This window comes from Trichoplusia ni, chromosome 10, assembly GCF_003590095.1.
Source record: "Trichoplusia ni isolate ovarian cell line Hi5 chromosome 10, tn1, whole genome shotgun sequence".
Lineage (NCBI taxonomy): Eukaryota > Metazoa > Arthropoda > Insecta > Lepidoptera > Noctuidae > Trichoplusia > Trichoplusia ni.
In genome coordinates, this window is record NC_039487.1 from 9,362,131 (window position 1) to 9,423,078 (window position 60,948).

General features: G+C 33.9%; 1 protein-coding gene and 1 non-coding gene across 2 annotated transcripts; both read right to left on the reverse strand.

The window, feature by feature from the left end:
• Nucleotides 1-12,469: 12,469 nt before the first annotated feature.
• On the reverse strand, nt 12,470-59,453 carry LOC113498106 (trace amine-associated receptor 8b). Its single transcript, XM_026878045.1, has 9 exons — nt 59,319-59,453; nt 20,424-20,839; nt 19,931-20,056; nt 18,822-18,938; nt 18,079-18,218; nt 17,495-17,666; nt 16,497-16,625; nt 16,064-16,189; nt 12,470-15,987 (listed from the first exon to the last, which is right to left on the reverse strand). The coding sequence occupies exons 2-9, from the start codon at nt 20,640-20,642 to the stop codon at nt 15,514-15,516; spliced, it is 1,503 nt and encodes a 500-aa protein (XP_026733846.1). The 5' UTR covers nt 20,643-20,839; nt 59,319-59,453; the 3' UTR covers nt 12,470-15,513.
• Nucleotides 59,454-60,506: 1,053 nt separating this feature from the next.
• Trnaa-cgc lies at nt 60,507-60,578 on the reverse strand. The gene has a single exon. It is a non-coding gene; the product is annotated as a tRNA-Ala (tRNA).
• Nucleotides 60,579-60,948: the final 370 nt, after the last annotated feature.

Here is a 60,948-nt window from a genome sequence, read left to right on the forward strand (position 1 = left end):
AGGCCTTATAGACAGCGACATCTTTCAAGCAAAGGTCAACCATGTTCCTTAAATGACAAGAACATAAGAATATTATGAAGTCAGACTTGTATTTTAAAGTACAAGCTAGCCCTGAGCGCTTTGAGAGAAGTAACAACATCGGATGTTTATAAGGTAACTCCGTATCGAATAAGTAAGATTTTAATATGAAAACAAGTAGACAATATATGCTCAACATGGTGAAATAGTTATCTTCAAACAAATGAGAATGGCCCTTGTATTTATATAAGGACTTAGGTAAGTGTCGATGTATTCTGTCAATCTTTAAAGTAGTCGACGTATCACATTCAATTGCAAACATTCCTCTATTTTCATTATCTGTGTTTGTAAATCCATAAAAACTTGACTCTATTCATTCAAACAAAACTTCAGTATTTTCCTTCCAAAATGAATTTTCATTCAGTGGTACACGGGACTTTTATATTTTCGTGAGACAAAACAAGTGGTTTGTGTTATATGTGGCGCGTCGCTAATGGTGACGCTCGTGACGTCACTTGACACTCATTAGGCGTTGGTTACGCTGTACTGGATGCGTAAACAATGGCGTTTTAGGATCTATATACATGAGATTTTATTTACTATCGCAAATACTAGGGTATCGTACACTTACAATATTATTCATTCCACAGATTGCTCGGAAATATTTTTCCATAAATTGTTACTTGACCATTTAAAAGAGGTGTGTATTTTATATTCTAATTTAACTTCGGTTTGAACTTTCGAATGACTTTACAAACCAGGCGGGGAGATATTTTGTGGTTAGCATTAATTTGAATAATCCAGTGATTTTATGTTCATTTTTGTTATTGTTACTTGGTTCTGGGTACATGAAGGGTCAGATCTGAATTTGAATGAATTTTGTTTAATATTTCTGCTTTTTTGATATATTCTGCAGCAAACAAAACTTAAGCCGAGATTTGCTTTATAAATAGATTCCTTGCACGTAATGAGGAGAGTCGAAAGGTAAAGTCTTAAGATTTTTTCCACCAGAGACGCAATAACACATTGATTTTATACGACAGTAGGATCAAAAAGGAAATGGGAATTCTATGTAGTCTGCCTCTAAATTTACCCTCCGAAATATATGGTATCCATTATAGTCCGCGGGAGCAAAAGGTAATATTCTTCGTGCGAAGTTCAAAACTGTGTAAAAGCATTCTTGTCGTGCAAATTAGATTTTAAAGCGCGACGCTGCGGTAAGTACTTGACACTCATTACTGTGCGGTTTGGGGGAAGGCCGCATAAACAATAGTGTATACGGGCCCCTCCAGAGTGCTCACTGAACCCTGTATAAATTCCACAGTGGAAAAGAAAATAAACGTGTTCGCATTTTGCCGTGGGAATGGTGCAAACTTGCATGTTACAAGCGTTTATTCATTTCTAGTATATTGTTTTGAAAGCTCGGCCGTTTCGCGATGGAATGGCTTTGAATTATTAAAATTTTCGATGGTTCTTTTTTCGGCTTTTATTTATTTTTGGTCCCAATTTTTATGCATGCTAAGTTTCGGTGGTAAAATGTGAATTTTAATTTCAGAACTGCCACCGGACGGAAAATTTTGGAGATACGAATTATACGGAGATTCAAAATAATTTACAGTTATTTGAATTTTCTGTAATTGAAACGGGAAAGATATTGGTTTCCTCTAAAAGGGGCCCATTTCATGGAAATTCAATACAATATATAAGGGCACTAAAACTTAGGTTTAGTGCCACAGTCGTTTTGACTTGATATCTCTTTGCGGAGGTGGCTCAGAAGACAATTTTCTTTCTACAACCTTAATAAAATATTTAACTAGTTTTCCATTTTCTAACAAAAGCGAATGAGAAATTTTATAGCAAATAAGTTACCGAATAACATGCCAGCCTTGTATTCAATCATAATAATTCTAAAATACGCCTTACTGAGCATAACATTTTCCTTAGCAATTCCTTTTTCATTTCATTCAAAGATTTCATTATTGGCATTGAATACTCATAACACTTAAATTCTCAAGACGAATTTGACGAAAGGCAATCAAAGAGAATCCAAATCAATATAACAGAATTACCAAGAAAATCTAATCAAGTCGTTCTGTCGACATAAATCAAGATTGTCCTACAGCCAATCACGTAAAAACAATAACAACATTTTCTGGAAGCGTCTTAATTATTTACGAAGGACGGATTATTCGAACTTCCGTCTCCCTTGTTACCCGTACAAAAGGGCGCGAGGAAATATTCGCAGTGTCTTTTACAACTGTTTGCTTTAGTCGTTTGGTTTTTGTTTTTACTTTCCAAAGCTACAGGTATTTATAAGTCGTTTCAAGTTGAATTGAAGTGGAAACGGTCTTTCTCCAAGGTATTGCATAACTAAAATCCTGAAACTAGGTATTGAATTTTTTAAATAGGAATATTAGTACGTACAATACAAATAATGGAATCCTTCATTTATTTTATTGGTTTGAGGAATTATTTTTCAGATTTATTATTTTTATATAGAATTATTATTAATTATTTAAAGAGCACTCCAGATAATATTTGACTGCTGTTCGAGAAAAAAACAGATCTATGAGGGATATGCATACAATGTAGGTTTACCATAATTGACAAAGACAGGTGTCGCCAAATCAAGCGGTACCCACCAACCAGAATCTGAAATGACATTTGTGCTTGCTACAATACTCGTACATTGATATATTGTTAACCATGATGGACAGCGGTTTCATTGCTCCAATCAGCTACATACTCGGTTTGCTGTGTGAGACTATTAGTAACTACTAACAAAATATATCTAGTTACCTAAAAGTATGTACATCTTATTAATATTTCTCCAAATAAAAAATAATGGAGATTGGGGGACGACTATTCAACCATTATCTTGCTGAGAGGTCTTCTACAGCTAGCAATCTAAAAAATGTGCTTTAAATGCTATATTCTAATATACTCTTGTATTTGAATTTATAACTTAGAGAATAATGTCTAAAATCAGCGTTGCGACGGGTCAGTCTTGTCCCGGAACAACATTAGCTGAATCATGTCCTTTTGCTACTGTTTCCATTTTATGTCTTGCAACTGTCTTGCATCTTGTTTTATTTTGCACTAAACTTTTGCTACAAAATGTTCCTTATTTTGCACTATAATGTGCATATACATGCAGTAACCTACTCTGATGTTCGTTGCAACGAAATCTAACTAGCGTGGTATCCAATCTCGTGAAACCCGCATGCACGTAATCAGTTACTTAGCTCTATTAGACCTTAATGCAAAATTAACAATGCTTTTGAGTAAATAGTTCCGTTTAATAACTTTAAAGACTTCGCTAATAGAACTGCAGTGCAAACAAAAAGCAATTTTAAATCTCTGCTGTTTTCGCTAAGGATGCAGTTACTTCAGAATGTTGGATACTTGTGTTGCAAATTTCTTTCAATCTGGGTGAAGTATGAATGAAAGCTAGTATCTACATCAATAAATCACGGTGTAAAATATTTCGCTTCTACGGTATTTCATCGTACGGTTGGTCTAGTGATCGTAAGAGCGATGGAGCGTGAACACCAGAGATTTATTTCTCGGTCCTTCTTTGAATGGCCAATCGGGTCACAGTTACATCCATTTATTAAATTGTTTGGTTTCTCGAGGTTGTCATATTTTTTTTATCAAGTACATGTTCTTGTAATGACAGTCACCATTTTTTGTTGATTACCTATTTTACTTTGATTTAAACTTTTAATCCTTTCTTGCTGGCAATTTAAATTAGTCAGTCTGGTGACGAAAGCTATGATCCCTGAGGCTGTTTACCACCCTCCGTCTTGACTCGAAAATTAAACTAAAACACCATTCCAGACTGAAGTATTTCCATGAAATAATTAGCTGAGCTAGACTGAAAGAAAAAACTAAAAGAATACGAAATATCCGGACTTAAAAATGGCATTCGGGAATTCGAACCCTATGTTAAAGAGATCCAAAAAAGGATAAAAGTAGAAACTGTTATTCGGATAAAGTGGGAAGAGAAAAGCAAAAATCTGGCTGCATCAGACGGTCAAAACGATTCAGTAGATACGATATGGACAGTAGATTATATTGAATGCCAGTGTGAGGTCGATGACTTGCTTCGTGTAAAAGTGGAAAGATTAAAAGTTATTGACTAGAAGTCGTTTCTGCTAGATTTTATAATATAATACTTGAAACCTTGAACACGTTGGGCAAGTTTAAGTTTTTTTCTTTCTTTATAGTATTATGTTTTTAAAAGCTATAACTGAGATTACTTCAGACGATACCGTTTTATCGTACACAAAGCAATATATCCAAATATTTTGATAAATGCGAATTCCATCCCTTAATCTGAAACATGACTATCGCTGTAATCCTATAGTTCAACACCCACATTACACAGATAATTCCGTCAACATGTTGACTTAATTGTCACTAATTTAATCACTTTTCCATCAGTTTAACATAACACTAACCTAGCCAAGTAGTTATGTGAGCCGAAATGTTATTGTGTTGGCGGTCCGCCATGTTGGGTGACTCAGTGACATTGACTTGGCCGAGGGCTAGAACAAGTGCTCGTTACTACATCGTTTATGTGCAACCGATATGACTATAAATTGTGGAAACAGTTTTAAAAGAAGTGTACTCTGCTTCAATGTTAGTTTTGCAAATAATAAAGAAAAGAAAATGAGAAATAAATATTTTCTGGGTTCAATACCCAGAAAAATAAAATGGAATAAGATTGCCAAAGCTCCACAGACTGTCAGTCCATCAATGTGTCACTAGGCTGTATCTCATGAATCGTGATAGCTACACTGCTGACAATTCCAGGTTAAGCAACTTTCGGCATATTGAATTTGATGTGCGACTATTTTCTCTTTATTTTTTTTCTCCTGACGCTCACTTCACCAGTTTTAATTTTAATTAACTCAGCTGTCGCTATGAAGAAACACGGGATATCGATACCCCAGACTTTTAGTATATGACCGCATAATTATTTCCACTCTGCAAACTGCAATGATTGAATCAGCCTAATCTATTGTACAATTAAAACCTCGTCTCATGACCCTGTACTAATAACTTCTTTAGTCGCCCAAACCATGTGCCCCTAAAATACAGGATAACTTACTTCCTTAATCACCTGCTATTACCCAAGCACATAATATAGGAGTCAGCGTATTGAGCGTATTACGTACACGGATGCCGTAACAAACTTTTAATTAGGCTATTTTCAAACAAACTCTCGTAAAACGATTCAGTTATATTCTACTTTGGCTCATTTTTTGCAGCTATTGGTGAGGATTTATCGACTTAATGATTTTTACCGGATAAAGTTTTTAAACTTACGATTTTTTGGAGTTTATGATTCTGTAAAACCAGAAACTTTTTGTGAAAAATATAACTGGTCAAAAGAAAAAGCTTTCGACTGCCTTCACCTTGACCTAAACTTAAAAGGTCCATTCAATTCAAGACCAGTTAAATACTAAAGCCTCAATAAATATGGTGATGGGTAATGGTTAAGTATCAGCTGAATAACACTAATATACATACTAACAAACCGATCACATCTAACAGGAAAATGAGATCGGTATCCAATAACGACAGTACCGCAATGTGCCAATTTGTGTCAATCAGCTCGTATCCATTGCTAACAGGCTTTGCATGTAGTAGATGCATAGGCATGTTATGTACGCAATGTAACCTTTCATTCAAAGTTGTCGCCTTTATCTCGCTTAGGTAGTTTAGTTTTTGCTTTTACGTAATAGATGGCGGTGTTTGCTGACTCTTTACTCCTGTCATTTTATTCGCAGTTATTTTTTTATTGCACCAGAGATATTTACGTAAAACGGCGTTCAGCTTTCAATTTACTTATTTATTAACATTATTATTTTTTTATTGGAAAGGGAAATCATTATATTTAGCCGGGACTAAAACCATACAGAAATTCGATTCTATATTAACATCAATCGTACATCATAGTGTTATAAATAGATTCGTTTACACACAGCTTAACCAATACTTGACCTAAATCCCGTATTCGTTGAACTATGACTGCTCAAAAGGTGTCCCATATCCATTCCCGTGCACATCATTATACATCCACCGGTCACTATGGGACTAGTAGACAGCACTTAAAGCTACTTGAGACCCTTTCTTTTGATGACAGTCTTCAAACGGACCTTTCCAAATCTATTCACAACCTTTATTCAACGTGACATCAAAGATCAATTCTCCAACTTACATAACAGCAGAATTGAAACACATATCAGACTTGTATGACACGCTGCTAAACGGAACTTCGAACCTACTTTCAGTAATGTTGGAAGGCTGTTTCCTTTCCCGCCAATATCCGTAAGGCAGACTAGTTCCTTGGAAATCGCGCCCCACTTCTCTCAACGCATAATATTTGCACATGTTGTTAAAATATGATGTGTATTTACATATATATGAATTGATTCCTCCGCGTTCCTGTTTGTGCTTATGCGAAAGGAAAATATGGGGGTATAAGTCAGAAGGAAACGGGTGTGATTATTTGCTGGAATGATGTAATAATCTCACTGTGTATATTTTATTGTCATGTCAAGGAAATTGTGTTAGAATATTTGTGATGATTGAGTTACGCGGCAAAGTGGAAAAAAATAGATAAGAAAAGATTGAAGTTCAATTACACGCCACAAGAGAACAAATCCTCAAAAAAAATCCGATAATTTAACTTCGTCAGAATTAGTTGATATAAACCAAATGCAATTCCTTTTTTGTAAATACTATACATCGTACGCGATTGCCTGTACAGAATAATGGTACGTGACGTAATTTTAAAACCAATAGCTGAATACCGAAAGATAAATTTAAAGCATCGATTCAGTTCAAGTAAGATTGATGTTCCACATTCTGCTGAAATGCCATTGAATTGCAATGCGACAGATTGAGCCACAAGCCTTGCAGACCCGGGCCCAATTGAAAATTGTCTGACCTAATTCAATTTACTTTTTATTCATTCTAATCGAGATACTTTAGCAGGTGCAAAATGACTGTACAGTCAGATTATGAACGATACGATTTTATTCAATCAAAAAAGTCAAATTGTATTAAGAGTCAAGATGGCAGACTAATTTAGTTACTTCACTCAAATATCATCGCTTCAAATTAATATCACTGAATGAGAACAATTTATTGCCTTTGTACTTCAATTAATAAATATTAATGACGGCTATTTGACGCCCCGTTTGGTAATTGAGCAAGGGAAATTGATATCAATGGCCACAAGTCAGATTCTCTTGAGATTAATTGATTGCTAGGTATCGTAGCATCTTAAACTATTATAACTCATAATTAATTCGGAAGAACTCTTAAAGATATTTTTGTTTGAAATAATATTAGCTGATTCTCTTATCTGAAATTTGATTTTTTTTGGACGTGGATTATTTACTTGAAGGTCAAAAAAACTAATACCAACTTAGAATGCCAACGTTCTTAGAAATTTCACCAAAATATCTACAGTATTTTAATAAACAAAACGGCATCATGAGATGTAATAAAGCAACCCTTTTCTGAGCTCTATTCCTTTTTTGCAGAGTAAAATATTGTATTCGTAAATAAGGCACATAATATGTTATGGTGACCCGTGCTGTGGGCTACAAATCTTCGTCCGAAATATTCTCACAAAAAATACTCGAGGTAGATTGAGTCTACCTCAACTTATTCGGCAAGTTACAGGCCATTATCCCTTCAGACTTATCTCATATTTCACTCACAACCTGTTAAGGTGATTTTCTCGAATTTTGTATATTTTTGGGTGAAAACTTTTTGTTACAATTGTTCGTCCTTATGCGCAACGCATCCAAAGTTACTTCGCCTACTTCGTTATAATTCTCATGATATACTTTTTTCTGGAAGCTTAAGCTGTGTTTTATTAGCTCGTAGTACTTTTTCCAACAAAACGTGTAACGTTTACTTTCACATCGCTTCGCAGCGTTCCTTCCTTCTGCCTCGCTTTGAGCAGTTATTTAAGATTTTTATTGGTCTGTATTTTCTTTAGTTTCTATTTTTCGCTATTTTCATTGTAAATATACCCAGAATAAATGTTACTTTGACTTTTTTATACACATCTGTTTCGGAGTTCTGCGGCATCTGCAATTTTAGTTAAATATTGACTTTTAATTTCTATATTCCATTAAATCGGGTCTAATTTTAAAATATCTCTATTACGCTTAGGTACCTACATGTTTTTATTGACAAACCTACTTTTGCTTGTTTTTTAATTTATATTTCTTTTCTTACGCCCTTTCGAATGCCTTTAGCTGATTTTACATGCTGCAGCGCCCCATAATCTTACCTTTTTGGTAATGTTATTATTTTAGGATTCTACCTTAGTATCGTAGGTTCAATAACTAAAAAGGAGGTGAAAGCTTATGACTTCTCTTCTTCCGCAAGTCTTAGTATATAAAACATCTGTACTTTAAAACTTATGAACTAGACACCTCAAAATAATAACTCGATATGGAACATAAAGGCATTTTATAGTTCCTGGTTCATAAATCCATCGTTAAGCGACGGTGCACTGTATTAAAGACATTTTCAATACACATTTTACGACTCTTGTTACATTTTTATGACACTAAGCGTTGTACTAAAGAAATATGAAATGAGAAATGGAAAGTTTAATTTTTGACGAAATTTGACTGGATTTTAAATCTGGCTTAGATGATTCTGAAGTTCTGATATTTAATGTAACCAGAAAATAGACCATCGGTTTTACTGTCACAAAGATTCTTGAGGCACACTTAGGCATTTGTTTTTCTGGCAACAATAGAATTTATAAATTCTTACTGTTTCGAGCCTAAAATAATTATAATATCCTACTAAAAATACCAATAAGTCAGATCTGAGTTCCGTTTATCTTTGATATACAAAAATTGGTAATGGTGAAAATCAAATTACGTTATTCATGATATACTGGATAATGTCATTAGTTTCTTAAATTTTAAATTATCTCTTTGTATATTTATTTCAACATGTCTATTCGGACATGTTGAAACGGAACAAAAGCGTGAAACAAAAATGTGAACTCAGCAGAAAAATTTAGCAGAAAGACTGGCTAGTTTTCCAACTTGGCACCTCCTAAAATATTACCCATTACGCCAAACTTTCTTAAGGTAGTGTTCGCCAGTAAAAACCGGGTTTAGCAATGCAGTATCGATTTTAAAGCACCAGTAATTTATTGCTCGCGTCTTGTGAAATATTACTCTCCTTTCAACATGGTTCGTTCTCCGTTTCAATTGAAAAACTGTATAAAGCCTTTCTGAGACTAAGTTTTTCTCGACAAGTGAGTTAAGAGCCATTACTGTTGGGTAAATAAACAAACTTATCTGTTTATAGCCTTCAGTGAGGTGACTAAGTATCTTTTGAACTCTGCTTTTATATTCTGGCCTTAATTACTTTTTAATTAATTGCTTACAGTTTTTTTCTACAGTTTTTTTTTTTCAAAAATATCTATTAGATGATTTACTTGCTTTTTGCTTGCCGTAGATTTATGAATTATTAATTTTTTTAATTTAATTTACAATTGAAAAACACACTTGTCAGTGGCTGTGTGAAATGAATTAAGTTTTTTTTTTTTTATATTCTTTACATGATTCATGAAATTGTTGCAAATTGGTTTAAATGAACGAAAGATGCAACGAAGAAAACGACAAGGATTTTCATCAAATTTTAATATGAACCAATCATTTATCTACTCTCGCTGAACGATTTCTTCAGATTTCAATCAGTGAAGCGATCCAAACGATATTGTACTTATTATTTTCCTACGAATCATTGCACTGTGTAATACGGAATCTCGTTATAAGATTTCATACCTGAACGTCCTTCCTATCATGAGAAAGGCATTTTTGAATTATTATATAATGATATTCTATGCCGCGGATAAATTCTATAGGAGAATTGGATCATGAAAATACATTTACTGCCTTTGTCAGGCTGTCTTATTAAATTTATATCACGAATTAGTGTTCGTACGGAAATCGTTGACGTAACGTTCTGTAGAAATATTTCCTTAATATCCAGAGGATTTTTGTTTACGATTGGTACATAATAGATATTTTATATGTGTGTTTTCCAGATTTGGAACATTTTTTAGGGTAGTAGATGTGTGTAGTCCTTTTCAATTCCACCTAAATTAACGAGTTATTTTGAACTTTTTACTTGCCATCACGCGTGATTTTAACTAACTTTTTTGTTTTGGCGATATAAAATGTTTTCGACATTACATTACTGTGATAGATCCAGCGTTTTGAAGTCTTTAAAAAATAATATGACGTTGAAAATCACTAGGTACCTACTTCACTTGCAATTTAGGTTTATTACTCGGAACTTACTTGGTTCTAAATAATATCGGAGCAATTAAGATGACTGTGCCAAAAGATCATGTTTCCCGGAAACTCTTTACATGAAAAACGCAATGTGGGTGCTATGAAGAGCTTCGCCTACGCTTGTATGTAGGCGGTAATAATAAATACTTTTTCACGATTTATTGTAAGGAAAGTCATGTGACAGCGTAAGGGATGTGTTGAATAATTGCCCCCACGCAGTAGAATGATCTTTCTTGTCAGTAGTCATGGGTTCAGTTTAACTTGGAGCTTTTAATCTTCGAAAAGTAATATGAAACTGTTTATTTTACCGATAAACAGTCGAACGTATTCGTGTTGGTAAGTAAAACACAATATTTACTTCGAAAAGTCCGTGTCATACCCACAATCAAAAGCTAAAAAAGAGATACGGCTTTAAGCTTCAACCATTGTTAGAAAGAAATGTATTTTAATCATGACACGTACTGATTAAGTGCAAAATGGATTCGTTACACTCAGGGTTTCGCACAAGACGGATCCGCCTTGCTCAACCCGGATTTTTAATTTTACCAGTTGTTGTAAATCATTATCTGTGACTTAGTAATAGAATACTCATAATAGGCATCCCAAAAACGCTACCGTGAAAAAAAACAGACAGAAAATGTACAGTCAACACAAAAGCGCATCTCACAGTTAATGAAGATCACCCACAATAAATTCTATTAACAAAAGAGACATTTCCCGCGGGCATCTCATATCCATCGTCTATGTTCTAAGATTAACGCCATAACCACGCGAGTCACGCTCCGAACATTCAGTGTGACCAACTCACAGCCCACATAAAATAATATCATTCGCCTGTATATTGTAAAACGATCTGTCTGTCCGTACGTGTTATAATAAAACTGGGGAGAATTATGTGTGGATATTATTGGAGCCAGGCAGTACCAGGCTAGCAGGAATAAGCAGAGTGTGGTAGTAATATTATGTGATACCTTCACGTCCGTCACGCTTCGTCTGTTTATTTCTAAGGAGATGACGTCACATCGTCTTACGTTTAAATAGCTTGCTTCAGACACAGTTACGTTGTATGCTGCATGCAGTGTGGGAAGGATTCCAACGTCTTGAATACCGAACCTTACTATGGATTTCATCACATAATACATGAATGTATGCATTAGGAAATGAATGAATATTGAAATTAGTGAGTAATAATAATATCTTCGATTGTTGTTAGAACCTGGTTGACCGAACTCTGTTTAGTATCTTTTTAGTGGTAAATTTTATTTTAACAACATTAGGACAACAGAAAACCCTATTTGTAAATATTTTTCTTCCAATAAACAATTTTTTATGTTTATTTTCTACTAAATTGAGAACTGAAAATTCAAATTCAATAACGTATTCTAAAAATGAATCCTAGCGTGATCGATTTATCGCCCCTGAAGTCTCTCTTACCTACATGCTAAATTTCATGAATATCGTTGCAGCCATTTCTGAGTTTCAAATCACAGATTACTCACATGTCACACTACAATTGTTCGTTTAAAGACATTAAAAGTACTTGTTGTGTCCACTGAGTTTTGAAGACACCATATCAGCAATTACAGCTAAATTAGGTAACATGCATTTCATAATCCTACTCACTTTTTTCGTATAATATCAAAAACGTAACTTCTTAAATGAAAATCTCATCAAAAGCAACTCGTCACGCTTACGGCCAAAAAAATACGACGAGAACCTCGGGATACAGTTAGTACTAACACAGTGACAATAAAACACGCCAGACATATTTCACTCTAAAGATTTTCCGTGTTACTTCCAAGCCACCATTTGTTATAATTTCCCCACTAAATACGCCGGTGAAAACATAAAAGCAACCTTTTATAAATTGTGACAGATTATTATGTCTCGGGCCCAAAAAGCTGACGTCATTACAAAGGCGGAATTTAAATTATAAGTCACAATTTTATTTTTGAATAATAATTATTATTAATTCACTAAATTGGCTTATGAAAAGTGGATAATTACGGTCTGTTATGCAAGTGAATGAATTCTTGACAGTGGACTTATTTTAGTAGATTATATTTATTTTCCTTACAAATTGTTTTGAATATTTTGTGAATATATTTAAGGAAATAATTTTGGGTGGAGTAAATTCTGACTTTTCTGTAATTCATAAACAACAAAAGGAATAAAATAAATCTGAGCATATTTCAGTGCAAATCCAAAAATCCAGCTTAACTTTGACTTTTAGACTTGTGTGTAGCTATAGTGGCAGCTAGCCCGCCATCTACACTGTGGTTAGCAGATGCTCGTTTTTACTAATTCAACCGTATTAAAAAAACGATCAAGCCCGAATTATACTTGCGTCGCTGGGACGAAGGGTTCCGTACAACAAAAGTAAGTAAATAGTTTCGGTAACAAATCAACAACAATCCGACCACCAACTACTTTATGACTGTAACAACCACTGCTTACCTCAATTTTATTTTTAGTATTTATCTTTATGTCGACAGCAGAATTACATCATCTGTTAAAAAAACATACTGGCAGACAAATGGACAGTCAGTCAGATATACAGACAGAGGAGCCTAAAAACACATTTGAAAAAACTCTCTGTTAAACATCTTTAAACGACTTTCTATCGAGAAAATAACCTCACCTCTACACACGACGAATAAAAATTTCTCGCGATAAAAAGGCGCCTGTCTGTCTAAGTTGTTATCACGTTTCTAAGTAACATGAACTGAATGTAAACGGGCTTTTAAATTGGAAATTTCTCTAGAAGATACCATTCTATCGCTCTATTTAGATCGATCCCAGTTTTCCTATTTGCTTCAGCCTTTGAAGTGAATTCTATTTCAATTAGCTTTATTAAGTTCTTGTACATGGATACAAGTTTTTGTGCTGTACTAATCTTGCAATATCGCTTTGCTTAATGAATTGAAAGTAGGTTGAATCTTTAGTTAATTTAGTTTATTTGGTACCTGGGAGGTTAGCGAGGATTTTAGACGATGACCTGGGATTTTTACGTCTAAATATAAAAATTAAATCTAGTAGCCAAGGTTATCAATAACAAGTAATTAATGTACAAATGATCTTGCAATTTTTGTTATAGTAATATGTGTTAAGAAATAACTCCCGTCTACAAAGACATCAAACATGTTTTGTCCTACACGGGCTTGAAGTAACGACTCGTATCGCACAGTGCCTTTGGCGTGTTGAACTTACCACTCACACACACTACTTGCACTATGCATGTGCTGTCGTTTCTGTTGCAGCTCTTGCAACTTTGTTTACCCATAGTGTTACATCCTGATTGTATCATAGTTTCACAAGATAAGGTCTGATATAGCGTCTAACACATTAATACATCAAAGTTTACTGTCGTTTAGGTTCGCTCCAAGCCATAAACTCGTTGTCCATCCATAAAGATGGTAGTAAAACTGACTTCAACGTCGGTCTAGTTTAAGGTCCCGATCTTAGAGCTGCAGCAATGTTTTGTAATATTACTAGCTTGTTAGCGCTTTGCTTGTATGGATGTCGCGTGTAACTGCTTTCAGTAGCCGGATACCTGTATGTTAATTCAGGATTTCAGCTGACTCTATACCGAATTTCATCAAATTTGGTCTAGTTGCTTAAGTATGAAGAAGTAATAATAAACCTACTCACATCTTTCTAGTTAATTATAAGTATATTACTGTGATGATCCATTTTGTAGAAGACGGCATCAAACTGTATCAAACTTGAATTAAATACAGTTTCTTAATTAAAATACTTACTTTTCTTTTTTATTTTGAAAAAATAGAACAATAATTCAGCAGCACTTAACATAATATTATATGAAAAAGATCTCAGAGCTAACAAAATCTTTGTATGATACTCAAAGCCCTCGTTAAAGATCGCAAAACAAAATAACGTCTGCTTCATTTTACGCTTCATCTGATATGCATATCTTGGGTTTGATAAATAAAACGCGAATGTTATACAAACAATTTACTTTCTCTCCGTTTGCTGATTTAACATTTAGGTAGACATCAACAATGTAATTTAATCATTACATCATAATGTATAGAAGAAAAGTATTGTGCGATCTGAATAACATTAAGATTTTTTCTTCAAACAGTCTTATTATTATGTACATAAAGAACAAATTAATATTAGTATCAGTGAAAGTTTACAATTGATGATATAAACAAATATAGTACTAATCTTACAAGTCATTAAATTTGAAGTACATAAAACTTGTTTCAATATATTTAAGTATAAGTATAGTTTCACAATTCTTTGAGTCGACTATTACAAAAAATACAAAACTTCCTTTACTTGATTTCATACTAAAACATGTCAACATTTTGGTACCTATTCATACGCAGTATAAATATTTACGTTATACAATTCGCTATTTTTCGGGGGAAATTATTTACACAAACCCATTCGTACTTGCCGAAAGGGTCCTCGGAGATCACAAAGTTCTAACGTCTATTCTTGGCACAATTGATATTTCAACGTTCGTAAATCACATTCACACACTATTGAATATTTTACAGAAATTAGACCCGAAACTACTGGTCCACATTTACTTAAATCTAAAATGTCCTTTCTAACCATCAAACAACTAAAGAGGTCTTTTAACTGACAACGTACACTTTTGTTGGCAATGGTGTCTCTGTTCCGGGGATAAATCCAAGTGAACAACATTGACCGCTTTATCAAAGGTTACCCTCGGAAGTCATCGCGTTAATGTCACTTCAGTATCACTTGAGCTTCTAGAGCTCTCTTTGATAACGTCAAGTTCCCTATTAGATAGTGAGGAGTTACGTGAAAATTTATGAGCACTGTATTCACTTTTATCTTCATGGATATCATGAACACAACCGTTACCATAGTCTTTGTTCTCATCTGAATCATCATCCACAATGTCATTCACTTCTACTTCCAACAAATTATCGTTTTCTTTTAGTCCGTAAGCATTGAAGCTTCTCTCGTGACTCAGACTACGTATTCTGTCGAGATTGTGTTCTAAGTTTTGCATATCATCATCAACACCGGGAGAGTCATCAAACTTCCACTTAATATTAGAATTAAAATGTTCTACTCCTGGGTACATACTTATACTATTACTTCTATGCCCGAAGACCGGGCAGTTCCGGAACTCTCACAATTCTGGATGCCTACCGTTACAAGTCTTGTTGAAGTTAACTTCATCTAAGCTCAGGTTGGAACGAGAACGACCACACTCTAAGCCAGGACCTGGCCTAAATAGACAAATGTCAGAATTCTTCAATCTGCATTGTCGTGAACAAGACTCAATTTGAAAGGCTGACCTGTCTAGTTGTCTGTAATCTGTAGGTCCGTACCCATCAAAGAATCTTGGGTCATTTTTGCAAGCACCACTTGAGCACCCTTTGAAAGATCCTGAACATCGTAAAGGATCACGGTGGCATGCCTTTTGTATGGCATGGAGGGAGGAAGATGAAACTGTACGTTCCAAAATTTCACCCCAATATTTTTCGCCTAGGCCTTCGAATTCTCCTTTGGAATGTAAGCCATCCGAAGTAACAGGCGACCCACAACATCCCGTTGTAGGTTTTTCGTAACTTCCAAAAGATTTCGGTCGTCTGCAGCAAATCTGTAAAGCAATATATTTAAGACAAAACATTCATGTTTTTTTTTAATGATCTAATTTTATTATCTGAAATACTTACATAGTATTGAAGTAACTCATGGCTAATTCTTCTAAAGTGACTATTTAGAAGCCAGTACAGAAAGGGATTCCAGAAACTGTTGCTCAAAGCCAGCCAGGTCACGATGAAATCCAGTGAAGGTGGTACCTACAAAAACAGACGAAAGTACAAATAAGGCGAAAAATATTTTTAAAGTATATATAAACAATCCCAAGTTTTAGGATTCGAAGCCACAAATTTGAAATATAGGTAGGTATTGTGTACAACGTACAAATTGTTGAAAATATTATTATTCAGAGAAGCCTACTAAGTAATTCAAAGTAGCAAAAAAGGAAATCAATTCATACAAATAATTCTCGTGAGGAACCAAAAAAGTTACTATACTAAAGAAGTTTGTATTATCGGTAAACCGCTAAAACAACATTACTTTTATCACAAGGTCAGATTGTCTTACCTTACACCCAGTACAAGCCGCAACCACTTCCTGAATAGTCGCCGGAGTGACCATAACGATGAAACCTAATGACATTGCCGCCATAGTCCGCGATGTACTGACACTATGCGGTCTCACTGGGGCTTGAATCTGTACAATTGAAATAGATTTTAGTACCAAAGAAAGGAAGATAAATGAAACTAGAAACAAACATAAATGTGTTCCAGTAACAGAAGATGCAATCAAAATAGTAGAAGAACAATTAGTTGTATAGACGGCGGTAATAAAACAAATCTTCGCTATTGCAAGACTAATGTTACGCTCGATCTAGTGCAATCTCAGCGAGATTCTTTCACTTAAATCAATGAAAACGGGGAAGCGTCAGCCGTACTTAAAAGGAAAGACATATATCATAACTCAAGTACATTTGTAACGAAGTTTTGAAAAAAGATAGGGCGAGATGAAGCTCGGGGGAAAATTTTATTCTTTTTATTGATGCAATTACCTCGTAGGCGGAATTGTATTTACCATTCTGATTTGGAAAAGTAACTTTGTTTTGGAAACTGGAATTTAATGATTGTTGTATTTTTATGAAGCAGGAAGGGATGTAAAATATATTTCTTTCATTATATATTCGATATTTATTTTGGTGGATATACGGAAGCTTTATCCTCGAATAAAGTTTTACGACCTTCAAGTCATTGTCATTCAAAATCATGCAGTATGTACATATTCTAACTCGTCACCCACCAACCAGGTGATGGGGTCGGGTGATGTTATTCAAGAAGTAAGGGCTTTCGAGCAACCATATTTGCACCTTTTTCTCCGGATGAGAAACCAATAAATGATACCGCTTACGATTAAATGAAAGGAGTGTTTATGGACTATATTATTATGTGGACTCCAAAGCCCCATTGTTACTTCCTTGGACTTTCGAACAATACCGCCGACAGCCCGGCAAGTTTCAGCCCTAAATGGTTTCACAGAGCTTATATTTATTATACCTAAATATTTCTTACCACTACTTCGTGTTCGCCTCTTGATGTCTTTGCGCATGGTATTGGCACACCATTCGGTCTTATCGGCTCTGGATCGCATTTGCTTCTTGTTTTGCTAACGTGGAACCCAGATCCGTAGCAATACATCAGAGCCATAGTCGTAGGGAAATAGTAGGCGCAACATGACAAAATCCTGGGACAAAAAAATTGATTTAATGTAGCAAGAATTAGGACTAAAAGGTTAAGGTTCTTATAATATCACTAGCTATTGTCAGCAGGGCCGCCAGCTACAAACCGAAAATGACCCCACAAGAACTTTGAATCGGGAATAAAACTATCCGTGTACCAAGTTTTATCTAAATCCGTTCAGCAGTTTTTGCGTGAAAGAATAGCAAATATCCATAAAACCATGTGTACAAACTTTCACATTTAAAATATTAGCAAGAATGTCTCCTTTTCGGAGATTCATTATGAGCATAGTGAATACTTGCGATGTCATAGCTAGATGCTTACCAAGTACCTACATTTATAAACACAGCAGCGTCATGCAATGTTGCTAGTGCAAGTTAAACTATATTGTTTGGTTCTCAAGTACAAATATTTACCTGAAAGCCACTCTGCTGTGGAAAACATCACAAGCCATTAGTCCAGTCGAGTTGAAGTAGTACCCAGATCGTGGTAGTACCATTATAGCAAATAATGAAACCGATAGAATCCAAGTTATACTTATAACTAGCACGCAACCCTGGAAAACGAAAGAAAATTAATGTTCTGAAATGTTTTTTTTTTGGTTCAAGAATATGACTAAGAAGTTCTCAAAGGGGAATTTATGCCGATAAATTTAGACACAGGTGTAAAAGCACTAAGCCTCTTCAGATTAAAAGTTTCCGAATAATCCTAATCATTTATACGAAAATCGTATTTCAATGCATTAAAAGTTTATTTAAAACGCGTCCTAAAACACCCTTGCTAAGTAACTTTGGTCTTGATACTGAAAGTTCTTAATCCGCTCGAAAGAGATTTCTAAGATGTATGTGTCACTAACTCTTAAAGGATTGCCAGCTAGTTGGAGACCTATATCAAATATTTAACGCTTAACTTCTTAGTAAAGAGATTTTAATTTTAGATAAACTTATATTTTCCAGTTCATTTTTATGGCTTTACAGTTCGAGCGTATTTTCACGATTTGTATTTGAAATCTCAAGGGAAAACAATTTGAAAAACAATTAATGTTCTATTTTTATGATTTTGTTCGAATTTAAAAAAAAATAACGATGACAATATATTACTCTCTGTACAAAACAAAACTTTTTTTTAAGAAATTCCGGACTGTTTATAGAATACTCACTTTTTTACTCGAATGCTTATGATAGGTATCGGGATGCAATAAATACAAATATCTGTCAATAGCCATGCAGACTAATATAATAGCACTTTGTTGGCTCACAGCTCCTCGCAGGAGAGCCTGAAACAAAGCTTGTATTAACACTAATAAATTGAGAAACAAGTCACGTTAAAGATGAGGAAACAATACTTGGTGAGAAAGGCCTTGATAAAAGAAACAAAAGGGCCACTTTGTAAAAGGCACAAAATAGCAGGTCACTAGGATAACTTACAAAGCTTAAATTCCAGGTTCTGACTTTATGCTTGGTCACTGAAAACCATTAGCCGCATTATATACTTTCATAAAAGTTTTAGCGATTATTGTTTACAGATCACCGCGTCGCCGGAACGACAACAATTACCTCTTTACAAAGTTGTTTCATTACAAAGGATTTGTTCATCAGTATCTTTAAATTGTTACAGATTTAGATCTTTGCTAGTTGTTTTAAGAATTTTATAATTAGGACCATCGATTTTTTCATTAGTACGGCGACTTTCTTGTGTTTTATAAAATTTTGTCAGGTTCCATCAGTGCCCGATATTATATATCTCCATAAAATAAACATTGGTATAGAGTTGATCTTTTTACATTAATTCCAGTAAGTCCAGTTTCATTTTTCAGTATTTATTCATAATATTCGATTAGGTTTTAACTTTGCTTATCGAATTGCAAACTTTTTTCTTGAGAAGAAACTTTACTCATTTTCTCTTCATCCTTGCTTAAACAAAGTTTTGCAAGGACCTCGTAGCTTCGCCTAGTTCTAACTGGATTAAGGTAAGTCTCGTGAAATTTTGATGGCAAACTAATTTACTGCTTTTATCATATTTATTTAATTCCAAGGAATTTAAATTTTGTTCGTGGTAAGATTTTGATTTAAATTTGAGGTTAAATGAGCGATAAAAAATATTTCAAGCTATTTTAAAAATACGTTTAATAGCAGTATTGAAGACATAAGTACGCGCTTTTATGATGACATACTTGATATAGTAACCGCAAATGAACGATAACGTTGTTTAATATATCATTGCATAAAACCAACAACTTAATACGAGTATATTTGTGAAGTAACATACCTGTATTTGACAGAATATCTCGCCGTAGGGCCAGCACTTGTACAAAGCCGGCAGAAGTGCCACTGGAGCTATCAAGATCCCAGTGAACAAATCGTTCAGTGCGAGCGAGGTCAGTAAGTATCTCGGCTGTGAAATATGGCACAACATAAATATTCCCAAAGAGAACTATCATTGTAGAACAAGAAATATGTCTTATGACGCAAGAAATTGGAACCAAGACACTACCAACTATCATTCAAAAGTTTGGACCAAATAATATCAGTCGCCCTATTATTCAGATGTAATTGAGATTTTAATACCTCTTTGAATTGCAGTTGAAACTTATTTATAACCCAACATTTATGAATTCAAGAACTGTGAAGTGTAATCATTACTCCAGTAATTGGCAATTGAGGTAAGTGGGCTTAATGGCAACTCAACAATGATTGTTGCAAATGAATTCGAGCAGAATTAATATTGGTTTAATTAAATAGAGTTGTATGAATATATATACCTGGTTGTCGATATATTTGATATATCTTCGATTATTGAGAACGCAGATTAGGACTAAGTTGCCAAAGACAATTGACATAGAGAGAGCAAATATGAAGAATGCTTTGAGGATGTCTGCTGGTGCGGGGAAGGTCGATGGCCAGCCCTTGCCGTTGAGCCAACAAGAGCTGTTAGATAGTGATGGCGCTATCAGTAGTGCGCCTTTAGTCGAGTCAAACATAGTCGGCGCCTGAAGGCAGCACACGCTCCTCTTAAATAAGGCATTTAGATCATATGATGTCCACTGTCTTCAGACTTTCTTGACTTTTTGTATTTACTTAACATAATATAAGATTAGATCTCGTTTCGCTTATGTTATAACACTTTTAAGGCATTCCATTATCTACGTCGATTTTCAACTGTTCGCTGAATTTGTATCTGTAACAAAAAGAAAATATTTCAAATGTGTGCATATTTTGTTTTGTCTTTCAAGTAGCCTAGCAATTATTTTAGATTATTCTTCTTTATGTTTATGTTAGCCAACTATATTTAAAGCGGTATTTATAGGTACGTAAATTTACATTATAGCGGGTTTGTAACAAATTATGATTACAAGAAAAATAAAATCCTTATTGACGTCACTAGAATCAATTAAGAACATTTCCGTAAGAGCATATTCTCAGAAGCAGTGAGCATTTTAATATCTGCAAAATACTTTTTCCAGAAATAAGAGCCTCAAAATTAATAAAAGAATTCTATAAGAAGCAGAAAATAAATTGTTAAGCTTCGAGGTAAATAAGTCACAAGTCGCACGTTGAAAAAGTTTACAGATTTTATTGTTGCACGAGTTCTTGCTATATCTTTTGAAAGGAGAAATAAAAGGTCAAATGTAGAACGTGCGTGACTAGATACGTCTTCGGAATCGTGTTCGATATATTTCTCGATCAAAACTTTTTCCCACGATCCGTTGCGAGCGCGCTGTCAATTTCCTTGCGGAAATAGAGTCCCGTTGTAAGGGTTAAGTCCCTTCAATATAATGTTAATCTTATTTATTATGAGATTATAACCATTGACAAGGTTCTTGACAATTTCTAAAGTGAAAACTTTTTTAGCTTTTTTAAACAGCTGATCGGAAAAGCGTAAGAAGAAAACTTATATAGAGCAATACTGCATCGATAGCGATATAAATAAATTCTAAATTCTACCACATAAATGAAAGATCTTTTAAACGATAATAAAAGCAATTCGTAGAAAATTATCCTATAACAATGCCAAAATAAAAAAATACACAACGTTAATATTAAAGTTTTCACTTCAAAAAAAGACCTAAAAATCACACGTAATCAATATTAACTTCATAAACTTAATACGTAACAGACAATGTAAGCCTTGTGTAAGCTTAACAAATAAGGGGAAAAATAATCCAGAAACGAAATTTTACTAGCGCTCATAAATTTGTTTTGTTCAAGAGACGAAAGATATTAGGGGGTTAATGCTAAGTAGATTGATCCATCAGATAGAGATGAACTCTATAAAATTGTGTACTTCTGTGGATCGTACATAAACAAACCTTACGAACAGCTGAGCCTATGATCGAATTTTCGTGATGAAGCGGCTTAGACGATATACTCGACCTCTCTTTTCTATTCTGCGTGGTGAAAAACTAATGATTTCAAAGACTGCCGAGGGTACGCTGGCCTACCCGAGTCATTACAATTTCCTGAGTCAAGGGATCAGCATCAACGTGCTTAACTGTGAACCTATCGTGACATCTTAATGTTATATTATTGCAGCTGTGAGAACGTCACAGCGTGTCTCTAGACGAAGACCCTCACGACCCACAAAAGATTGACATTTGTTATTAAGAAAATTAGGATCTGAACTCCATTTTACATCATTTTCTTTATCCATCTAGTTTTTTGTTTAAGTTTTTCGCAACTCTTATCAAAGAAAAAGTTCTTAAAAAAATTTTAGTTGCAAGATAATTGAAGTCTCAAAGATAGGTACATTAAGAACTCAAACACAAATATATTTTTACTGAAAACATCTTAAAGGGCAAGAGAAACTGAGCAAGCATTAATTTGTTAAAAATCTATCTCATGTCGTACATACTAAGATTCATTCTCAAATGAAAGCAATATTCTTCGTCCCTTACAAATAGACATAAGCCATTGGAAAGATTTCCAGTATGAAGTCCATTCAATTTCAATACTTATTTTAATTATCTTTTCTTCAGCTGCTTCGGATTATAGGTGTATGCGTTTCACTTATAGAGACATCGGATTATAATTTTTTGACTACGATTTTATATTGTACTGTAAGTCCTTTTTGAAAGCTTACCTATTGACTTAAGATACTATTTTGTACTTAAAATGCTTAATTTATAATAAGTTGTTGCTCCGGTTCATAAAAGAAAACTCGTCAACCTTGAAATAATTAAGTGGAATGTCAAAAATCCTATTGCGAAAACAAAGAATTAGGTTCATTGTGCCAAAAGAATGTAAAAATATACTGGTGATGCTGACTAAATAGATTTTTCCTTTCCTTTTCACACAGCCCTTACCACGGATGTACCGTACAAATTAATGTCCAATAAGTTAGAGCATAAATATCATTGCTGTTTTCTTCCTACATTTTCGCACCGCGGGCCCCGCTAGTAATAAAAACCGCAACAAAATTATAAGTTCTATTATATTCTTGTGATAATATCCTCGCTTCGGCCAAACTTAATGCCACATTTGGCGACAACGTGTCTGGCCTGCGTGGTGGTCTTTGTTTTGGTTTTCATATTTTTATCGGATACGCGGCTTGAATAAAATGTTGTAGTTTTTTATTACTTTTTTTGGCGTTTAGGTATGATCGATCGGCTTTTAGCGGAAGTGTGCGATTTACCCTGTTATCGAATCTGAGTTTGATCACAGAAGTCCTTGGATATATGTATATATATATTGTGTGCATATAGCACGATGGAATAAAATATCAGTATCAGAATTAATTGACTGCACGTAGAGAAAGAAAGGGAAGCCTTTGCCTTGCAGTTGAACTGAAAAACAAAAAAGTTTTTAATGGAATGTGATCGAAACGTTGCATGATATTTTTCTTTCCAAAAAACCTAAATCACAGTTCAATGATAATCTCAAACTGACAAGATACAAAAACTCTATAATATATCGAAGAATATGATTCAAAACTCTTTCAACAGATCCAAATAAACTTTCGAACTCTTTGACAAGAAAACGACAAGAAGATTTTGAAATATTGTACTGAACAAGTTTCATTTTATTGGCTGGATATACCGAACCTGCACTCATTCGTGCGTTATTTCAGGCTTAACTCAGTCACGAATTGCGGCAGAGTGTGTGAGTGGAGGAAATCCCTGCAAATCTTTCTGGTATATTCTTTACAAAGGGCCAATTTATTTATAAATTTCCTTACGTATGTGCTTTTAATTTTGGTAGGTTAACTAAAATTTATGGGCTGGTTCCATGCGGACAAAAATAGAGAATCGTGGAAGGATTTGAAGCAAAAGTCCCAAAAGAGGGACACATTGGGCTGTATAATAAAACTGAAATACGAAACCCCCAAAAAACGTTTGAATTTTGCATAATTATTCCGCCAAGACACGTCACATTAACACAGCCTAAGAAATCTATTAGGAAATTCCGTGTCAAGTTCATTAATCACTTTCTCAAACAACCACGCAATGACATATTTAACTCAATGTTGAATGTTAAATGTACCATTCAAACGAAGGTGGTGTAATTACAGTCGTTTGAGGTAAGGTAAATTAACTTTCATGCTGTCTTGGCGTACTTAATATCTATCAAACCAGTTAATATATTATGTCTTGCTGAACTTTTAACTAACAAGATAATAAATAATATTAATCCCACCAAAAACATTAAATGTAAAAAAATGCCAAGTCTCTCGATGCAGTCTTTCCATCGTAAAAAGTTTTGAGATCTCATAGAAGCCAAGTCCTATTCAAAATATTTTGTAGTTATAAATCAACATTTAGTAATTGTATCAATAGTTTTCTTTATATTATAATTATAGTGACTTGGCAATGAGCACAAGAAGAAACAAATAAAACGGCATATTTGTAGGAGTTGAAAGTTACACACACCGCATGCGTAAACATTAATATCACAAAATTAATTTTCTTTTGGTTTATCCGTGTCGTCCCAACCGAATTTCGGCAACGGCAGTCAGTCTTAGTGTACTCTCGATTCATTTACTTTCATAAAGCGATGGCCCGTAAGGTATTCTTAATTATTGTATTGGAGCATGTAGTCGGTAGTGACCATCATGATTCACACATAACAAATAATCTGATCACTGGTCTCGTCAGTAACATTTGCACATAATTCCAGGCATCAAGCAGCTTTTAATTTGTGCTCATTGCCAAGTCACTATAATTATAATATAAAGAAAACTATTGATACAATTACTAAATGTTGATTTATAACTACAAAATATTTTGAATAGGACTTGGCTTCTATGAGATCTCAAAACTTTTTACGATGGAAAGACTGCATCGAGAGACTTGGCATTTTTTTACATTTAATGTTTTTGGTGGGATCTCATTTATTTTTTGTAAGTGTATTTCTTTCTTTTTTTTTAGGTGTCATAATTTCTAGGACTTCAGCTACTGCTTTGCTTAGAACCCATTCTCTATCTCTATCTCTTTTGTTTCTTCTCTGAGACTTCGTTACTTCTAATGTAAACAAGCTTAAACTTATATATATATGCATATATATATCTACTAACTTACAAACTATAGCTAAACTAAACTAAATAACACGTAAAGTTCTCCGAATATCAATTATCACTACAATATTTTTTAGTTTCGAAATGGTTTTTCATAGACAGGTGGCGCTATCAAATGAAAATTATCGAATTATTCTGAAGTAGTACTTAGACTGCGCTTTGTAACGAAACCATAGCGCGATTCAGACACGTACAACGCCATCTATCGAGCGCGCATACAATATTTATCGCAATACAATGGAGTTTTAGCTTTATTAATTTAATGAATTATGAATTTTATGTATTAATTTGTATTAATGATAGTCTGTGTATTACATTTATATTATTCTTTTCTATTCTATGTATGTATTCATCCAATTGAATAGGTACTTAAACAACGAACAAAGTTAACAATGCAGTCAAAATCCATACATAATGTTCTTGCCAAACCGCAAATATAAAATTGTTTTCTATGGCATATTATTTTTTAATGTTTTTATAATTTTTCCTTTATATGTGGCTAAGGACCTATCTTGGTGCAAAATTTGAAGTTTCTAAGTCTGCTAGAAGTACCTTAGATTTTTGATGATCTGTCAGTGAGTCAGTGAGTCAGTGAGTCAGTGAGTGACAAAATGGTGTAACTTTGATCGACCGTAACTCCTAAACCATTAATTCAATTGGCATGTAATTTCGAACTTAAGCTTGTTCTAATGCCTACTATTATTCCCCGAAAAGCTAAACTCCTAGCTTTGTCCACGTCGAAGATACAGGGGGGGCGAAACAGCCGCGAATCGCTTCGAGAAAAGATGGTACGGCCGTGCCCGTTTTGCTCGAGACTTGGCAGGGGCACTGCCGTGCCCTCAGATTTACTGGATATTTATTTAACTGATAGTTGTGAACTCAAAGTTTACAAATTAATAAACCTTTTTACGTATGTTTGTGATTACTGTGTTACAAAATCGTAAAAAAAAGAAAAAAGTAATGACACTTTGCAGATCTCTTCTAAAGGTAATAATGGGGGGTTTTTAAACCCAAATAAATTTTTAAAATGTATTTAGGTATCTCATTTAACTTAAATAGTAATACGTATACCATTTACAACTAGCATTAATATTCCAGTTCACAAAAACAAATACACAAATTCACAGGAAACTTTTACTCTAATATTTATCGCTCTATTATTGCAAATAAACATTATTTTCGTGAGACGAAGTTTGACCTATTTAATGTGATGCGGGAGTACCTTGGCTAAAAACAAATCCGGGGGCGTTTCACTACTTACTAAGGATCTTCGGGTATTCATCAACCTCTCAAAACTTTCTGATTAGGATACAGGATACTCAACTTCAGGTTACTTATATTATATACTAGCTGTTGCTCGTGTCTTCGCCTGCTTTGATGTATGTTTATCGGCAGCAAAATATTACTGCTCTTTGTGGACAGTCGGATAAAACCATCCTGGGTGTTAATCCAAGGTGTCACATACCAAATCTTATTGAAATCAGTCCATCTGGAGCGTGAAGATGTTACAAACATACATACATACACACCCGTACAAAAACACTTACATATTTTCACATTTACAGTATTAGTAAGATTTGATCAGTGTATATAATCCTTTAGCGTGTATTTAGGGGCCTCCTACAGTCAATGTGCCGAAAACATCTAGGCCTTTAGACAAGTCTTATTTCTTCGAATCTTTTGTCCTGAGAATTGAAAGTCAAGCTGCTGCTCGAAAATGATTATCGTTCTAATACGTACATTCAAAGTTTTTTATTCGTATTATATTCTAATACGATATAAAATTGTCTAGGCCTTTTGTATATTAAGAGAACTTAAAAAAATTGAGATTTTGACTGAAAAAAGTTTGAAAAATGCGAAAAGGGTTGTGTATGCTTCAATACCCTACATGAGGGTACACCAAACATGACATACAGATCTCATATCTAAGCAGGCACATTGCCAAGGCGATATAGAAATCAGCATTAGGTAAAACGCATTGCATTTTGGTCGCAACGATCATTTGTTTGTAAACGTTAACGTTTTCTTACATATTGCCAGTACATCCATTGTTATATAAATAAATATTCGGTATAGGTATTTTGGTTTTCATAATAGAAAAAGTTTCGTCTTTAAAACGTTTGTCGCTATCCATCTAAAAGATATTGTATGATAAACACGAAAAAGCTTTTACAGTTATTGTTGTTAAAGGTTCTTGATCCCTGTACCTTTGTTGTATTGGAGTGTAGCCAACCATTTTCGTGAAATATAAAAACGAATTCGGCCAATGAAAATATTTGTCCATACAAAAAGTCGTGGCTATGTCACGCATCGCTGGCGCGACATTGGCAAGAGGACTCGTAGTCGGGGTTCGACGCGTATGTGTTTTACGCCTAATAACACGATGTCGCGGTGTAAAACCAAATAATATTTTCACAAAATGCTTTATTTGCGCAGTCGCTATCGTAAAATCCGTCTTTTATGCTCCGCCGCACTCTTACGACTCCGTACGATGATAGCTTCTAAAATGTCCTCGAAATAAATCCTGTCAGCTGGTTTTCTTTGAAATTTTATTGAATTTACTTACGTTATTTGTTACTTCGAACGACTAAAGATTTTGGAAACTTTATTTTTCAGAGTTCTATTTAGGTAGAGTAACCTATGTACCTTTGGGACTGAAATTCTTAAGAGTGGAAATGTATTGTAAGCTTTAACGACACAGTTGTCATGTTCTCGGTAAGTGCTGTATGTTTTAAAACTCTACACGAAATATTTAATTGAGAAAAAATCCTTCAGACAATATTCAGATAGTTTGAAAATACTATTCTAAAAATAAACAAGTTCTGAAAATACCAATTCCGAACTATAAAAATATTTTTTTCCCCAAAAATCCGAAAACATTTCGCAAAAACCGTAATAACATTAGCAGATGATACTCTTATCATTTTTTGCGTACTTTATGATATAATATTTTTTTTTGTTACAAGAATATTGGAAGGTTTCCCGGAAACCGTACCCTGGATTTCCAGTTGGCCTCGACCACGCCACCCGCTGTGAGACTTACTATCTTACACGATTCATTTAACAAATTCCTAACATATTCTTTAAGGGATTTCTTAGTTATTACTTATTACTAATTCATAACCGAATATTATTTTTTTTATAGAAAGATTTCTGTTCATAGTTTTAATGAAATAGGATAAAATGTATAAAGGATGGATGACACTCGTGAATTTATTTCTAGTTCTAAAAAAACATACTTATAAAAATATTCTCATTAAGTCTGTCGAGAGTGTGTGAGTGAGACAAAAAGTTTTGCTTGGAAAAAATATGGTATTAAAATAAAAATAATGAACACCTTAGCTCTTTTAATACTCGTGAAGATTAATTTCAAATTAATTGTCTCCTATCTTAAGTTTAAAAACTTTATGAACTAAAAAATATAATGAATTTTACTATGAAACCTAGCTTTTAAATAATATCGAATTTCTTGACACTTAACGAAAAAGGTTTTTATCTTCAAGGCTGCAAAGGACAACGGCCCTTAATGTGTATAATAATCGTATATATTTATGTTATAGCAAAATAGTGATACTTAATACATATATTCGAGTATATGAATGATCAGTAAACATAAACTTCAGCCTTATAGTCAAACTCTTCCCATTTGCTACGTCTAATGTTGTTAAAGACATTGACAAAAACCACACTAAATTTATTTCCATCTTTAATTTTGCCATTTTTTTCCAGTGTCATTGTCACACCAATGCTACTAAGTCTGAGTGTCTTGTACATGGTGTACGTTTTTACTAAAGTATTGCGCATTTTAATTACAATATTGTTAAATTTTGGACACATTGTTTATATACGTCTCGTATTTATAAATTAAATTGAGTAAACAACAAAGACCGATCACACCTATAAATCGTCGTTTCCCAGAATTACGCATGTCATGATCGCATTCACTTAAATAAATAAAGCTTCCAATTGTTAACAGGACAATAAATATTTTTAAAGGTATATCGGGTTTTTTTTGCTACAGATAAGCTGCTTAATGTTTTTCATTTTATTATCATGTGTTATTCCAAAAATTGGACAAAGACTTTTATAACATTGGCTCAACAATACTCATAATACTTAAATAATGATAACGTTATTCCACTTTTGGAACGTGAATATTAAAAAATATGTGTGAAGTCCATAATTAAAAAAATATCATAACAATAAATAACAACCATTGGCACATCACTAGCGGAAGATAACAGCAACAAATTCAACTAAGTGTCCCTAAAAATAAACGCAGTAAAGAGGTCAGGGATATGTTCCATTTGGCTGCAGGGTTAACTTGGCTGGTCCGCCAAGACTTGGGGCCTACCAACAACTGTAAAAGCAAGAATATTCACTTGTACAAGTGAGATGACGTACTACACGGCATAAAGCGGCATCTCACTTCTACACCGCATAAAGCTTAATGCGAGGGGTGCTAGTAGACCTCCTCTAGGTTATGTACGAAAATTATTCTCCAAGTTCTTTGTGCTTGTGTAGACACTGGCATTATTAAAGCGCTACCACGTTTGCTGATTAAAAATCTTTTGTCGTTATTTAGTAACGAAAAGGGTAATGCCAAAATTGCTTTGAATTTAAATTTGGATTTTAATTGGTATTGTTTTTACCTAACGACGTTATGTACATTCGAAGATGAAAGTGAATATAATAATTTAATTTTCTACGCTATTTATAAAAGTCAGATATTTGGATGGTCTTAAAAACAATGGTAAAAAGAAATGATGATGAAAAAGCCTCAATATAATATAAGATTTATTCGACGTTTACGCTTTTGGGTTAGATGACACAGTTACACGCAACTCTACTTTATCCAGTGATATTAATAATACCTATTCTGTCAGAAGCGTAAAAATGTTCAAACGAATTGGCTACATTTTTTCCTCATACAGATTTAGATGGAGGTCGCAATCGCAATGGTCAAAAACAGTTGACTACACACCGGGACCATGAAACAATGACATGGCTTTTATGACAAGGAAATAAAATTCATTTTCGTAATTCTACATTTTTATTGGCATGCGGTCTATGCGACATTTCATATATGGAGTTATATGCGTGCGTATCGCATTTTTGTTATCTTTATTTAGCTATTCTCTTCGGGAAAGCGATCGTAAAAACACAAAGGACATCCAAGCCGTGATTTAAAGACCATAGCGAACTTGCTGCCGTTTCCTGATCGGATGTTTATTTGTTTTTGACTTCACATTTGCGTAGAAAAGTTTTGTCAACTGCCAGACAATCAAATTTAATTTGTTTCCTCCGAACTTTAGAAGACAAAAGTATTTGGCAACTGCCAGAATACAGAGAGCATTATGTGAAGAAACAGGAAGATTATTTTGTCTCTTTTGTTTTTAGTGAGACGTAATATGTAGCTTGGGTACAACTTGAAAAAAGTTTTGCCTAGATTTCCCAAGCTAAATTGTGGTTAGTTTTTACTCCGTATTATAGAAAAACATATGAATAATACATTAATATTAAAATATCTTTTAAGATATTGTAGCTCCAAATGTAGTCGTCTTGGGATTTGCATAAGTTTAGGAATACAGTTACTTCATACATTAAATTATTTCTAGAATTCTAAGAGCTTACTTGTTCATGATACGTCTTGGATTGTATACTTATGTAATTTTTGAAATATGTTACTAGGTAACTGTGGAATAATTAATTACCTGCACTACAATGTAGTACAATACGCCTACAATAATATTTGTAAAAATAGGGCAACATAAGTAAAGTCGTTCATTCAATAGGAAGCAATAATTTCGTTCTCAAAAGAACAATTTCTTAGAATAAAAACCTATTATGAACAACTGATCGTAAAAATGTAAGCTTTCCCTTACCCAAGTGTAGTAGACCGAATCAAATGTTGTTTTCGTCTCGCAACGTGCAATTTGGAGGTAAACCTTCGGTTCTCACTAATTCCTGTATCACATTTTCGAAAACGCTGACCGGTGAAGTTTGCCGTTTACTTGTGAAGTTTGGCCTTTATTACCGTGTAATGTTGGATGGCCGGATAGGGGTTGGAGTTAGTGTCGTGTAGTGCACGAGAACTGGCCATTATAGTGACAGTTGTTGCCGTTCTACGGGACCATAGAGATCGGAGTTTGATTGTTAGATTATAAAGTTCAAGACGGTTTATGAACAGGTGAGTTAAAATAAATTTGTGATATAATGTGTTTGTCGCTAACTCCATATTCAAATGGTTACTATGTTTTGAAATCAGAGTAACAATTTCAACGAAAATGTAAGCTAATTAAAGAGCGACGTTTGAAACAAGCACACAATAAAACCAAGAGGTAAATACTCCGACCTGAAATTATTTAGTATTAAAACAATTATTTAAGCATTACATACTAACGAGATAATTGGAACCACAAACAAAGAAACATTATATCTCGACTAATATTTGCCTCAGCTCACAATTTTAGGCACAAATATATTTAAGCGAGTCTACAATTGGTCCTGATTTTTGCCCTGGCGACTAAAATCTTGAGGGCGAACGTTGAATTAATAAATACTTTTAAAATACAAGTAAGTAAAGCTTTAAGTATACTTGATCGAGTGGTGTACGCAACGGTTTCAAGGTGTCGCTAGCTCAGAGGTCCTGGGTTCGATCCCCGGTCGGGTCAATGTAAAAATCACATTTCTACATTGTCTCGGGTCTGGGTGTTTGTGGTACCTTCGTTGTATCTGAATTCCATAACACAAGTGCTTTAGCAACTTACTTTGGGTTCAGAACAATGTATGTGATGTTGTACGCATTTATTATTATTATTACTTAAATAAGAACCAGTATAGTGCGAGTCCAACTCACACCGAATAGTGAAAATAAAGCTGGCTGGCTGACAAAGAAATTTGTGGGTGACCAGTGTGATCACCCTCAAATATATTTGAGTAAGAGCGTTGTTTCACTTTCATCTTTATTGATTGTTTGATTTTATACGAGCAGTGGAAATGTACATCTATGAAAATTTTAACGGTCTAGCTACCACAGTCCATAACATACAGTCGGGTGACGGGTGGACGCACAGTCAGAGACGCTTTAAGAGAAGTCAATATGTCGCAAATAAAAATAAGTATTGAAATAACGCTGCGTCAGCCAGCAAAAAGATATTAGAATTTTTCATGACTGTGTGAAAACGATAGCGTGGATCTTCATCGACTATAAGTACTATGACCTATTTTCAGAACACTCTTATAACCTCCCTGCAGATAGAAAGTACGAGTCAAACAAGTGTAATTTATTCAGATTTTGTCCTTTGAAAATTATTACTTCAAAAGTACAAGATAAAATTCTTGTAAAAGTTAAGATTGTTGACGTAATTAAAATTCTTGTTTCAAATTAACTCTCAGAGTTAACATTTTGATTCTTAGAAACCTTCCTTAAAAATTGTTTGCGGCCATTCAAATTTTGATGGATAGAAAAATGGATTAATTTGTGCCCGGCACGAAGAAATAGTTTTAATGTTAGTTTAATATTTTTAAAAGCATACAAAACAGCTTTTGTTTGTATCAAATTTTTGATATTCGGCGATAAACAAACAAAAGAAAAATACGCTAAACAAATTGTGATTACAAGTGATGCGTGAAATATAATAAAATCTTATGCAATTAATCTGAAAATAATGCTTATCAATATGGGAATGGGAAGTTATTGAATCGATTTCGGCCTACCAATTATGTTGTAATTTAATCATAAGATAAGCTCATACGACAAGGCTGCTTTCGTTGTGGAAACGAGAGGATACTAAACTGCGCATAGCTGCGTCTCGCTTCCGCAAGCGATGATATTTGAATACTTAGATGTATATGAATTTTACTTTTAAACATAATTACATATTAACCACAATAGATACGTACACAGGAGTTGATATTCGCATTCACGTAATTCAATTTCAGCCTGCCTCGATTCAATGACAAACGCACTTCAATTGAACAAAAAAATAGCTGCTTAGATAGCTTATCTTAAAAAATTACTTTCCATAAAATAAATACAAAACAAAAAGCCCACATACTGATTTTCTGTTTAAACAACACATTTTCCGTTTCGAAGGACCAAGTAAATGTGTCTTGTATTGACAAAGTTTCCCTCCAGACTTTATTTGTATTCACAATTCGTAAACAATTGACTGTGAATAACTTTTGGTACATTTATGATTCGCACTCAATTGATGTTTTAGTAACTTTATAAGAAACGAAAACACGTAGGCAGCCTCGGAATCAACATGTCAATTTCTCGAACGAAATTCGGTGAATCTGGGATAAATTATATGAATACTAAGCCTTTGTACTGTGTTTATTTTGTTAAGAAAGGCTTAAGATGACTACGTAACTACTCTGTTGTAATCAATTATGCTTACAAGGTCTCGTTAGCTTTGTTTCGTTCTTTAATAAGAAAACAAGGCTAATAAGACACGCATTACAAGCTTTAAGTAGGAATTTTATAATTTGCTGAATATGATTTCCCAAAATGTTAATTTGATCTTGCAAATATTAAACCAAATTTCTGATCTGAATCTGAAATTTCTGTTCTCCAGGTAATTTCCCCTTAAAATTGTCATCAAATACATCAAGAAGTACCTATTCTTGCTTAATGCAACTTTTGATTTCGACAAAAGTGTATACTCGCCAGCGGAGAAAAACACGATGAAACGTAGATATTTTTCTAGTAAGTTCGCAAACATGGTAGTCAGTGCACGTTCTTTCAGTGTGAAAAGTGGCTTACTCAGTGCAGGACGATTCTAGGCTGATATTAGTGGTTTATATAATGATAAGACGGTCAATGTGCAGGGATTTTTTCATATTAAGAGGTGGTGTCAACGTCGCTAAATACGGTCGTAGCTCAACAAATGGAATTTACGTGTTACATTTATCACTTACTTTTAGCTGTACCTATTGCAGCTTCATTAGTAACTTCTTTTTCTACAGGTGAAACATAAAAACGTGGTAATAAGTTATGTTACAAATGATAACTCATTTGTATGCTACATGCTTTTAATTAAAGCTACTGAATATGACCAATGCAAGTAGAAGTATTGATATAAAGTGGAAAAAAATTTGCAAAATTTCACCTTACTGAGTAAAAAAGTACGTTTAAAACCGGAAACCATACATCTTAACTCCAACAATATTCAAGACATTACATTCACAAATTCATATGAGTCGGCGTATTGTGAATATATCTCGGTATAGAAGTTCGAGGCATCCAAGAGGACGATATCTGACGAGTTTCTCACACCTGATGGAAAATCAATAACAGCATTTGCATATCTCAACAACGGCCAATATATTGCTGATATATGTTCATTTTATTCATTAAGTTGGTAATAAACGTACCTAGCGTGAATAGAGTTCAATATGTCGTGAAATATAGAATAGGCATATGGAAAACACGCTAGCATCTTTGGTAAAAAAAATCCAGTTCCATTTCGCGGATTTTGTAGTAACATTTTTTTAATTTAAGAATGAATGCTAAACTTTGGGTCTGTTCCTATTCTGAGTTGCTTGTCTGTGTGCTTACTTTTATCAAAAACTGTTTAGTAGTTTATGAACAAACGCATAAAAAACTTTTATCCTTTCACCTTAATAAGCATATACCCGTACTTTGGAAGAGTTGGTTTGACTACATGTAAGATCTTCCTATTGCGCAAATTGCTCTTTTTCGTCCAAACTCTGTCTAGTTGTATTAACCATCTAAATCGACAAATCTAAATATATTAAAATCCGCATTCAACATTCTGTGTTAAGCAAGCCATTCAGACAACAACCCTTCTCCACCCAATCAATCATCAATCTTATCCAAGTCAATACTCAATAGCCACTTGACCTGAGTAGGTATGATATTTTTCGTGAACGATACCGTAAATTGGTGTCCATTTCCGCGCCGTAATCGCATCGTTTGTCTCTCAACGTCACAAAGGAAGCGTTGGAGAGTGCGAACGCAGACAGGCGACTAATGGCCCATACTCGGTGCGAATCGACGTCACTTGCTTTTACACAAGTGATAATGTAGTACGGGGCGTCGACTTGCATCTTCAATGATATTTGTACACCAGCGTAATGGAGTTAAGGTAACGCGTTTAATTTTCTCTTTATGTAGAGTTTGTAGGAAATATTTAGTTCAGGTTGAATTTAATTTTAATATTGTTACAGAAGGTGAAACGTTTGTAAATTTTATAATGGAAACTTCGTTCATTTCTTTACAATGATCTTAAACTGACATTTGAGGTTTTTTTTTCAATGTGTATCTAATTTATTTTTGTTTGAAGTGACTAGACAAAGTTACGTGTGTCAATAAAGGAGTATCGCTATGATGTGCTACATATGATATGCCTGGCTACAGGAGTAAAAATCGTTCAAAAATTGATGTGATCCTCATTTTTTTTAACCTTTTTTAATGTTAGAATTAGTACTAGTATAAAACCAAATTGTGAAATACATGTCTAAGATTAATTGTCTCTACAGACTGTAACTAACCCGCTCATTATTATTTTAACCGTAACCAAATAACCTCTAGACGTAGAAATAATTAATTCATCTAAAATACAAGAGATTTCATTAAATATGTATGTAGAGTTCATGTTACTAATGACAACAGCAATTAACGAATCAATTTAGCCCTTGAATCCTATTTAGTGGGACTCGACTCTGAATAATCCCAATTGTGAGCTAGTTCAAATGCATGCGAAATTATGTAAATCTGAAACTCAGAAAGCATGATGGTATTACAGCGTTTCCATTGTTATGATGCTTTATGCTCACTCAAGCTTTAGTTTACTTGTTTCGGTTAAGACTGAGTGATGTTTTAATATTGTGATGTTATGTTTATATTAAACTAGAATATTATTAAGAACGGCTTGAACATAGACTCTTGGTGAGCCAAAGGGGAACGGAATGGGGTCTTCTTAGCTTTAAACTTATAGAGAACAAAAAATATCCGTGATCCATTCCACAATCAAACCCAAGAAAAAGAATCGTTCTAACTAAACTCGTCACTCGCTCTCAACGTCTCGAGAAAGACAAAAGACAAACAAAACATTATTAGCCACACTTTAAATATCACAGCAAGCCTATTACAGCAAGTACTCTATTCTTGCGAAAACGTAGTAAACAAGCGCTGTCCTTTAGCCGAGTGGTTGAGGTCACCACGCCAGACCCAATGTGTGCGTCATGTCGCGGGTTCGTTCCCCGCGTAGGACAAGCATTTGTGTGTTCCACAAATGCTTGTTCTGAGTCTGGGTGTCTTTGTGCATGTGAGTTGTACGTTTGTAAACCTCCCGCGATACAAGGATTAATTTCCTTACTGCGGGAGTCGTTTTTTTAAAAAAAAAAAACAATGAACGCAATTACAAAATTATTTTTTTCTCCATCCAGATACGAGAAACACTAATATGTAACTCTTAGTTTATAAAATCAAATATAATAACGTTGTAACAAGATTTTTAAAGCAAGCAACAACAATTTTCCGGCATAATTTCACAGACACACGTAGCTAACTTGCTTCATACGAACTTCGGCAAAACTTTTTGAATATACCGTATGTTAATAAACGTGCGAAATTCCAATATCTCCATATCCTTTGAGTTTTGACATTTTTATGCCTCTACTAAGATCACGTTCGACAAAAATGTCTACCTAGACAAGTCATGGAAACAAAAATTCGGTGAATTTCGGCAGCTTGATCTACACAAAAGGTAAATCGTGATGTGGTTGTATATTTTCTGCTTCGAATTGTAAGGACAGGATATAAAATATATATTGTTAGAATACAAGGTAACTTATTTGTATGTTCCTATTGTCAGGTTGTCAAGGAGTAGGTAAATAAAATATGTAATATTTACGTGAAAAAGTGTTTCTAGAATCTAAAACATTTTTCTTCTGGAGAAAAAAATTGGTATAAACAGTAAAAAAGTATTGATAGGCTCCGCGAAACCAATGATAGCGCGGATCGATGCCGCAAAATAATAGAAAATTAAAAATCTAAGTCACGGGAGTATAAAATCAAGGCCTGTCGATAAGTTATATTCCTCAAAACTGATGAATAGCTCAAATGTACTTAAATAATAACTCAAACTCACGGCACTTATCGAAAAGGAATGCCATTACTTACATTGGAACCATAGAAATCTAAATAAGAAGGTAATATTTAGATTTCTATGATTGGAGCCAATACCTCTATATTCTAATGCAATGTTATATCAAAAATATATAAAACGTAATATCATCTCCTAGCAATTTTTGTCATAGTTAAGACTTGGACAAATAGAATTTCTGCAATGAAAATATTCGCGTACGATTTCATGACATTCAATTTATTATACAATTATACCTAACTCCTTTACAGTCTGATTATTGTAACTCTATTATCTTCCATATATTATACATACAATTATTTACGGAGACCTTAGGCTTTGACATCCCTCCGTTACTACCCATCTCAATATAAAATAAGTTATCAAAATGACAATACATCCAATTACCGTAAGATAAAGGACAATTGAATAGCAATACTCCCACAACTCCAAATTATCTCATAAATAACGGCACGTCAATTCCATTCCCATTCACTATTAGAAACAATAGTAACGTACATATCAGTCAACACATGAAACAATGGGTTCCGCAGATATACTTGAACGTGCGAGCAAATCGCCCTGTTGTGACGTAACATGTCATATGGCATAACAGTGTTGGCCAATACTAGGTGTATAGCTAGTACTGAATAATAGCCTTCAATGCGATATGTATGCGGGGGTCAAGTCGTTATGAGAAACATGATGTAGCTGTGGGTACTTGTGGAGTTATAGTGACTATTGCAGAGCAAGACAGACTTAGGTCTTCAGAGTTATATTCAATGTTTGAAAATTTATTGTGAATATTTATTGCTTTTAAAGTTATTAAATCATGAATATTTCTAGCAAAGGTTTCAGCAACGACAATGCCGTATATCACGGCAAAAGTAATATATACTCCCCAAGAAATTTTGAAGTGAATTAGTCGTTACAACGTAACAGACAAACAAACAAGCCAAGTTATTTACGAATTAGTCACAATAATAATGGGTCTGTCTCATAAAATGAAAAAGAAAATCGAACTACTATATATCTTTTAAACTCTTCATCTATTCTTCATCTCTTCCAATCAAAACGAAAATAAACTAAACTTTTGAAGCTATATTTATGTAACTCTGACGATTCCTTCGAAAAAAGTAGCTCAGTAATAATTTACAGGCTCTCATCAAATTTGAAAAGTTTTTTTAGGTAGTCAAGTTAATTTCAAGTTAGATTATTTTCTTAGAACGGAACGTCATCTTATAAAAGTTTCGTGATCAGTACCGAACCTTAAAACATGGCTTCCATTGAACGACGACCGAGGATTTTTATTAAACTACTGCCGATATTTATACACCTACAGCAAAAGTCCTTGACAACCCACTTACTTTGATACTGAGAGTACCTTGTTACGAGTTAGTAAGGTTGATTTTCGAATACCCGCGTTCGATCGAGAACCAACGTATCTTAAGATGAAAACTTCGGTTTTTATACAGGCCAAGTTCTAAAGGTATTAATTATTTTTATGTGTCACAGTTTGCCGTAGCGTTATCACTTTGCAGTTAGATAAAGTTACATGTACCAACATCTTAAAAACTTTAGATGTACTTACTATATCATAAGATTATTTCATCATTATATTGCAATTAATTTATCAGCTGTTTTCGTCCGCCTTTCAAACTCTCCTTATGTAGAGGACCTCCTTTGCAAGAGATGGGGCTCATCGTACATCTAACAAAGAAAAGTCTGTCGACTAAGAAAGATAAAACTTCAGAGACATGTATAGGAACATTTAACTTTCAAAACAAAACCACCTTAATTTGACAGAGCTAATACAAAACTATCATTACTAGTCTATTTATCAAGCAATTTCCATTAAAAGGATTCTCCCAAAGGATTTTCATTAAAACGATAGAAAACATGACATTTATTTTTATGCGCCCACTATCTACTAAAAGGGAATCAGCTTCACGCGTCATTAGCTTTCCCCGTTTAATTTTATTTTCCTAGCGTTTCGGTACTTAAGCGAGTAAATAATAGTTACCATTTCATACTAGTATTTTAATAAACGAACTCTGATAGCTCTATTCATCTTTGAGTATTTTTGTTTATATTTGGTTATCAACCATTATTTTTTACTATCAGTCACGTAACATTTTCCATTTAAATATTTTGTTTACTTTACGTTTAATTATCATTTCGTATTTACACTAAATCGATTTTTGCGAATATATTCATAGTTTAGGTCTGTCAGTTGAAATATAGATGAATCAAATGATAAGAACAACGAGCTTTGACATGGTCATAAGTTTTTTATAGGCCATAAAAACTACTGACAAAACCGACACTAAAAAGGGTATTCCATCAGCTGGTAAAAGAGGCCTGTGAACGACCTTTAAAGCATTCCTAAGTATAAATACTGGTTATTTTGAGATACCTCTGAGGCTTATAAGCCCAAAGCCTAACTGAGCTATTCTTCTTAGCGTTTCTGTCAATGGCACTGAGCTATGGCATTTTATTCGATCAGGTCTCAGCTCAAAGCTGGTCTTTGTACAAGTACTGGCATGTTAAAGTGGTGGTTTGTGATTATTATGACCCGTTATTTAAGGGGAGATCACATTCATGTTAAGTATTTACGTGTGCTGTACCGCACTGGTATTTTCTTATACCAGCTATCTTGGGTCCAGATTTTACATATGGACATCCACGTCAACCACGGTATTGCTTCGCTTTAAATTTTCCAGTAACTGAGATAGGCAGTAAAGTCAGGTCTAACCATCCGTATCCACAGTTGAAGACTGTGCTATTAGGAGTATTCAATAATACTTTATTGGGCGTTGTTCAAAAGCCCTTAATAGCAATTATTTAGATCAGTCACTATTGTAGGGTTTATTAGATTTCTGTAACACGAATGAACCACACGGGCTTGTACCCTTCACCTACCCTCTGTTACATTTGGGACTAGAAATATGTAAATTGTTTCAATTGTCAGTACCAACCACAATACGAACACTCTCTACGAAATCGCACTATTAGAGATGTACTCTTTTGTTATTTCACGACTGTCTACTAGACAAGTCACTTTAGTGTCAGTGTCAGTGTCAAGTCAGTTATTTTCGTTTTAATTTATAAGAATGACATTTCTTCACTTTGTTTTCTGTATTGAAAACATTCAAACAATTAGCATTTATGATAAAAAAAAATGACTACGCTCCACCAATTTTTTTTTCTGGCCTGTTTTAGTACATGATCCCTATATGTCACCACTGTCACGTGGCAATAATAATGCCACGTGAAAGTGGTGACAAAATGACTCACGTAATAATGACTGTTAATTCCCAAGAAATGATAGGATATATTGTTAAAAAAAAAAGTAAAATTTTGCCCATACCAAAAACCCAAACCCAACTCATTTTGTTTAGCCATATTATTATGTTAAGTCAGGACTCGAGGCCTTTCCGGTCTCGAAGCGTCCAGTTAAGTAGAAAAGGTTTAATAATCCTCACAACTGGAGCTTACCGGTAAATAACGGGGAAAGCGACAATCTGCGCCACCTCGGGATCGCGCAATCTTCCAAATGGTTGCTTGGCAACAGAACGGTACGATATTCTAAAAAACAAATATATTTTTAAGTGAGCACTTGCTGTGATTTTGACAAGACGTGTTCTTATATTGAGGTAATTTGTAAAATAAACGTTCTTTAAATAAATAATTTTATGTTGCTTACCTCACTTCGTATTAGATCAAAGTGCTGAAGACTGTTTTGACGTTTGACATCAATTTGTATTTTCATTTGATGTTTGGAAAGATCGTTGCCAGGTTTGTTTCGATATAGAATAGTTATAACGGAGCTGATGATAAAATGAATATCTTGAGACGTTAATTATGGCCGTAAAAATAAACTAAATAAAACATAATATTTGGAAACAAACAACGTATTATACAGGATAGCTATATTATTTCGTAAAGTAATGACAAACTCAGCAATTAAGTCGCTTCAGCCCGAATTCACGGTCAAAATTTAAATTTGATCTAAGCACGATCCGTTCTATTCATATCATTGTACATCTTTGTCTACCCTTTTAAGGATTAGAATTGGTATATATACGGTGAAATATATTACAAATAATTTATTATATAGAGTAACGTTTCATATTATTCATTTCTACAAAAAGGGTGCGAATTGTACTATAGCAGTGCCTGTACCATGAACCTATCAAGGATGTTGTCGTGGTGTTAGCGAGACGGAAGAACGAATTATGTATAGCGTTGTCCCTTTTCCTCAATTTCAACAATATGGGTTTAAGTGCTCATTGTGAGCAAACAGAATGGCAGTATATAACAAGGGATAACAAAAATATATAACACTTGTACGGCGTTTGTCGTCTTTTTCCTCGCATTCCGTTAGATCAAGGACTTTCATATTATTATGAATTTCTTTGTGTATTGAAGCTGTTAGGAAATGCATGAAAGAATATTAAATATGATTGGCTTTTGTGCATACCTCAGTTCATTGTTCATCGAATGCTTATTAATATTCACGGTAAACTGATCAAAAGAAATAAGTATAGGGTGATATAGGGTTGTGAGATGTTCTAAATCTGGTTTGCTTTGGAATTCGCATTATTTTTATTTCCGATGAAAAAATAGATATATAATCTTATGTAATTCTTCTTAGTGTTGATTAAGCAAGTTATTTAACGTTTTTATGCAACGGCCATTATAAAGCAATCCAAAATTATTTTGTACATATTTTGAATCGGAATTCTTTGTAAATTTATGAAGTATTAAAAACAGAAAATTTACTACACTATAACGTTATTAAGCGTTAGTATTAGTGCCATGTTAGGTGAGACGTGCAAACTAAATTGTGGTCGCACCATGCGACACATTGATGCGGTCAGCGGTGACGTGTACTAACCATATTGGGTGCCATTTAAAACTATTAAAGCCAGTATTTTAAATTGAAACTATGAAACCCCAATACCAATATTGGGGTTACATAATTTTACCTAAATTTTATATTCATGAATTGAATTCTACTGTAAATGTGTATGTCTCTGAACTTCTCCTAAACGGCTGGACTGATTTCAATGTGTTTATTCTTATGCGTTTAGGTAGTTTCTCGAAAAAGTCTTGTCGATTGAACCCACGACATGTCGTACTAAGTAGGTGCAGTCAAAGTTTTTCTGATAGTTTCTCATGAATTGTTAAAGCTAGAGAGTTGAAAGCTCCACACGTGATGTTTATCTGGAAATTTGATACCAATAAAATTAAAATAAAGACGAAATTGAGGCTATGCATCGGCTAGTACGATTATGAATTTTCTAGGCGACCTATTTTTGTTTCTCTTCAAACGATTTGTACGAAACCCTCATCGCTGCGGATGCGATTCGCACTTTGACCGTTTTTCTCTCTCTTGGTCATCCACAGGCGGTTTCATACTTCGATCACACTTCACAACGTTGGTTAATAAACATGACGGACGGACAGGCCAGGGGTCACAGTAGCAGCATTAATAATAAATAGCGCTATAATAAAGCTGCTTGTATAGGCTGAACATAAAACCTCGATCCGGTTTATTTGTATTCATGAACTGTACTCCTATGAATGTATATTATATTCTCACTAGATCATCTTACGCAAGTTTAATGTGTCCTTATAAAATATTCAAATCCAGTTATTAACTGTTAAGTTGGGACGTCTTAATCAACCTATGGATTTTTGAGTAGTTTGGGATATAATAGGGATGATGACAATTTTTTTTGCAGTGTCCGTCTTGTAGTTTTTTGTATAATAATGGAGCCGTATTTTTTAATTTGCCCCGAAAACATAAATTGACCAAGTTACAGTGAATGAAACTTACGCGTGACGTCACGATTGAGTATAAATTTTACCATATCGTTACGTCACAAGCCCCCTCTCCTAAGCTTTAAAGAAGTTAATCTTTATCAATTCTAGTATTTCTGAAAAAGGATAAAATACGTGACTCATACTATTCAATTATCTAACTGAGGGACTAATGAGATTTTTTCTTTTTATACCCAGTCATTATCCTATAAAATGAATCAACGTTATGTCTCTAGACATTTCTTGTTTCTGTGGCCTATGATGCAAAGTATGAAATGTTCAAAGAATGCAAGATATTTATGAGTACAACATTAAGTAGTTTTTTTTTGCAAATCTTGAACATTATAGCAAAGTAATCGGATAATATGGAAGATGGACTTGAATGTAGAAAACACACTTCGAAAACTCTTACCATTTGAGCAAAAATTAAAGCCAATAAATAGATGGATAGATATAATTCACATAAAAATACAAACAATACCACAAACATTAATAAAACAATATCAATGACTTTGTTCCCGTGCGTTTTGACGGCTTTCAAATTTGTAAACAACATCTTTAATTCCGCAAATAATAATTCGTTTCCCAAATCCATGTGAATATGAAGGCGACCCGTCAACTAAAAAATAACAAGCACATTTAATTAAATGAATGTAACGAAAAAAATACGCTTTAATAAAAACTGCGATTCGTGTTGCAGTGAAAATGGAAAAAGTCATATATAGAAAACCAGGGCACGCTTATGAGAGGTGGAATTAAAAACGACACCGTTTCATACTTAAGCTTAGATTAGCATAATATTACCGCACACGGATTAGACAAAGGTATATTTCACACATAAGGTTGTGTAACTTGTGTTTTGTTTGGACAAGGGACAAAAAATATATGCTTTGCGTGTTTGTGCCCAGCGAAATAAGCACAATGTTTTTATAAACCTTACAGTAGCACAGCTGTTTTAAATTGACAATGTAAGTACATATATTGTTTTAACCACAAAAACAAACTTCCTACTTCAATTAAACACTGCTGAGCTAATCTCGATGAAACTTTTGAACGGCACCATAATATGACAGCTATTTCACGTTAAATGAGTCTAAAAACTCGGTGCTACCTTCATCCGAAGTTCTGATGTAATCAATATTTAAAAAAAAAACAGAAGATTTTAAAACCTCCTGTGAAAATGCTATAGTAATCTCGTAGGTCAACTAAATCGCACCAATTAGTACCGTACAATAGGTGTAAAGAAAAAATGACATGGAAACTATTGATATTGATATTGCAACTACAAAAGCGTAGTATTCAACGTTCATTCCTCTATATGAAATGCAGTAGCTCATCTTTAACATACTCCTTAATTAATTAAACTAGTACGGATAATTGAATTAATTTGTCTAACCAAGTCTAGGCAGCTCGCTGGGATCGGTCTTTCTTGGAGGCGACATTTAAACCCGCTCCGTAACAAAGTAAGCAGCTCAGCTATGCAAGTTGAGATCGAGACAAGTTACTCCAGAAACTAAGTTTGTTAGTAATCCTCCTAATCATTGAAGTTCTACGATAGTTTAATTGCATTTAATGGTGCGTGAATCTTACAATATTTTGTGAAATCATTACCTTCACTCTATGTACTTAATCTATCAAGAAAAATTTTCTGAAGAAGCCTGTATGTATACAGTCTGATAGAAGTAGCCAAAATGTTATTATTAAAATTTCAAGGACGACATTCTCCAGCCACTTTCAAAACGTTACAATAGACGTAGACGAATTGGATTTGGAACTCATTATAAAAGACGTTGATAAGTAAGATAAGGTAAAATTTATAATGACGGAAATTAAAATGTTAAAGAAGGAAAGAAATGTCATTGTCTGATATAAAAAGAAATACGAAACAAGAGGTCATACTTTTTGCCATAAATTTTAATAGAACCTAATAACGCTGAAAATAGCAAGAAACTAGAAGCTTATAGCACAAAAATACCAATCATATACTGGAAAACGACACCAAATAAATCTCATTCGCAGTACGAACTATAAATAGGTCAATAGAGGTAAAATTATTTCGTGATTGAGTAAAATAGGCTGGGGCAGCCGTGAATATGGCACGTAGTGTCGGGACGTCGTAAGGAATCCTCACTTCCACAGCTATTTCAGATATTCAAAAGGGCGTATTTTAAAGGACCTCATTACAGAAGCTTGAATGTGTTTCGACTATAAATGGATAGAGATACTCCATTCATATAAATTGAATTAATTCTTTCTACGTCATTTAAAATGACAATGTCGTCATTGCTCAATACACACGTTGTTTTAAAACGAAAATAATTGTATCTTAGCGCTTGCTTAAGTCCAACATTTTGGGAGAATTAGAAAAGTAATTTAAAAACAGTTTTCCCAAAACGCAAATTAAAGTAGAAATGGAATTTATTCATAGAATAAGACCCAACTATCAATTCATACCTGTTAAAATATAATTCAAAATGAAAACGGTTTATCTCAGCGATCTTCAATATTTATGAGTGAAGTACCTACCTATGTTTATGCGGTTGGGTCCTACCGTGATTACAGTCGTTTGCCCTCCCATTAGACGGGCCCTTTAATGAACACCCATATAATACTGCCTTTTAAAGACAAGACAAATGAAAGTCCCATGTGTCTGGGATCTGGACATTTTATTTTCCTGGAACGCTTTCTCAATCGTCTCAAATTAGATTTGCCTCTAAATTCCGACTGTAGGCGTGGGAAGTGGATTAATATTACTTTTTCGATTCCTCGAGATTTTTCCTTGCGAATAAAATATTAATATATCGGTGTGTTTATTTATAAAAATCAAATTAAGTTTCATCAACGTTTTTATAGGCACAATTTTGAGAATATTTATAATGCTAATACTAGTATTAGTATCCTGTGGTTTTTTATAGGAATACGGGGATAAAACCGAGGATATATTCCCTTCTTCTAATGCGACCTTCCATTTGTGTCAAAATTTTGAATATAGAACTTTCTTCCAAAACTAGTAAGATTCTGTTTTTGATTTCGTTAGCCATTATGTATTTAAATAGTACTATGGAATCGGAACACGAGCGAGTAACGTCTGAGAGTTATCAGCGTCTTAAAGTCGCGCGACTACGAACATAAGCGCTGGAATCGGGTTCCGCAGTACTCGATGTCAGTTTAATTGAAACGGAATTCGATTAAAATCAATCAATCAAATTAGGCTACTTAGTAGAACTTTTTGAAGGTCAGATTACATTGAACAGCCCCCAGTTTCGGCCACAGTTCAGGTGCTATCAGGAGCTTAACGTTCTATACTTTATATTTAAAAGCATGACAAACAAACTCGTTTTACATTCATATTAGTTACGTAGAACTATTTATTTTACAAACACAGAATACGCTGATGTTATTTTAATTAGTGAATTCAAATGAGAGGTAAATTAAATATTATTGACTGTCGCTTGCCAACATCAAATATTTAATTAATATGTTTTCTTTGTGAAATTCAATTTGTGTGTCCATTGCTTTGACAGTAGTTAGTAATTATGATATCAAATAATTATGCTATTGATAACCTAATGCTGGGTTGACAGATACATATTTGTGGGTACCCTCAAATTTATTTATGACATGCCGTCAGATTTGTACGGGACCCTCACTGGTCCAAATCACACTTCGCGCACTCCTATCAACTTTCGAAAATCTGAAATCGATCAATTACATTAATATATTTACCAAAAAAATATGGTATTTTTACTTTTTGCTTTCACTGAACACATGCACAGTAGAGTCAATAGAACAATCCTTATAAATATACAGTGACGTTGCAAAATATTTTTATAAACGGCCTTTGTTTGTGTGTCACTATCTCACAAATTAAAGCTTCCATAATAAAGATCGCTGTCAATCGCACGCACACACAGCGCCGAGCGCTTCGATAAGTTGAACTACCTGAACACGTCGTGTAGAATAATTTTCGATAGCATACTTGCATTACAAATGACAAGACCTTGAAAAACAATACAATTTAATACTAAATACATTGCGCTTTGGCCATGAACAAGTTCAAAGTGCCCGCTTTATGTTTCACTGAGTTTGTATGCGGCGTTGACGGCTAGAATCGGTAGCTCTTGGGGATAGCCAAGCAAACTTCTCAAGACTAAACATGCTAGTTGAATTTGAAAGTTTTGGCTAAAAGCGGACTGTGATTTTGTGTAAAATATTTTTGGTAAGTGTTTTCAGTTATTATTAAATGGCTATAACTGACAAATTCAAATGAAAAATCGTCTCTATCAATTTCATTGTTTATAGTTTTCGGATCAAGCTTGCTTTTTAAAATTCAAACAACTCCCCATAAAACAAAACAATAAGACGTCAACACAATTAAAATTAAAATCATATAAATTTGAGCACAAGAACCTACTAACAAAGATTTACAACCTGCTAACCCTAACAGTATTTATACACAATTTACATCCGCGAAATGTGGCTTAATTTAATTCTTCTCTCGCTAAGAGTAAACCTGGGGATTATATTCATTATTACTATAATATATTAAGGCTGAGCAAACTTAGAGGCTTAATTAAAAGCGGGTAAATCTGCGCACACCTCAGTGAAATCAACACGAATGTATTGTCACAAAGAGAAGCCTTCAAAGGCGTGACGCAAACGTGCCTAATAACTTTTGGGAGTTATGAAAATTTCATGCTAAATAATGATGCTCGTGTAAATTAAATTGTGTTTCACAAATTAACTATCTTTAACAATGAGTCTCATTGTGGTCGTAAGTTTTGAAGAAAACTAAGACAAGTCTTTTCTCAAGATATTCTTGCTTGTTTCCTACCCGATTATGAGTTTCAGTAATGGTTGTATAAGATCTATTAGCTGGGTCGTAACCATACATACGTACACATACAACATCATATGCGTATCCGAATCTTGCTTAAACAATTGCAGCAATCTTGCTTAAAAGCTTATTAATAAACGGCCAGCCCTTTGTTACCATGTAAATATTATTATAAAGTACTATGCAGATTATCAACGCAGTCTTTAACTGTATCACCTGACTAGGTTCTAAGTTTTACCGATAATAATGATGCAGACCAATAAGGTGGAACACAGTTGATAGCTGACACTAAAAAGGTTATTAACCACACACTGTTATAAGGCTATATTCACGAATCCAAAACTAAAATTATAATAACGTACTTTACGTCCAAATTTTATTTTAAAAATAAGAATAATAGCATCAGGCGAACATAAATCGGATATGTATTTGCGACTGTAAAGTTTTAGTTTCCTTTGGGAACTTTTGTAAGATAGGTATCATAAATTTTCTTGATACCATATGAGATGTGGACGTAATAAAATAGACGCTGTAAACTTACAACGATAAATTTCGCTACACTGAGATACAAGGAAATATATATGATACGAAGTGACAAGACAATTGATGGATAACCATGTTATAAATATTCAATTGTTTTCTGGAAAATATGTTACATGAAAGTAACACTTATTTATAGTTATATTTAAGTTTTTAATCACTATTTTAATGGGTGCCAAAGGGTAAAGTGTATTGTTTTGCGAAATTAAAAAATCCATCTTTAAATCATGCAGAAACACTTTCAGGTGGAAATTTATAACTACTATATATAGTTAAAATAATAATCAAAAATCGTATTTCCAATATTTGACTCTACATAATTTACGATGAAAAATGTTACATTTAAGGCTTATTGCATAGGTAATATTAAAAAAAACGCTAACCACCCAGTGGCCTCGTTTCACAAAACTGCGCTTCCTCCCAGCTGACAGCTACTGTACTATATAAAATCAAAGCAAGTGGGCGTCACGTCACCGTGAAGAGACCTGAGGAACTGCCACCACGGCGAAGCCTCAAGTCGTTCCTAGATTAGAACACGTGTTGTAGGCGTGCCTAAACTGGGTTTAAATTGAAGAGCTTTGGTATTCGCGAGGTGTTCCCTCTTCGTTATTTAATTAACAAGTTTTGACATCATTTACATTTTGATCTTGTTTGTGATGTTTTGTTCGCTGATAGTGTTTTGATTCTTACTCTTTAAGTAATACAGAGTTTTTGTGAACTTACTTGACAAAGCGGGATAGGACATTGATTGATGAGGCTACAAAAATAACAGGTATATATTAAGAAGCAACAATTGAAAATGTAAATACAGTACCTACCCAAACTATGAAGACGCGTCGTGATTTAACGGATTAGGTACAATTGACAAAATTTATAAAAGACAAGACACAATCAAAGAAAATTGAACAAACAAACGGACACATATTATAAACAAATACACAAACCTGAACTGCAAACTACTAAACTAAATCCATCGATACTCAAAACGATGCAGTCAACAGATTATAATAAAGCCCACAACTATATTCGCTCGAACTTCCAATATTAATAATGGATTATCGTGTAATTAGTTCCACAATTGCTATTATCTTGAGGATCGGCGCTAATCAGGGTCCTTGTGCAATCAACGATGACTGTACACTGATTCGTAATCACCAACACATGTAAACAATTAATGGTTGCTTCAATCAAACAGATGGCTTTATCTGTTCGACAGTTGTGTTAATACTAAAGAGGTCACTTATGCTGTAGAAAAGAATCGCTATTTTGGTTCTTTCTTCTTGATTTTTGGATAACGATGCTAAGACACTCCACATATTGATTACTGTCTTTGTAAATTTGTTTATTAGTGCAGTTTAATTGTTTCATAAGTAACACTTTTCAAAGATTAAGTAGGTTCTATAATCTGTTTTTTTTTTAATGTTAAGGAATAACTCCTTTTTTGCCTGGTCTGATTTGTACAGTCAATAGCAGAAGAAGCTGATCAAAATTCAATGCTAATGAACGGAGTTTTGGTTAAAACTGCTTTTTTTGGTTAAACAAGGCTGGATGTTACTTCGGTTCACATACTATTGAATCACTTCTATGAAATGCACAGTTCTGACGAGAACTCCGTTCATTAGTATTGAGTTTCTGATTTTGATCGTCTATTTTTGCTGTTGAAACTATTTTTTTTTCAATGCTTAAAACTTAGACAGGAACAAAATTATGTCAACGTAAAAGAAAATCGTCTTCAGCTAAAAAACTACTGAGCCGGACTCAATGACATATTATGGGACCAAGTGACAAGCTATACACGTTAAACGAAAAAATAATTTACAACATCGGTTCATCGAGTAAACAGTTCTGATGTAACAAACATAAAAAACAGACTAATTCAGAACCTCCTATTTTTCGAAGTTGGTTAATGATCTTGAATATCAAACAGCATGAAACGCAATTATACAAAAGCGTGGTTTTTACAATACAATTATTTAATTTTATTCCCCAGAGGCCAAAGTATTAAGATAACAATTAGCATGCTAATGAAGGAGAGCACAAATTGGGAATAAGGTAGAATCTGACATTTTAATTGAAAATGTTGAATAAGTAATTAGCTGAAGTAACGAAATTCATGGCGAGATAATATCGAAATGAAACCACTTCATAATAATATTATCGAGTCTCTTTTAACATTTGCGACGACCTAATTTATAATTACAATATTTGATTGATCAGAGAATATCGTAATTTATGGAAATTACAACTTTCTGTATTCTGAATTGAAAAAACTGATGAAGACTTTTTTACAATTCTGTCTGGCTTTAGCCAAAAAGAATCTCTATTGTTTTGTTAAAAGTATTTTTAGATCAAGATTTTAAATAAACAGTTTAAAACAGAGATTCAATTACTTCCTCCCACGTTTTGAGCCCTAAGTTTTTGCAAAATCCATCAGCAAAAAAGGGTTTTAAAACATTTCGTAGTCTGAACCAAAAATCAAACAAAATAATGGGCGGAATAAAACAAAAATAAAAAAATGAGCAAAAGATAAAAATATAATGACAAAAATAATTAAAACAAAAAAGGAATAAGTAATGCTATATACAGTTACCTACTACGAGTACACACCGCACAGAGTAATCAAAACATTCAAATTAAGAACATTCGCCCCGAAATCAGTTTAAACAGCTCTAACGGTACACAACCCCAACTTCGTGTACATTACCGTATTTTTAATCCTCTAGGTGCAAATAATTACATGGAAAGCTTTGTATGGACCTGCTAGGGATAACTGTTAGCAATTTCGGAGATTATCCGAGCTATCAGGATTTGTTCCCCGCATCGCTTTACCGAACAGAAGGCCAACCACCACATCCACAGTTGTGTATTAACTGTTACAGGTGGGGAAGAGATGCCGCTCTATGCTTTGTATTGCGTTGTCCCGCTTCCACACTTACCGCGGTCTTAGTTTTCGTACAACGGTTACCGGGTTTGCTGTTCGCCGTGATAATAGATACCGCAGCTTATCTCAAGTTCATTTGTCGATAGTAGCCGGTTTTAGAATCCGAAAACATTGACTATTACGTTTTGAAAGTTTCGAAACTGTTTATGTTGGATTTTGTTTTGAAAGTTTGTTCAAACCTACGAACTGGTTTTTGGGATGTGTAAAAGTTGGTACATTGCATGTGTTGGAAAGTTGGGATGAACTTTTGTTATTTTTTAGTTTATGTAAAATTTCATCAGCAGAAATACCAGGTCATTTTAAACATTTTGAACAGTGTTTTTTTCATTTAGATAACCATTGATTTTCTCAAGCAAAGGCATCCGGTCTACCGCTCTGTACAATACAGAATTGTATAAAATGCCTCATTTTGTATAAAACAATACAAATAAAAATAAATATCAAAATACACTAATATCCAAATAAAATTTTCTGACGACCCGGATGCACACCATGCATGAGATTGTCCATCAGCTATTATTACATTTAATTGCCAGTAATAGACACCGTATCAATCATTGCTAAATTAACAAACAGATAAATCATTGTAACGCAATACGAAATAATCCCAAAACAATAAACGGGCATCGAGGTATGTCCACATTACACCCACGCTTGATTGATTGATTTGGTGACCGTTACGATTCAGTTCTGTTTTTAAACATTTTCAGATTATTTTTGTTTTTCTTTTATTGGTCTCTATAATGGTATGCTTCAGCGTGTATACTATGTAGGTAAGGTTGGTCTTTTGCTAGTTCTGTGTCCGAATCATCTGTCACATAATGATATTTAAATAAATATTTTTTAGGCGGTAAACTCTTTATGGACTGTTTTGCTGCACTCTTACCGGCTAAAACTACCGAAATGCTTCCAATTTGTTTTGAGACTACTACAACCGATAGCACCAGCAATGATCCTGCTTATGATCTTTTAGTGAAGGCTCCTATGAATACAATGATTCTCTTGAAAGAATATTTCCGAACAATAACAACTCAATGATTTTCCACAAACTAAGTATAATATCACTTGAACTGCTGTAACTAAACTGTACTTACATTCTTTTAAAACGAACTTTTCCAACAAACACTGCAGATTCTGTGATGCTATCAAAAGCCACCTCGTTATCTCAGTCGGTAATACTGTGCAGCATGTGTCTTTGAGATTCAATGTAAGGTTTCTATGTAGATATCTACATACTTTAAAATCAATTTGAATAGATAGGTATTTCGTGTAGGTAGGAGTTTATTAGGAAGGTTAGATTAACTATAGTTACTCCGGTAAGACTTTTGTTTATTCATGACACGTTAACATTTAATTTTCCAGAAGAAGACCACATTATGACCATGTCCTTCCATCCTTCTAAATGGAACTTGACAATGTCTATCATGTCTGATCGTGCTTAGCAGACAAAAAATTGTCCCGGGTAGGAATCAAACCAACGACCTCTGATATAGAAGTCATAGCCAATAAAAAAGCTGGCCAATCCATGTTTAGAATCGAATCTAATGGAATTCTATTCAGCATTTTATCTATGTAACGTGACCAATGTAATATACCCAAACCTGTCACAGAATGATATAGGAGATGATAAGCGTACAGATCCACACAATTACTTCAAACTGGCCCCAACTATGTTGGGTCGGCATTCAATCTTGCTAGCTAGGCTGAATTATTACGAGTTCAGGTGCAGATTGTGCCCCGACTGACCTGCGCGATTTATATACACGGAGACTATTATAAAGAACTTTGACATCTCGAAATCAGGTTTATTAAGCAAAATTTATAGTGTCAATCATTCTTATTTTCAACAATTAATGTCAATTTTATTAAAAACAAAATAATTAATTATATTAATTATATTAATTAATTATATTAATTATATTAATTAATTATTTTGTTTTTAATAAAATTGACATTAATTGTTGAAAATAAGAATGATTGACACTATAAATTTAAAACAGGTTTTGAACTGTTTTTTATTCTTATGAGTCGATCTTGATAGAGTTATGTCGTTTAATGCTGGAGCTTCTTCGGCCTTTCACAGCTCCAACATCAGAATACTTTCATGTATTCATATACATTGTCACGATTATCTCAATTATCAGCTCGAAGGTTTTCGTACTTAACTTGCAAGATTGTTTAAAGACAAAGAATTTTATGAAACTACATTGATTATAAAATTTTCTTCAATAATACTTTCTTAAACAACCCAAAACAGCCAAAATGATCTGTCTCCAAATTGACTGTCAGTTCCATACAATATTCATTACTAACAGTAAATTGGTCGGAAATTAATATAAACATTAATGTACTTCAACATCGTCAAATAAATTGAAACATGATACCAACATCACCACAACATTCTGGTACAAAACGCCACTTACCCACTCATTGAAATAATCACAGGAAACACTTGATAATCCTCATTCACACTACAAAACAAACATACGTAAACTAAGCCTCAAAGATACCTGAAGAAATTACTTATTCACGAGTCGTTAAATATGATTAAACTTGAGGAGGAAGTTATCGGATACAAACCGAAAATCCTGTGGAAACAGGATTTCACCTAACTGCGCGTTTAACTCTGAGCTTTGAATACAAAACCGGTGATGTGGAAGCGAGGCAACAATATCCGCAATATAAAGCGCTGTCTCTTTTCCGCTATGGCCAGTGCTTGATAAGTTCATAGTACAGGCACTGTTATCGTCTAACGAAGTTGATATTGTAAAGGAGCTTACGATGCTTGCTCTGCCGGTTTAAACTCTACGATCAATTTTCGTCTAGGACTTGAGAACGTTTTAGTTAGATCCGTCAACAATGTAAGTTTAATCGTAGGAACATAGTATTGTACAGTAAGGTTATAAAAAGAAGTTAAGCATTTAGTTTTATGAGCAAAAATGCAACTTAGCAGAGTTTAATAGCATAATTTTTATTTTATAACAATTTTGAAAGGATAGAAACGATCCCCTATTACTGAGGCTCTGTCTGTCACCAGATTTAATAGCTAAACAGTTTATAATACATATTTAAGATTTTTTGGATGTCAAGCAACGAGGTCAAGGTGAAAAAGTTAGATGATAAATAAATATGTGCGTTACACATTTAGTTACACACCTCAGAGAATTTGTCAAATAACTGATTTGTTATTCTTGTGCATATTTGTACGGAACCGTTAGTGGCACGAATACGACTTGCACTTGACTGGCTGTTTCGGTAATTTTAAAAGTCTGACCCATGACGGACGACTGTCGCTCTATTGATTTTTCAAAAAATATTGCCTCTGCGATATGAAGATATCGTGTTTTTAATTCTGAAGTTATATAACCTTCATACCTTCGCCTTGAAACTAGTGCCTTTGAATTGTTATGGAAATTTATGACAGACCAATAAATGCTTTGTTTGACCACCATCATAGGGCTATTAGGTTCTTCTGCTACGTAATGGTCGATAGATTGGAATTGCATCTAACAGATTGCAACGTGCCTCCTTGATTGGAAACGCTTTGCACTATTATAAACGAATTGTTGGTTAAGAAAAACTAATGGAAAACAAATAGTCGTGGGTAAGTTAAATATGAAAAACGTTGCAACAAAGCAAGTTACCTTTTTTCAACTTCTAATTTCGTTAATAATATTGTCCTTTGTTTTAGTTTTTGTTTTAAAAAGTGACATTTCTAATAATAAAATATTATACGCTCTCTTTCTTTTTTACTTTCAGGTCTTTTTTTTAAGAGAAATACATAACCATACCATTATAAGGCGATAACTTCGTAAACCAAAGTGCAATAAAGAAAACCCAAAAATCACTTGGCAAGACTATCGATGTAAGATTTACTGCGGTAAGCTAAACTAGTTTCAATATCGACATTGTAGAATGTAGAGTTCAAATAAGATTGTTTTACAGGATTTAGTTTAATATGAAAATTAAATTTTATTCGAAATTGCTGCCTATGATTTTTTTTATTATTACCTTTGGCATGAAAAGACTAAAAAGCAGCCAAAAATGTTAAGATTACTTTTAAGGGTTCAAAGCTTTTTCGGTGGAATGAGGTAAAAGAAAGAACAAATAAAAAATCTTTTTAACACATTTTGTATCCGTACTAATCATTCATCATTGGCCTAGCCTTTTTCCCAACTATGTTGGGGTCGGCTAAAAGTCCAACCGGTTTCAGCTAAGTACCAGTGTTTTACAAGGAGAGACTGCCTATCTGACCTCCTCAACCCAGTTACCTGGGCAACACGATACCCCTTGGTTAGACTGGCTGTCAGACTTTTTCAAGCTTCTGACTACCTGTAACGACTGTCAAAGATGTAGGAATAACAGCCGGGACCCACAATTTAACGTGCCTTCCGAAAGACGGTGGAACTCGTTATGACAAAGATGGTCACCCATCTACGGACCAACCGCGTCAAGCATAGCTTAACCTGTGATCGAATCACTTATGCGGTTATAGCTAAGCCACAAGTTTCTCGTTTATCCGTACTAACCATTGCTTAAAATTTAATTATTGTTATGACAGCTTAGTAATACTGCATAGGTAAAGATCAGCTTGTCAGGCTCTTAAAAATTTACTCTTTGGGTTTGAAGCTCCAAAAAGCAAAGTTAAATTCATACGATAACCATAAATTTAAAAGCCGACATATTTATATTACTTTCACGATCTCCCACAGAACACAAACCACTCTATTTTATTCCCCGTATCAGCATGGAGTCGGTCCAAAATTCAGCAAAAAGGTCGTTTACATTAACCGACATCGGTAGGTCCTTGGTTAATTCTCGTAATAGTTCACAAAGAACATTGTTTCGTATCCTCACCGACAACGTTTACGCATCCTTCGTCGTGATTTGTTGCCAGATTTTTTATTGTCCCCATTTTATTTTTCTATCTGGCAATACGATTCGGAGTTGCCAATTGTTCCCCACGCAAAATTTCCGCTGTGCCGAGTTTTAATTGAGAAATGTATTTTTATTGTTCCAATATTTGGGTATTTTAATATTTTTTTCGTTTATCCTGATTCACAAGAGGCTATAAATATTAAATACAATTGCTTAATTTTAGTAAATGAATTTAATGAAACATGCATATTCGGTAAACAGATATTGAAATCACAGTGATAAATAATAAGCATCCATGTCGAATGTAGGTGTAGTTATTCTGCCTTTAAATTACAATCAATAGCAGATGTTATATAAAAGTATGGAGAAAATGATACTTAAGTAGCACTTGCCATTTTTTTTATTATCACAAACTATATTTTGGGAACAATATCGAAATATGTTTTACATCTGGGAATATTATTTTGAAATATTTAATCGCTAACCCGAAGTGAGATAGTGTAATGATCCTTCACTATATAAGAGATTAATTAGAAATTTAAATCCCAGCAGCTGAATATTTACAAGTATTATATATATTTGTTTATACTGTAAATGTATTTTTTCTTGTTCTAAAATAAAGATCAATTACACCATCCATTATAAGACTCCCTCATGTTTAAGTGAACATGAATCACGAAACCATTTCTCAAATTAATATTAATGTACTACTTATACGTAAAGCATTTCTCTTAATGACGTACTCGTAGCTACTTTAGCAAAATGGTTAATGGTTTAATATTAAAGTTATTTTTCAAACGTAAAAGAAAAATAAACTCTGTGCAATGTAGCCCAATATGTAAGCAAGATAATGCTGTCCTTTTTTTTATTAATATCTTAAACACTTTAGATTTTAATACTTGTGTCGAAGGAGGCTTCACAAATATGTGGTCATATGCACAGTTCATACAAGATGAAGAAAAAAGAAGTCGATAATTTGAACAATTTGCAAAATGAAATCTTGAAATCTCAACGTCCCAAAAGTATCGAAATCAATCCACCTATTAGGGAGGATTTTCAACAAAGATTTCATAAAATAACTATCCCTATGTGTTTAATAATTTATGACATTGCTGTGAAAGTTAAAAATGAACTTTAAAACAAAAAAGCAGGTTAGATACGTAGGTCACAGCTATTTCTATTAGAAAACTCAGCGGCACGTAAAAGTAGTTAGAACTAACAGCCAGGAAAACTTTGTTCTCGTACAGAATTAACTAAAAACTCCTAACTAATAAATACCTACTGAAACTCTTCTACGCTTCGCCTTTAACTTATACGTTTGTATAAATGATAATATTAGTAGGTTTCTCTTGACTGCTGTCTTAAATCAATTATCAGATTGTGAAAAATATGGTGGGGATTTTAACAACCCTGACAGTGTTTCAGACCAAACAAACAGATGATAATGTGTAGGAGATTTTGAAAATTAAATCCACAGCTTGCAGTTAAACACTCTTTTTATCGAAAGGATAATTCACAACCATTACCGATATAAAGATGTGTAATCTTTTAATCGTTCGTTTTTAGTTTTACTGCTACAAGCTTTGAATTACAGTAACATCTGGTAAGGTTTACCCCTAGTAATCCCAATAGAAATATTGCTAGTTAATACCCATATTCATTAAAGATCTCGAATCAATTTCTTTTATTACAGATAGGTCTATCCAGAGGATTTACTGCATATTGTTCCAGTCATAACTTAACTAATCTAAATAATTCATTTCAATTCAGATGAGAGAAGGGAGATCAAGAAAAAATATCCCTAAATGGTTAAATGCTATAGTAAATTGACTTCAAGTTAATATATTTTTCCTCAAATTCCACATTATTTTCGTAAAATATATGGTATTTCATCTAAAACTCTATAATAAATTATTTACCGAAACGGAAGGCTCAAGACTGCTCAAATATATTGGCAAGATTTCAATTTCAAAGTATATTCTGTTCTTTTATTAAGTGCCCTACAAAAATACAAACATCAAACCGGTATTATTTCTGGAAGCCCAATAAGCTTTAAGTGAAACTCGGCTATTGTCTCAAGGAAATATTTCACGATATTTCGAAACAGAAAATTGCTTTACGAAGACCTTTCACGGCGAATGGCAAGCGCTAAAGAAAAGTTAAACCAATTATACGGCAGTAAGAAATATTAAGTGTTGTTGTAACGAAGTCAGGGATTTCGTTTATGGATATCTCACTTTTATCTTTGTCAAATTTGGAGGGTAATCACATTTTTGAAGAATTTTATCGTTCCCAGTCGGTCATTTCAGCGCGAGCGGGTTACTTGCGCACAGACTTATACTAACGTTTGGTAGGTACTAATTTCTTTAATTGCTTTTCGCAATACGCACAATATATCACGACTAAGACGAAACGGGGGGATAGACGTATTAAAGATTCTAAAATAATTAGCAGAATAGAAAGATTAATGTTCAAAATAAACAATGATTCTAAAAAACAAAAGGTCTAAAAATATTTGATCAAACCATTTAAATTCTCAATCCGTGAAAGGAATAGGGTTGTTAATTTTATGACTTGAGTCGAGATGACATAAAAAAACGAATTAGAACCCTTGCTAACAAACTCTCTCATTGTGATTAAACTGAAGAATTAGTCTGAAAATTACTCGTCTGTCAATCTCGGGTTCCACTTTGTTACGTTGACGAATCACTCAAGTGTACAGAACCCTTCGGACAAACTTGGATGAAAGTTTTATTTCGTTATCTCTCCTGAACGGAACACCAACCGTTCTATTTTGACATCGCAATTCGTTTTTCTGCGTTCAATGTATTTTGTACTCTATTTTAGAAACGGTGACAGCCCTTTTTAAAAGCACAGTAAAAGGGCGTCAACTCCAAAGCTAAATTACTTTGAGTCGGTTCGAAAAATAAATACAAAGGCTTTTTGATGTCTAAAACCCAGTGTCGTATGTTTGTGGTCACTACGTTAATTGCTTTTCTCACTTACCACTCTGATCTTTCATCATAGTCAACATATATAACTATGCACCATCACTTTGGAAACACTTTAATTTTGACCTAAAATTTTATTGAAGAAAGTTTGCAGTCCACTTTGAATTCAAACCACTTGAAAGTGTTTAAAAGCAAGCGTATCGTTTAACTTGAGATATTTTTTCGAGCGGAGTGTGGGCGATGCTCCCGAGCCGCGCCGACGTCCTACCCCCGCGACGTTTCAGTGACGACTGAATGGTACTGAAGCTGAAAATGTGAAATATTTGACGGTCCCTGCGGAGAGCCACCCGCTGCCGTGAAGATAAGTCCAGTAGTGCTTGCGCTAAGCTGATTACGAACCTTGTTTTAAGATATCTCTATCTTCGCTGCTCAACTTTACAGATTATAAGCACCTTTAAGTAAAGTTACGGAATCGTTTAAGTACTGTTTTGCTTTTGTTTTTTAATTATTATTTCTTTAATTTCGTATTTCGTCTGTGGACGAATTACACTAATTTGAAAATAAGCCTTCCCAGGGTAGCTAAATTGTAATGATTTCTTGCGGTCAATCTAGAAGTCGAACTAATATTACTAATGATATCAATTTTATAATATATACTATCAATAGGTGGACTCATAATTTTGTTTAGTATCGGTTTTTTTGAGTTGCGACTTTGCCGCCGCTGTTCTTATTTTTAATCAATCAAAAAATTTTAGTTATTCCAAAATAAAAAAAGATTTTGAACCAAAACATACACACTCGAGGATTAAAGTTTTCTTCAAAGTATTTAAATTCTCTTGACTAACGTTCACGAGAATTAATTTTAAAGATTGAGTTTGAGTTACATAATACTTTCATGTTGAGTCTAGAAAAAAACCTTGAATTACCATTTGCCAACTTGCCTCGAGTACAATGAGACAGGTACCTGCATAATATTAAAACTTTATAAATTAATTAATATTTCACAACAGGACCATAAAAGTTCCATAATATGCCATAAGTCATACTTACGAATATCCATTGTTATAAGGACCTTCTCTTGTGTCACATGCAAATCACTGTTGAAAATAACTCCACTTTTGCCGCTTTTTAAATTGAACCTACAAAATAAGATAGGTAAGCAAAAAAGAACATTACCAAGTGAAATTTACTAAAAAAAAATGAAAATTCAATATAAAATCGCAAAAAGTTGCGTTAAAGTAGATGGAGATGCTGGGATTTGAACCCAGGACTTTCAGCATGCGAAGCAGACACTCTACCACTGAGTTACATCCCCTGTACATACTAGTTTGAAATTAGTGTCCATAACAGTCACTGTAATAGTTTTTTATATTTTTTTAATATTCAAGTGGTTTTATCCACATGGATACGTCAACCCCATTGTTTCTTATAGAAAACTAGCTGACCCAGCAAACTTTGTTTTGCCTAATAAATTATTACTATTGTATTTTTAATTATTTTTTTCTTTTTATTTACGGGGTTTTTTCTGAAGATGTCACCCCGATGATTGATACAGATATTTTTAGGGTTCCGTACCTCAAAAGGAAAAAACGGAACCCTTATAGGATCACTTTGTTGTCCGTCTGTCCGTCCGTCCGTCTGTCCGTCCGTCCGTCCGTCCGTCTGTCAAGACCCTTTTTCTCGGG

Coding starts and splice junctions, on each gene's coding strand:
- LOC113498106 (XM_026878045.1), bottom strand. CDS start 20,642: ATGTTTGACTCGACTAAAGGCGCACTACTGATAGCGCCATCACTATCT. Junction 18,939..19,930: donor AGATATTCTGTCAAATACAG/GTATGTTACTTC, acceptor GCTTTGTTTCAG/GCTCTCCTGCGAGGAGCTGT. Junction 16,626..17,494: donor GAGGCGAACACGAAGTAGTG/GTAAGAAATATT, acceptor TCAATTGTACAG/ATTCAAGCCCCAGTGAGACC.